Below are 52,179 nucleotides of genomic sequence, written 5' to 3' on the forward strand. Positions count from 1 at the left end.
AGTGGTCGAGTATCCCATAAACACACACTTGGTTGCCCTGGCATCTAGTTTGTCACGGTTCAAGGTTTGGATGTGAACAAAACATACACAACCAAACACCTTGAGATGTGTCAAATCTATTTTCCTCCCCTTAAGAACTTCATATGGAGATTTAAACCCTAGCACACGACTTGGAAGTCGATTGATGAGATAAGTGGCAGTAAGGATGGCAAACGACCAAAATTTCTTTGGAACGTGCATGTGAATCATGAGAGCACGAGTTTTTTCCAAGAGATCTCTATTTTTCCTCTCGGCTACTCCATTTTGTTGGGGAGTCCCCACACAGCTGGTTTGATGTATGATACCCTGAGAACTTATGTATTGAAGCATGTTGTTGGATAGAAATTCAGTGCCATTATCTGACCTTAAAACCTTAATGTTTGATTGAAATTGCGTTTTAACATGCATGTGAAAGTCTTTGAAAATGGTAGGGACTTCACTTTTTGATTTCATAAGATATAGAAAACTTGTTCGAGAGAAATCATCAACAAATAGAACAAAATATTTAAAACCTTCCATTGATTCAGTTGCAGGTCCCCATACATCGGTGTGTACCATTTCAAAAGGTTTACTTGTCCTAGACATTGAATTACCAAAAGGTAGCCTAGTAAACTTAGAAAATTGACAAGTATCACAAGTAGGATAAGGGTTACAAAAAATTGGAAACAGTTTCGACAAGACAAGTTCAGAGGGGTGAGCTAATCTCCTATGCCAAAGTTGATTTTCATCTATGGACTTTGATTGAGCTTGAAGAGCCTGAGTGAAACATGCATTCTTGCACAGGTAGTAAAGTCCATTTATGAAGACCCCTTCACCAATCATCTTCATGGTGAGAACATCCTGAAACATCACTTTATTTGGTGAGAAAATAGCACGGCAGTTTAGGGTGTTGGTGATCTTTCCAATTGACAAAAGTTGGAAGGGAAAGGTTGGTACATAGAGGGCAGTGGAAGGTGTTTTTTGAGAGAGTAAGTTTATTTCTCCTTTTCCCAAAACTAAAACATTTTTTCCATTTGCAACAGACACATGTGAGGGGCTTGAAAATTTTTTAAAATGATGTAAATTTGTAACTTTGTTTGTCATATGATCTGTGGCGCCTGAATCAATTATCCAACAATCAGTTTCAGTACTAGTTAATAGGGCAGTAGTAAAGGCTTTGAGTATACCTGATGCTTCTCCCTTTGGAACTTTCTCATTTCCAGCAAGAAATCCGGCAAATTGTCCCAACATAGCTGTGTGACTACCCTCTTCATTGCCTTGACCATGTGTGCCTCCTCCGTGTCCCTTACTTTGTAGGTAAGCTGCAAATTCATTGATCAATGACAATGGATTGGCAGTGAACTCCATGGATCCTTGTGAGATAGTAGGAGCGTGAGCATTAGCAAGTTTTGCCTTGAAATGAGGTTGAAATTGTTGTGAGGACCTTGGTATCATCCTTCCATCTTTGCTAAACTTAGGCTTGAGTTCAGGATGAAGTTCCCAACACTTGTCTTCCTCATGACCAACACCATTGCAATATTTGCATTTTAGATGTGTGTTTCTTCCCTTGTATACCTTGGCTTCTGAGTTCTTGTAATTTGATGCATATGCCCGAGTCTCCGTTAATCTAGGATTGGGATCAACATTCATAACCTTCTTCCTTGCTTCTTCTCGTTGGATAGTTGCACAAACATTGTTGAAGGTAGGCAGGTCTTGACTCATCAAGATGTGACTCCTTAGGTCCTCGTACTCAGAACTCATACTCCCTAACAGCTGATAAATTTTGTCTTCCTCAGCTCGTTTTAGGAGAATGGTAGGATCTGTGGTATGAGGGAGATATACATCCAACTCATTCCACATGGCTTTGAGACTCCCAAGGTGTTGAACAAATGCTTTCCCTTCTTGTTGAGCACTGGCAATGTCCTTCTTTAATTGGAAGACCCGTGCATAGTTGTTTTGATTTCCATACATATCCTGCAAAGCTTTCCAAAGATCATGGGCGGAATTGGAGTAGCTAAAAATTTCAGCAACATGTTTCTCCATGGTGTTGAGCAGCAAGGACATGACAAGTTGATCTTTGCAGAGCCATGCATTGTATGTAGAGGAAGAACGATCTGGAGCTTCCACGCTTCCATTTACAAACCCTAGCTTCCCTTTGCCTCCGAGAGCTAGGGAAACAGCTCGAGACCAAGGAAGATAATTGAACTCGTTCAAGAGAACTGAACATAAACGTTGATTGGTGTTAACCTCAACGTCTGAGGAGTTTGGAGAGAGATTGTGCCGGGTTTCCTTATCATGGTTGACAGAACTTTCTTCAGTCATGACTTAGACCTTGAAAGAAAGAAAAAATTCGCAGCAGCAAGAATGGCAGAGACAGGTTACAAATGAACCTGCTCTGATACCATATAGAAATTATAGCTTTAATTTGTGATGTATATTTCATATGTACAATGTACAATGGTTCGGGTATATATGAGGAAGGAGACTAAGAAAAAACAAAAAAACATTCCCCTTAAAACAAGGAATAAAACAAGGAGTAAAACAAGGAGTAAAACATGGAATAAAACAAGGAATAAAACATTCCTTAAATCAAGGAATAAAACATTCCTTAAATCAAGGAACTCATTATTTTCAACAGAATGGTTTCCTTGAGTTGGTCTGAAACCCTATATACTTGGGATTGCATTAATTTGGTCTAGAATGCTGATTGTTAAATGGTTTTGTTGAGTAGTGTGGAGTCTAATGAATCATGCTCGTCGAGTTCCATCGAATGTTTCTGAAACTCTATATTTTCCTGATAGTTAATGCCATGAGAAATTATGGAAGTCATTACGAATACAAGATTTTTTTTTTTTAATGCTTAACAAAATGGTGAACTTTGGTTTGATCTCTTCACATGGTACATAGTCATTCTAACCCTAAGATTAGGTGCGGTCATAAAATAAATCAAATGAAATGGTACTACGATGTTGAACTAATGGTTTGTTTTTAATCATGTCCTGGAATCGGGCGTGACAGAAAGTGTTGCCACCGCGGAGATTGGTGGCTGACGGGATTAGGTGTGTGAGGTAACTTAGTTTGGCTGGGGTTTTCCGTTTGCTTTTTAAGTTTTATTTTTATTTTTCATTTTTTTTTATAAAGTTAAGATAGTTAAATTGGTGGACATGAAATACGTGTCAACATCTCAATGTGGACAGAGGGTAAGAAGAGGAATTTTGGAAGAGCAAATTTGAACTCATATATCATGATATGATCGTCGTAGTTACTAAAAACTTGTAATTTGCATGTACAGGTTGGTTAATCTTGACAAAGATCATTATTTTGCCATTGCTTCACATCACAGTCGTTGTGTTAACTTTGTAGCTTTTACTTTCTCCAAATTAAATATGCATTCTATATTGGAACACTTATGCTAATGGGTTATCCTTTGTTATTATATGGTGTTTATTTTGGTAGCAACCTACATTAATTAACCATGATGTTATCACCAAACTTTCATATCAGATTCAATATTAAAGATGAATATTGTTTGGTTCATTTAATGCAGGAAATATTCCTTAGTTGTATGTTATCTTCTTTTGGAAGGCTAAGCTTACTACATCATATTAAGTTGTTGATTAAATAAAAGGAAAAAAAACTCTTAAGTATTTGATAAAATAAAAGTAAATATTCATCCTGTCAACTATGCTCATGTGTTTTTTCTTCTGAAAAATGATTCATCTCAATGTCATTTTAGATTTCAATTCTATGATTCGTAGCCATTTGACAGCTTTTTTTTTCTTAGCAAAGTTGTTTTCGACAACAATTATTTCATCTCTACTCTAACCTATCACCATGGTCTATTAGTATTTAATTTCTAATTTTTTGTTCATCATATCTAGTTCAATGAATCCCTCGAATAAAAGGAATATATATATATATATATGTGTTTTTTTTTACTTATTCGTTTCAGACTTGTGGTGTTGGACTAATCAAATTAGGAGGAGAAAGTATGGATTAGTTATTAACCAAAAAAAAAAAAGGGCAATGCTAGGGACATTAACTTTTTAGATCAAATTTTGTAAATCATATGATGTTGTTATTGATAATTGAATTATTAACGTGCTTATTTTTTGTTTGTGACATATCATATAATTTACAAATTTAAATAATAATAATAATAATAATAATAATAATAATTATTATTATTATTATTTTTTAACCTAAGGGGATGGAAACATGCAATGCAAGTGATACTCTTGGCGGGACATAATTTTTGGTACTACAATAGATTTTTTATTTTATTAATTTGTACTATATTTCTCTTTTTATTTGTTAAATTGATGAACCTCCTTACACGCTATTAATGTTCTTATAGGAAATTATTTCAGAGAAGATATTATTCTTAGTAGAAACAAAAAATCATTTTATTTTTTATTTTATAGAAAAACGATATTTCATTAGAATAACTTTAAGCAATATTGCCGTTTGGTTTGTGTAAAGATTGATGCAAATTTACTACTATGCCTTTGAGCTTTAAACTAAATATCAAAGTTCTTTATTTTTTAACAAATGATATTATCTACACGCGATATTATCTACACTAAGGGGCGGAGGAGTAGGTTAAACCTTACAATGAACTAGCATAATGTGGTTCAAATTCGTTTTTTGGCGAGAATTGAACCTAAGACCTCTCAATTACAAGTGAAGAAGAATTCTACTAAACCGCAATACTAAGTGGCAAAAATATCCTTATTAAATAAAGGAAAACTTGAGGTTTTATCATCTTTAGTTCCGTTAATATATACTAAAGATATAAAATTTAGACTAAATTGCAACAAATTAAAAGAGTACAAAATTTAAAACATAGAATTTTAGACTGTCACATCCCGGCCCGGGGCGGATCACTTCCCGGGCCCGACTCCACTACCGTAGCACGATATTGTCCGCTTTGGGCTTGCCATTCCCTCACGGTTTTGTTTTTGGGAACTCACGAGCAACTTCTCAGTGGGTCACCCATCATGAGATTGCTTTAACCCCCTTCTCGCTTAACTTCGGAGTTCCTACGGAGCCAGTGAGCTCCCAAAAGGCCTCTGCTAGGTAGGGATGAGAATATACATTTAAAGATCACTCCCCTGGGCGATGTGGGATGTCACAATCCACCCCCCTTAGGGCCCAACATCCTCGTCGGCACACCCGCGACCAGGGTTAGGCTCTGATACCAAATTGTCACATCCCGGCCCGGGGCGGATCACTTCCCGGGCCTGCTCCACCACCGTAGCACGATATTGTCCGCTTTGGGCTTACCATTCCCTCACGGTTTTGTTTTTGGGAACTCACGAGCAACTTCCCAGTGGGTCACCCATCATGGGATTGCTCTAGCCCCCTTCTCGCTTAACTTCGGAGTTCCTACGGAACCCGAAGCCAGTGAGCTCCCAAAAAGCCTCGTGCTAGGTAGGGATGAGAATATACATTTAAGGATCACTCCCCTGGGCGATGTGGGATGTCACATAGACCATCTTCAAAGAATTCAAAGAAGATGTCAAATTTAAAACATAAAATTTATCTTTAAGGGAAATGCAAAATTTTAAACATAAAGTTTAAATTTGAAGGCTTGACACTTTGATCTTTTTTTAAATTTTGTTCTCCACCTAATATGTCAAATTTAGATTATTATTTATTCCATTATTTATTATTTATAATTGTAATAAGTATTTGTTTTTTTTTTTGAACAAACGATATTATCTACAGTAAAGGGGAAATTGTGGCTTAGCCTCTCAATGGGCTAGCAATAATGTGGTTATTCAAATTCACCTTTGATGAGAATTGAACCTAAGACCTCTCACTTACATGAGAAGAAGAATATCACTAGACTATAGTATTTTTAGAGCAAAAAATAACAATAAAAATGGTAAAAATCACTAAAAATAGATTTGAAGTTGCTGTCAAAACTAAATTTGACAGCAACCACCTTTGAGGACAATCCACGTTATGCCACATAGGAATTGGCATTTTGGTTAGAATCTCTGATGCTGTCTTTTTTTACTGTTATGGCAGATATTTTGACTCCTCATTTGGATATGCTTTTAATTTACTCTCAGTGAAAACCAAGATTTCCCTACTAATCGACCCTTTGGTATGACTTAGGGTTAGTAGCAACCCTTCTCTCCTTTCTCCTAATTCCTCTTTTCCCTTCCCTTGCTTCACTCACTCTTCTTCCTTTCTACCCCTTCGCTTCTCCCCACATCTTACCTCCCCCCTCTCCCCTCTCCGCTTTCCTCATTTTTTTTTTCTTGTTGTCACCTTTCTCTGCTGCAACCTTGCTATCTTCTTCACGACATCGATGAAGTCTCCTTCCTAAAGCCAAGCTATGCCTTATTCTGAAGGTTTTGTACCTTGATTTTGGATAGATTTTTAGGGTCGGATTTGTGGTTGTTGGTGGGTCAGATCCATCGCATACAACTTAGTTTCCATGGTTGAGCTTACTTACATGGCGACTCCGCCTTGCTTATCTCGCAGTCACTTTAGATCTTTCTAGAAGTGGTGAAGTTGTTGGTGGTCTTGCCAATGTGTCCTAATCTTGACTATGGAGATGAGGGAACTGGTGAATTTTCTTCTTGGACTAGTTTAAGTTATTTGTTAAATTATATGTTGTTGTCCCACTTTGCAAATGATATGGCCTCACTTTTTAACAATTTGGCTTGTCTATGAGGTATGTTGTGGTTACATTCTTTTAGGTTATTTCTCCATACCAAAATGCCTCATACTTCACAACTTTCTTTCTATTGCGCATGTTAAGGATGGGCCTTCAAACACATGGGTAAACCTCTTAATGATAATTTTGATATAGTAAATTTTGTTTCATTACTTCATCAATCCAATCTAAGTATAATAACTCAATGGATTTTGTCAATATAGGTCGATCACCCACGTGTACATTGTAAGGAGTAACCAATCTAAAGGTTACTCCCTTGACAAGTGTCATAAGATTAGACAATTAGTTAAGAATTTGTTAAACAGTTGCTTATCCTGTAAACTACCTTGGTTACATAGAAATACTACAATGTTAATGTACTCAGTTAGTTAGTGAAAATATCAATACAAACAAGATAACTTATTCTCTAAGATTTCTCTCTCTCTCTAGTTTTATATTCTCTGTTGTGTTCATCTTCTCTGCTGCATAAGATCAATCTTGGTTAACATGGTATCAATCGCCATTTAAGCTTCATCAGCTTCCTCACTGGTACACGCATAAAGGCTTGACAGCTCGTCGATCTTGGTTTCTTTGCTTCCGCTACTACAATATTCTCGAGTTGAATTCTTGTTCTTCGATCACAGGTTCTTTCTTTTTGATTTAGGGTTCTTCATCTCTAATTATGGGACTTTTTTTTTCTTCGATTCTGGTTGTGCACACCAAGTGTTTGTATTTTGGTCTCTGTACATCATTTTCTTGAAGTTCAACAATGGTGACCGCCACTCAGTTATAGATATTGCAATTACTTCCCTAATTTCATTGGTTTCGACCTTTGTAACCATGAAATTGGATGACACCAATTACTTGACTTGGCATTCCAAATGCAGCTTTTATTGGAAGGCCATGGAATTATAAGGTTTGTAGATGGATCTACACCATGTCCATCTAGGTTCTTGCTCCCAATTTTTGGGATTAAGAGATTTCTTCTATGTAACCATCTGATCAGTCTCTTGCTCGCAAGGAATCAAATGAATACTTGGTTTGAATTATGCATGATAGAGCATTGATGCAGCTTATCACAACTACTTTATATCCATCAACAATTTCTTATGCAATTGGAAGTACAAGTGCTCATGACCTGTGGATTCGACTCAAAGAATAGTTTTCTACTGTTACTCGGACAAGTATATTTCAAATGAAATATGAGTTGCAAACTATCAAGAAAGGTACTGATTCTATTAATGTGTATTTTCAAAGAATTAAAGAAGCTAGGGATTATTTGTCTGCTGCTAGTGTTTACTTTGAGGATGATGATATTGTGATCCTTACACTTAATGAACTGCCATCTGAGTATAATACAATCAGGTATGTGATAAGGGGGCGTGAATCTGTTATTTCTCTGAAAGATCTTCAGTCACAATTACTTGTTGAAGAAGTAATGATTGAGACTCTCAATAATGCTCCAATACGTACTGCATTAATGGCCTAATCTCCTGGTTTTCCTATAAAAAAACCCTTAAATTTTCAACCTCAAGCTCAATCTAGTAGGGCATACAATTCATATAACTCCAACTTTGGCTACAAATCTTTCAACAATAAGAATAAGGGCAGATTCAATTCAAATAACATGTTCAATAACTCAAAACCATTCTTCAACATTGTAGTATTTATATGTAACTAAGGTAGCTTACATGATAAGCAACAGTTTAACAAATTCTTAACTAATTGTCTAATCTTATGACACCTGTCAAGAGAGTAACCCTTATATTTTACTTTCTTGACAGGTGTCATAAGATTAGACAAATGGTTACAATTTCTGCAAGTTTCCATTTCTAGTACACCTACCCTATATTGTGATAATCTCTCCGCCATTGCTCTTACATGTAATCATGTCTAGCATCAGCTCACAAAACATATTAAAATCGATGTTCATTTTGTAAGGGAACGGGTGGCTAAACAAGTGTTGTTGGTTCAATTTGTTTCTTCACTCGAGCAATTTGCTGACATATTAACTAAAGGGTTGTCTGCACCTTTGTTCATGACTCATTGTGACAGTCTCAAACTCAGTTTTACTGTTCCTGAGCTTGAGGAAGGATGTAAGGAGTAACCAATCTAAGGGTTACTCTCTTAACAGGTGTCACAAGATTAGACAATTAGTTAAGAATTTGTTAAACAGTTGCTTATCCTGCAAGCTACCTTGGATACATATAAATACTACAATCTTGATGTACTTAGTTAGTCAAAATATCAATACAAACAAGATAACTTCTTCTCAAGATTTCTCTCTCTCTCTGTCTCTCTCTCTCTCTCTCTATTTCTTTCTCTCTCTAAGCTTTCTCTCTCTGATTCTGTATTCTCTGCTGTGTTCATCTTCTTTGTTGCATAAGATCAATCTTGGTTAACAGACATGCGTGACTGGAATTTACGTTATTGTCAATTGCCTTGCATATCCGAACTTCCAAACGCCCATGACTAATGCTAACAATCTAGCTCATATCTAATCAGTACTTTTTCACATCAAACGTGCTCATACCTCTTTAAGTACATGAAAAATCATTTAGTGGCTTGCTATAGTCTTAATCATCGAGGTGTATCTTTTTGGGACGATGTCGGTCCTCCATGGTTAATGTGTTATCTCCGATGATTGTTTTGTTTCTAGCATGGATAGCTCTTTTTCCATGTGGTTTACCAGGACGAGGATATTTCAGAGCCTTTTCACATTCTTTTCCAAGCTCTCTTTGTATTAGCCCGTTTGGTCTATTATGAATGAAATCCTTTAATACCTTAAAAAAAGTACATGAGAAATCAAGAACTATAGAATTATTCCCAGCATGGAAAAACCATTACACCAATAACCAAGATCACCAACCACTTGCAATTCGTTAACCTAGTTAAAAATTGTATTCTCTTGTTCATCAGGGATTTTGATTTTATTCATAGGAAAAGTAAGCATGGTTGGAGAAGATTCGAATATAAATTTATACAAGATTTAACGGGAGGTAAAAATTCAAATGCTAGGCACTAGCAAATAGATTCGGGAGAAAAAATAAAAAAAGAGTTTGGTAGCCGTCATCTATTGCACCATACACTTCCTAGCGGAAAATTAAACACCCAAAGAACTGCTCTCTCTATATATCTTTATCTCTCTCATAGCAATTACACCTTTCTCTCCCACCATTAAATGCAATTGCATCCTCTCAATACGCTCTGCAATTACTCCTCGCTGCCATACTTTTCTCCCTCTGCCCCCTTTTCTCCTTGCTTGCCTTTCTCTCTTTCCTAAAACCACTTCCCTTTCTTCTTCCTCATCTTCTTCTCCTTTTTCTTCACCTTCTCTAACTTCCAAAACTATTTACTACTCCAAAGTCCATACCATATATATATATATAAACTCTTATACACCAAAATCCGTACGCCGGAAAACCACTCTTGGGTCACCAAACTGTGGCTTCCCGGCACCAGGTTAAAGCCCAAAGCTAGATCTACAACGCTTCGCTCTCTAGGGCTTTTGATCAGGTGCACACATACAACATCATACGTCCTGGTAACATATTATTCCACCCTAGATTTTTGCATGCTCTAAACTTTTCATTTTTTGTCCGACAAGCTTCTGTATTCTCAGTACTAGTAACGCTTCTGACAATTTTTGTTTTTTGAGTTTTTTTTTTTAAACATTTTTTTTGGCATTTTGCGTTGGTGCATCTAGGGTAAGACCAGAAAACATAAGGAGAAACTTGGGTGTTACAGTGGGTTTATGTATTTGGTTTAGACCCATTTTTTCTGTCAAAACTCAAAAGCCGTACTAAAATTGTCAACCCCTTAATATTATAATCTCTTCATATACTCACACTCTCCATTTCATCAAGTACAAAACGAAAGTATGTTTGTCAGCTCTATGTCCCTTTGTTTCCCCCGCTTCAAATAACCTCATCCTCTACATTTATGTGGGAAATTAATCCATACAAATTGCAAGTTCAGGTTAATTTGGGGGGTTTCAAGTCTTGAAATATCCCCGCCGGGCTTATGATTCCGGCAAGAAACATGCCTTCGATGATCGGAAGCAATGGGAACATTAACGGGTTTGCATCATCTTCAGGACTCACACTTGGTCAGGTCAGTGTGCTTAATTCAAGTTTCGTTGTCTAATTGGTATACTAATTTACACATCTACGCCTTCGCTTTGCAAGGCTAATTAGATCAAATTCTTTTTCCCTGGAGCTAAGTTATCTAAAGCTTTCTGAACCAAGAAAAAAATTATGAGAACTTTAACGAAAAGCTTCGGTACTGTTTATTTTACCGAAAAATTATATTTTTATACTAAAAAGTCAATTCTGGTACCATTCACTTTACATTTTATTTTGTTTTTATCGTTAAAACTCAAAGTTTTAAATCATTTTCATTAATTTTCTAAAATTTATATATAGATTTTGTCAATCGGTACGTCTGGATCCATTTTTCTATTATATTTTCTTTTATCTAATTTTCTTTTCTTCTCCCACTTCATCTCGGTATTTTAATATTTTAATTAATTAATTTTTTACCGTAAGACGGGTTTGACTACTCAGGTAGTCCAAAATTTCAATTTTGTGGCAAAATCCTTCTCGGTTTTAGAAAAAAGTTGGAATGGTTTTCACCACAAAGACAAGCACAGAGATTTAAGTTCAATGCATTTTCTTGTTCATTTTTTTTTCAAATAGTATTTTAGTATTTTGACCCGATATTTATGTGCTAGCTCCATATATTTTCTTATAATATACATATGTAGACGTTTGTCAAAAGCTAAATATAACGCAGTAAGAGTGTGCAGGTGTAATGTAATTTTTTCTTTCCTTTTGAGTGGGTACATTTTTCCATTCTGTTGTTTTGATTGAAAAACCATAAAGCCTTCTAAGCCCTTGGGACTAAAATCAAAATCTTAAAGATCTCTGGATATGTTCCAGCCAAACATGATGGAAGCCGGTCATCTGCACCCGTTAGACATGGCTACAAACACCTCTGAAAGCGACATTGCTCGGTTCCGAGATGATGACTTCGACAGTGCTACCAAATCCGGCAGCGACAACCCTGAAGGCGGTTCCGGTGACGACCAAGAAAACCCTCGACCCAAAAAGAAGCGTTATCACCGCCACACACAGCATCAGATCCAAGAAATGGAAGCGTAAGTAATATTTATTAATTAGTCTCAAACCTCCTGAACAAGCTCTTGTTAATGAGTTGTTCAAAAGTTTATAGTTCACCTTTGAATTAAATTTTTTTGGATGTTTTATTTAGTTTTTTCAAGGAATGTCCCCACCCAGATGACAAGCAAAGGAAGGAACTGAGCCGGGAATTAGGTTTGGAACCATTACAAGTCAAATTTTGGTTTCAAAACAAGCGCACCCAAATGAAGGTATATATTTGTTCATTACATGTCTTCAATAAGGGTTTTAGAATACTCAAACTTTTGTCATTTTTTTTAAAGTTTTGCTTTTGTTAAAGCTACTAATTGGCTGCTCTTGATTTGTTGTTAATGATCTATTACAGACTCAGCATGAGCGGCATGAGAACACACAACTTCGGAACGAAAACGAAAAGCTCCGTGCTGATAACATGAGGTACAGAGAAGCGCTAGGTAATGCCTCATGCCCTAATTGTGGCGGCCCAACAGCTCTAGGAGAGATGTCATTCGACGAACACCATCTGAGACTTGAGAATGCTCGATTACGAGAAGAGGTAGAGAAAACTAAAGATCAAGATAATATCAAACACATTTATTATTTGGTGGATATTTTACCTGTTTTGGTACAACAAATTAGGATGAATGTTACATATATGTTCCAGATTCATAGTACGTGATATGTCCCCCAGATTGATGACTTATTTCCTTTATTGTTCAGATCGATCGTATATCTGCGATAGCTGCGAAGTACGTTGGCAAACCGTTAGGAAACTACCCTCTCATGTCTTCTCCTGTTCCTTCCCGTGGTCCACTTGATCTTGGGGTTGGGAGCTTTGGTGGTCAGCCAGGCATGGGCGGTGAGATGTATGGTGCTGGAGACCTTCTCAGGTCAATCAGTGCACCAAGTGAGGCAGACAAGCCAATGATAATTGAGCTTGCTGTTGCAGCTATGGAGGAACTCGTCAGAATGGCCCAAGTGGGTGAACCCTTGTGGATGACCAGCCTTGATGGCAGCGCGACCGTACTTAATGAAGATGAGTACATAAGAACATTCCCTCGTGGAGTCGGGCCAAAACAAAATGGCTTCAAAACTGAAGCTTCGCGTGAGAGTGCAGTTGTTATCATGAACCACATTAACCTTGTTGAGATTCTCATGGATGTGGTAAGCTTAATTAACAACTTTATTACACATTTACATATGTCTTTATAAGTGTATATCATTGTACATATTAAAAAACAATAATATTAATAACGCCTTTGAATTAAGGAATCTCATGAACCCTAATTATTATTTGTTCGGATTTTGTACCGTGTAGAATCAGTGGTCGACTGTATTTTCTGGCATTGTGTCAAGAGCTTTGACCCTTGAAGTCCTATCAACTGGCGTGGCTGGAAATTACAATGGAGCCTTGCAAGTGGTATGTATATTTTCGCCTCAAAGTTCAACTTCAGCTCTCCTTATTAGTCATCCATTTGTCTAGATATTGTGATACACATATTCTTGTATTAAAATCTTGTTTGTGATTTGGTAGATGACGGCAGAATTCCAGGTTCCTTCACCACTTGTTCCAACTCGTGAGAGTTATTATGTGAGGTACTGCAAACAGCATGCTGATGGCACCTGGGCTGTAGTTGATGTTTCCTTGGACAACTTGCGCCCTAATCCTGCACCCAGATCTTGTCAAAGAATGCCCTCAGGATGCCTAATTCAAGAAATGCCAAATGGGTATTCAAAGGTATATAATTTTTTTTTCTTTTGAACAAAAAAGGTATATAATTAAACACGCTAGCTATATATACATATACGTACATATCATGTATGTTTCACTTTCATATGATATTTTGGGGCCCAATTTTTACGGTACATACATTTCATCTAATGATAAGTTTTGCTGCCTTAGGTTACATGGGTTGAGCATGCTGAAGTGGATGAAAGAGGTGTTCACAACCTCTACAAGCAGCTGGTTAGCTCCGGCCACGCATTTGGCGCTAAACGATGGGTTGCCACCTTGGACAGGCAATGCGAACGTCTGGCTAGTGCAATGGCATCAAACATCCCTACTGGTGATGTTGGAGGTAATAAATATCTAGTTTGCTATTTTATTATTCTTTTTGTAATATTTGTATGGAATTATATTTGGCGCGAATTCTTCATATGGGGCTACCGTGCTACATTGTAGTATTCACTATAACATGATAGTACGTTAAATATGTTAAAAGATTGCGTGTGTCTAAAGTGACATATCCCGTTAATATGCATGACATTAAGCCTAATTCTTTTTTAAATAAATTTATTAACCATAATTGTTTATATTTGTTAAATTCATGGTTAATTAGTGATTACAAATCAAGAAGGGAGAAGAAGCATGCTAAAATTGGCTGAAAGAATGGTGATTAGCTTCTGTGCTGGAGTGAGTGCATCAACCACTCACACATGGACCACACTGTCTGGAACCGGGGCTGATGATGTCCGGGTGATGACCCGAAAGAGTGTGGATGATCCCGGAAGGCCTCCAGGTATTGTGCTCAGTGCCGCCACATCTTTCTGGCTGCCAGTTTCTCCCAAAAGAGTCTTTGAGTTTCTCCGCGATGAGAACTCTCGCAGCGAGGTACATACACTTTAACTAGTCTTCAAATTTAATTATTTGTCCCCCGACTCTCAGAATACATTTACCAAATCTAATACTGGAACCAAATTAATGCACATACATTTTGCAAAAGCCTGAGAAACAAGTACATGAACTATTACTAAAACATACCATAAACGGACAAGCATACATAGAGACCATTTGCACATGAAGGAATTTCTATGGAAAACGAAAAGTATATATTTTCTAATCCCAACTAATATTGAAACAATTTGTGTCAACCTCAGGAGAAAAAAGGAAAAGGAAAAGAAAACACAGATGGCAGTTTGGTTTTTACAAAGAATTAGCTAAACTGAAAGCATATATTTATTCGCCTTAAATTGTTCTAATTGATTAATTGTGATGATCACTTATGCTTGCAGTGGGATATTCTTTCCAATGGGGGAATTGTTCAAGAGATGGCACACATCGCTAATGGTCGTGACACTGGAAATTGCGTGTCTCTACTACGAGTAAATGTAGCTTTATCTTTTATATATAACAATAATTATTATTATAAAAAAATAATAGTTGTTGACAAAGAACTTAAATTAAGTTGTAAAACTGGTTTTTTCACATAACAATTGACAATGTAACTTAAATTAATTTGTAGAGTGCTAATTCAAGCCAGAGCAACATGCTGATACTGCAAGAGAGCTCCTCTGACCCAACAGCTTCCTTTGTGATTTATGCACCAGTTGACATTGTTTCCATGAATGTGGTGCTGAATGGGAGTGACCCTGACTATGTTGCCCTTCTTCCTTCTGGGTTTGCTATACTCCCGGATGGAGCCGGCATTGGAGACTCTGGCTCTGGTGGTGGTTCCCTTCTCACTGTTGCTTTTCAGATCTTGGTTGATTCAGTCCCCACTGCTAAGCTGTCTCTCGGATCAGTTGCAACAGTTAACAATCTTATTGCTTGCACTGTTGAGAGGATCAAAGCTGCATTGTCATGCGACAATGCGTGAACTTCATGACTCAGTTAATTTCCAGGTAAACTAATTATACATGTCACGTATTACAAATTAATTACATGTCACATATTTGATGTGTAATATTCGTCAAATAATCGTTTGCCTTTAGTTTGTTGCAGTATTAGGACGAGGAAGAAAGATGAACGGACAGAGACACCGATGGTGGCAAGGAATTTCGGCAGCTTATACCCAGGAGGGGAGAAGTCAAGATCGCACCCTACATGATCTTTTTGTATAATCTATAAAGAGATTAGGGGTTCGGGTATTGACTTCCTCGAACAATGTGAAAGGCAAATTAAGCGCTTCAGAAATTATTAATTTTTAAGTTTTGTGTTTATTGAACTTTCTCCTTTTCCACCTTCTTTAACCTTGTACACAGGATTAGGGTTTTGGAATGGATATTGTTTTTCTTTATGGTCAATCGTTCAGGGTTTCTTTTTTTTTTAAGTATGGTTTTATTTTAGATTTTTTTTTAAGTAATTTGTGTTGATTGATTGTGGATTGTTTGCCTGTGTTGGTATTACGCGGCTTTTGATTTAAGCTGTTTATTACGACGAAATTACACAATGCTTTTGATTTAAGCTGTTTATTAGGACGAAATTACACAATGTATCAATGTATGAGATACAATGCTGCATTGGACAACTTCAATTTGGCTGCTCAAACACTAGTGCATTCGCTAATGTAGAAAAACCAGTATTACAAATCCAAAGGTATTCGACCAAATGCATTGTATGATACCTGAAATACAAGCTGTTAATTAAAATCCAGCCCTTGATTAGTTCATGTGGAGGACGGTACGGGAGTTGGAATTAGGATAGGTCAAGATGACTTAGATGAGCAAAGAAGCTTAATCTTAGTTGGGAGGAAAATATCTCAAATTGGACAAATTTTTTTTTTGAACAAAAAAAAAAAAGAAAAAAAAAGGGGGTTAAACTGTAATATTATATGAATAAATTAGGTTATCGAATGATTCCATGTACCACCGATTCTTCAAGTTGCGAAGATGTATACTCTATATGTAACTTTTGATTTATTAGGGATGAGATTCTCTCCCCTTCCTTTTTCCCTTCTCTCCCTTTCCTCCTTTTACAGTTTTTTTTATTTATTTTTTGTTCCCTCTCTATATTTTATTTTTTTTACAAAGAAGAAATCTTTAGCGTTCAAATATGAGAGGAGGGAAGGAGAGGAAAAAAAAAAAAAAAGAGGAGAGAATCCTTGTCCATTTATTATCAAACAATCAATTAAGAATTATTAATCAAATGAGCACAGATCATGTTTAAATGTATGATTCTAGTTGACTGATAAATGTCTAACAACATTTGGATCACTTAACCAGAATTCTTTGTGCTTTTTCCAGTCGATTTTAATGTAGGCATTGCATCAACAGATTAGATTATTCCATTATTTAGTTACACATTTTGAGCATGTGCAACGTAATCTTTAAAGAGCATTGCTATCTTATTCTATTGTCTTATTTCTCCACTCACTTTGATATAAAAATTTATTGACAAATTTAACCTCAAACAAGATGACGTTTAAGACCTAAACAAAACAAAGTTTTAAAAATAGAAAAGTGATAAAAGAGAATTCTTAATGTCACTAGCTAGCCACCACCCACCAACCATTTTTGTTGGCAAAGAGGCCAAAGAACTCTCAATGGCACCAGGAACACTCAGTGACACCAAGAAATATCCAATCGTCCAAGTAAAATTGCAATCGTGCACCAGATTCCTCTTGCCCATTATTTCAAACTTGGACATTTTGTGCCAATCTCCTTGATTTCAACGATACAGTCATCAGAGAGCAGCCGGAGGAAGGAGACCTCGTGAGGACAACGAGGCTTTGTCTCTGTGCAATTGTTCTTGATAAGAACCGGTATGGATGCAAAAGAGAAGAGGAAAACAAATAGAGAGGGAGCAAAGAAATAATTTGAGCCCATCCTTGCCGGACGTTCATGGTCTGGTGCGAAACTTAGGAGAGAAAGGGGTGTTTGTCGTCCCACGTCGAGTAGGTGGACATGGATGCTAGGTTCTTTGAGTTTCTCTTCAGTTTTTTGTTTTATTTTACTTGTTTCATATTAAAGAAATAGTACATCAAAGTTATTTTAGGAATCAAGGTGGGTGAGAAAAGAGCATTTTCATTTTACAATTTTTATTGGTGGTTGTGGTGAGGAAATAAGACTGGTGGGTGACATTAACAGCACTCTGTTTAAATTGTGGACATACTTTTTGTGCAGCAAGAAAACTCACATCTAATTGATGTCGTAGAATAAGATCACACAACAGTCACTTGACTAAATAATATCCAATTTATATACGAGAGTTTCCATCCCTCATATCACTGAGATCTATTGTGATAAAATTAAATACATACTAATAGGTGGTTAGATTGATACAATATCAATGATGTTGGTGATAGACTTGTTCATCTACATGGGCCTATAAAGTTTATTATGATATCAGAGCAGTCTATTCTTTTGACACCTCCTGGGTCCTATTTATTGAGTTTGCCTCTTTAAGTTAAGTTTTTGGAAAAGTTGTGCTAACTTCAATTTAAGAATATTGAATGACTAGGCCCTCAAAATTTGTGTTGTCTCCGATATAATAACTTGACCAGTTCTCGATGAGGAATCGGTTTCCCTTGTGACTCCATGTGGAGTCAGTCGTGAGGAGGCGTAAGATCCCACATCGGTTATAAACAAAATAATATACAATTAATATATGGGAGTTTCCACTTTGATATCATCAAGACTTTTTGTAATAAAACTCAACACCTAATAATAGATGATTAAGTTAAGACAATATCAATGATGTTGATTATAAACCTGCATGTACAAGCCTATAAAGTTTATCAATTGACACTTAGCAACTGGATATATGAACCTCTCTTAAATTCTCAATGACTCTTAGTCCTCCTTGGTGCAAGAGAAATTGCAGTTGAAGTAGTACTAAATTACTAATTGGAATAAATGCATTAGGTGCTTTATAATTAGACAGGAAGGCTCGTTGCTGGATTCTTGTTCAACATGCATTGTGTAATATTCTCAGCAGTACGCTTGGCTTTTCTTCACTTCAGGGTGTGAATTCTTGGAAGTAATGTTACAATTAATGTACCTACAAACTCTGTCTCATCTCATCAAATGAAGACCCCTCCGCACTACATCTACCAAGTAAATGTAAAACCAATAAGTCAAGTTGAAAAGTTTTCACATATGTTTGCCATGAACCATTTGAGTCAGCGCGCGTCCCCGTGCACACACACATACAAGGATAAATTATACAAAGCCATCTCAATTATGGATTGAACCATAATCTCATACCTTATATTTTGAAAATTACAATATTATACTTTATCTTATGAATTTGTTGCAATGTCAGACATCTGTCAATTTTTCTATCAATTACTTTATTAAATGCTGACTTGACTTGAAGCAGAACCTACTCCCTAACACAACTGGATTAAAAATTTAATTAAATATTAAATAATAAAAATTAAATATTTTATTAAAAAAAGAATAGGAGTCATTTAAGGAATGATGACCAATCCACCCTTCTTCCCCAGTACGCTTGCGTCCCGCTGCCACCCTCCTCCTCAAACCCCCACAACAGCAGCAACCACCACCACTACTACCCAAGGACCTACCCAAGGACATCGTCATACTCCTCCTTCGCTTCCTTCAAGGGCTGCTGCTGCCGCCTCTTTTTACTCTTCTCCTTCCTAGCACTCCTCGTCCTTGTCGTCAAGCCAAAGAAGCTACCGTTCAATGTCCAGCAAGTCGGTGACCCAATCCCACCCCAACCACCGACCCCAACCAAAACCCCACCTCTGCCTCCCTCTCCCTCAGCATTCACATGCTCTTACAGTGAGTCCAAGTTCACTGTCATGTACCACGGGATTTCATTGGGCATGGTGAGCAACGAAGGCAGGGGGAATTGAAGGAGTGAGGGCAAATAACATTTTAAGGATACAACAAACTATGAAATATTCGACTAGCAAAACCGAATTGTATTTTCTTAGAAATAACTAGAAAGAAATTGTATGAATGTGATGGAGAGAGAAGAGAGAGCAAAGAAATTGTGTAGACAACAAATTTCTGAATGAATTTCTTCTACTAATATTACCAATATATATAGAGAGAATTGCACCTTTTAGACATTTCTTTTGGTTTTGGATGTGTCCTCTCACCACGAGATAGAACTGAACATTGCAGCAATGTTTCATAGATATGTCTGATACAAGAGAAAAATGCATCTGTTTGGGATGCATCATGTCTTTTCGCAAAAACAGAAAAGGTGCACTGTATGTGATTGTTGGGTCAATGACCCAATTCCATCATCTGTCAAACAGCCGTATATACATATACATATATATATATATATATATATATATATATATATATATATATTACATTATATTATATTCTTAAAATATTCAACATGGCGGAGGAGGTTGAGGTGGAGGCAGGTGGTGAGGTTGGGGTGCCCGAAGATGGGTATCGTCGGGTGGACTGGAAAAGAAGGATGAGTTTGTAGGGTTAGGTGACTTGGGTCCCACAATTTTTAACTAATATTTAAATGATTTAATTTTTAAACTTTGATATTTAATTATTTTTTAATCTAGTTGGGCTGGGGAGTAGATCCCATCTCAAGCTACATCAGCATTTAATAGAGTAATTGACAGAAAAACTAACAGATGCCTGACATTGCAATAAATTCATAAGATGAAGTATGACATTGTAATTTTAAAAAAAAAAAAATACGAGATTATGGTTCGACTCATAGTTGAAATAATTTTGTGTAATTTACCCTAAGTACAAACAAATATCTATACATACAACTTGTGATACACTTTTCAATAGAAAAAAGTGGATGTCTCTATTAGACTAGGTCTTGATGAACGTAGGAATTGCAGAAAGAAAACACAACGGAAAAATCATAAAACGAATGGAGGAAACCCTAATAGGTTGAGTGTGACTAACGTTGATGTTGGATTGAATTATGTGTGTTAAGTGCTTCAAATTTTGATATGTTACTACGAATCTAAATGCTAATTAAAAGCAACCTAAATGTCCACCTTAAAAATATTTCAGAGACAATTTCCTTCGTACTTTTTGATGAATCCAAATGGCAACACCTTTCAATCATTCATAACAAGAGTTTGATTAATAAATAGAGGACATAAACCCTTAAACGAAAATTTTAAAATTTAATAGGATAAACTGCTAATTTAGTTTCTGAATTATCATTTAAGTGAAAATTAGGTCCCTAAATTATATTTTCAAAAAAATAAGTCTTTGAATTATAAAAATCTCCCAATTACATCCCTAATATTAGATTCGAAGCTACTATATTCAATTTTCCTTCAATTTAAGTCACATTATTTGCATATGATACACATTAGAAAGTAGATTGGTAATTTTTCATAAAGAAATAGTAAATGGAGTTAACTTTAGAGGGTAAATTAGACATTAAATTCGAAACCTATATGAAATGTTAAGGGCATATAGGCGAGAAAATGACGGTCTTACATTCTAAAGTGTGTTAAGTGACTTGAGTTGACGAAAAATTGGATAAAATAACTTTAAATATAATAGTAGGGATGAAATTTGCAATTTTTAATGAATTTAGATACTTATTTTAATGAAAAAAATAATTTAAGAACTTCATTTTTACTAGGTTGATAGTTCATGGACTAAATCGGCACTTCACTCTTATCAAAATAATATAAATTGTAAAATTTGCGTCTGATAGTTCAGTTGTATGTTAAGCCTTATTTTTCCGGAGAAGGATTCTCTACCCTCATATTCTCATCCTCTTCCACCCCTCTCCTCTCACACATTGCTTTTTGTCTTATTATCTCTATAAAAAAATCAATATAAGATGTTGACGTGGCGTAACTGTGACTGTTCAAATAGGAGGGCATGGAAGGGTAGAGAGATTAGGAGGGTAGATAATCCTCCTATTTTTCCTGCTAAATGTAGGTTTGTTGCCAATCCTTGAAGTTGTTGTATTGGATGGCGGCAGCAGCCCCGCACTAGGAGATGGATTGTCTGCCCTCTCCATCCCATACCCTTCCCATCTCCTCCTATTTATGTGATCACGGTTAAGCCACGTCAACATTTTATATTCCCATTGCTTTTTGTCTTATTATTTCTATAAAAAAAATTAATATAAAATGTTGACGTGGCTTAACCGTGACTACAAAAATATGAGAGGATGGAAAGGGTATGAGATGGGGGAGTGCAGACAATCCATCTCCCCGCACTATGGCCAAAACCTAAGCCTAGAAAAGGGAAGTACATATATAGCAGCTTATCTCGGAAGCCTTGCCAGGCATGTATGTCGGCGTGTCTACTAACGGCGCTGCCACCGCGATCACGACGAAGAAGACGAAGAGTGTGGCGTCCACAAGCTTCACCAAAGCTCCCATTTTTTTATTTATCACAATTACACACGCTCAGTGGTCTAAATTATATTGTATTGTGGGGGAATATCTGACCAAGGGGATGTAGCTCAGATGGTAGAGCGCTCGCTTAGCATGCGAGAGGCATGGGGATCGATACCCCACTTCTCCAAATTTTCAGTACTTTTTTTACTCAAAATAAACTAACCTACATGTAATGATTCATAGCACTTCTTAATTGTAAACTCTATTCTTTTCTTTTTTACACAAGTGGTAATGGTAACAAGAGATACGTATTCAAGCACATGAATAAATACTCTAATCACTTGAGTTATATAAATTCTTTCCTTTTTATTTTATTTAGTATATACATGTCAAATATGGTAATTTTTTTTAAAGGTACCATGAGAAAGATGTTAATGGCTCGTATTTTGGATTTATCTAATTCGTCATATTTGGTATGTGTTTTCTTTATTGGAACTTAGGTACACTCTTCGTATACATATATTTTTGAACTTACGTATTTTTATTGGAGAATATTGGATCATAAATTGAGAATTTTCAAAATCTCTAGATACATTCCAATTTGGAGAATTAACTACAATACCTTTTTATTTTTAGTCGAGCGATAGCCTTAGTAAGTTAAATGTTGGATTAGTCACCGTCGGAGTTTAAACCCACGCCGTCATGCAAGGACACGACACATTTTCACCACTGTGGTAAAGAGTCACTTGCAACTACAATACTTACACGTATGTAATGCAATCATCATCTAACAATGAGATATAATTATGTGAAAATATGTATTTAATACAATCATCATCTAACCATCGAGATGATGATTGTTTTAAATACATGTAAGTATCCAAATCTGAATTTTTTTACATCCAAATTTTTTAGAATGTTCGGAATCGGAATTTCTAATCCAAGTGGATCGACAGTGTTTTTGATTTCTTGGCTGACAATATGATATCCTAAGAAGCCTTCAGGCATCAATTTCGTGACTTCGTTTGTATCATCTCCCCTTAGGGGTATGAATTTTTCTTTTGGCCACCAAAAAATTCCCAAATGAACACCAACACCATGATTTGTGTTGCCGTTGGTTCATAACAATTCTTTCTCATCGATACATAAGAATTCAAGGTACCTAGAGGTCTCCATGATGGTAACGGACTCACTCAGGTAAAAGAATTGAAAAACTAAAATGATATAAATTTTGATACAATGATTTGAGTTGTAAGTTATTTTCCTATACTTTGGTGGGTCGCGTGCCTTTGCTTGTTCTTTAGCCGCTGGTTGTAGTAGTGGCGGTAGACGGAGGGAGCAGCCCGCGCAGTATGGCCAAACAGCAAAGCACACAGCAGGGTAGTACAACATCAACATTGTATCAGATGCCCTGCCGGACCATAACAGCTCTGGCAATATAGCACCCCTGCAATTTTCACCAAGCTAGAAAATATGTAACAAGTTGAATAAATGAAGGATCTTTTATGATCATACCGTACATGTGAAAATGAATTAATTGTCAGAATTGCCTTAATCTAATCTAGAAGAAGTTCCAAAAACACTATCTTTATGATCATCAATACCTAACATTTGGGTGTGACAGTTACACCGAAAAATCACTTTGTACTTAACATCTCAATCAAAACTTATGTAACTAAATCTGAACTAACTAGAAATTGAACGGTGAAGAAACAGGCAATCAAAACAGATTAACCATGGTGATAAATCCATATAAATTGTTCAGGCTGCAGGGGTATGTATGAGTTTGTGACAAAACCATTAAGTAGCAAAATAAGCAACCAATTGAAGAATCAATCTATTCATATAAATATAAAAGTACGAAAAATGTAGAAAATCAGATTGTCATTTTTAATAAGATTATATGAATCTGTATACATAATATATAACATACTAAAGTAGCTAACTAAATTATCAAAGTTAAAATCTAATTTAACATTGGAGCTTGGTAAAAATGATTGAGTAGCTAGGATTTCACCATGGTGGTGAAGGAGGAGGCGTCATAGAGCAAGCAGGTGTTTTGTACCAAGGCTTAGCTGCCAAAATCCCATACAATTTGGTAACGAGAAGAGGCCACTGAAGTATGAGTTCAACCCAAATGAGGCCAACGAAGAAATGAGGCTTCTCTTCATCCAGATAATCGACAAACTCACGGACGTACCAGTTCTTGAGCTCCACCAGCGAGCTTGGGAAGAGGCTCTGAGGCAGACACAGCTACACGTCTATCAGCACCGCATTCACCGCCGTTAAGGCGAAAATTACGAAGAGTATGGCGTCGATTATCTTCACAAAAGCACCTACTTATTAGGCTTTGTTATGCTCTCCTTTCGCTTGTGAAGTTGCAAAATTATATCTCAGAGATACTTCATATAGGCACACTATGTTGCACGGCGAGCATGGGTTATGAAAGTCTACTCTCATTAAACTATATAAATTCTAAACGTTGGCATTTGTTTAATAAATCCATCACTAAAATGCATGTTTAATAAACTTTTGTTAAACAGTTTGATTACTTGATACATGAGTCAAATTTGCTGAGCAGGAAGGTTGATTGATAAGGCAATTAATTTTTAAAGGTGCAATCTTTATTTATTTATTTATTTATATTAATATTATTAGAGAGAGGGGTTGGGTTCGAAACTACTACAATAATTTATGTGAAGATGAGTTTCGAACCTGTGACGTATGGTGGAAACCAAACAACCTATCCACTAGAATATTGAATCACATGCAAGGACAATCTTGATTAATATATAATCAGATAATGGGTAGATTTTTAATCAAAACGGGTCCTACCTTATTTTGGTATTATATTGGTCCATAAATTTATTATATAGATGAATGATGTTGTTGTTATGTAATGCATGATTTAGAGTATTTTGTTGGCGCTTGACGACGTGTTATAATATAAATAGATTAGTAGTTATACATGGTGTAACAACTATGGTAAAAAATTAATAAATAGTCTTCCTTATTTTCATCAATCCATTTTCACCTTTAGCAATACGAGCCAAGAGGGAAAAATCATCAATAGAATTTGAGAACAAAAAAAAAAAAGAGTTCCACATTAAATAACTCATACCTCCATCTATTGAATCTCATAGCTTGTCCTGGCAATCACAATGATTAACTCTTACAAAGTTTTTTTGGGTCTTCGTTGAAAGACAGAACTAAAGCTCAACAAAGCGTATAATTTTTTTTTTCCAAACAAAGCGTATAATTAACCAGAAAACAAAAATGATAAAAATATTTGAGGTCTACATCATTTTCTTTCGTGGGGCGGTCCGTTTGGTTGTTCCCTTGCCGCTGGTTGGAGTAGCGGCGGCGGACGGTGGGAGCAGACCGCGCAGTATGGACAGAATAGCCAACCCCATAGCAGCGTAGTGCACATTCAACATTTTCTTAGATGCCTTGCCGGACCTTAACATCTCTGTTAATACAGCGCCCTGAAATTTTCAAGCCACAAAATATGTTACAAGTTTAAGAAATAAAGGACCCAATATTTCTAAAGCACCCAATATTTTATAATCGTCAGTCATACATGTCAGTAGAATTAGTATCAGTTCTTATTCTAGGAAAAGTTCAAGGAAACGCCAGATATATGTCCCAATTCCTCAGATATGTCCCATTTCCTCGATCTATCTACTGTTAAATAAAACTATAATGCTATTTATTCCATATTACAAATTTACAAGTCACTTTGTTGAATCCTCTTTAATAGGAAATAAGATCCACTTCTAATCTATAGCCATTAAAATGAGAGATCTAGACTGTTCAAGAGAGAGAGATTTGTCACTCAGTATTACGGTCTGATAATATTCATCTTCGTTTAGAAGTGAAAGGTCTTAGGTTCGAATCTCATGGATGGTGAACTTCCCCTCCCCCTCCCCCTCCCCCTAGTGTAAAAATATTGATGTACTCAAAAAGAGAGAGAGAGAGAGAGAGAGAGAAAGAGAGAGAGATCTCAGTAGTTCAAATTTTTGAGTTTTTGTGAAGTGAGCCAGTTGGATTTGCTAATAGGATTGTAAGATTAAAATTGAGTATTAATACAGATCTCTCGGTCTATAGCATGGATGGAGCCAATGAAGGCCAAATGCCCCCCACTCAAGTAATTTGTTTGTTTAGTTGCAGACTACAATTATATAATATACACGGGTTATCTTTGAAGAAAGTATATCTATCTAATATCCAACATATATTCATTCTACTTATACTTCATATCAATTATTATATGAACAATAGTGCTCTTCCTCTGTCATTCAAACCAAAAAAATCATCTCCCGCCTATCATGTAGTTATATTTTTCTCATCACTTTGCCACTTTCCACTACTATATTGAAATTTTGGTAACATCGGAATTATGATACTTTGAAACCATCCTTAATATTATATTGCGTATAACCATACTGTAATAAGGTTTTCTTAGTTGTTTTCGGTTGCCTCCACTAGAAGAAATTTCTAGCTCTGTCCCTCGTCTATAGACTCCGAATACAAAAATCTAGAGTGGACCTCATTCCTCCTAATATAGGCGGGTCATATCCATGTATTTGAGACTCAAGTACTACTATTTACACCACATTTACTCACTAGAAGTACCAATGATGCAATAAATGTGGTACAAAAGGATAGAAGAAGTTTACCATGGTAGTGAAGAAAGAGACGCCATAGACCAAGCAGGTGGTGTTGAACCAAGGCTTAGCAGTCAAAATTGCATACAAGTTGGCAACGAGAAGAGGCCACTGCAATGTAAGCTCAACCCAAATGAGGCCAACCAAGAAATGAGGCTTCTGTTCAACGAGATAATCATCGAACTCGCGAGCATACCAGTTCTTGATCTCCACCACCGAGCTTGGGAAGAGGCTTGGAGGCAGACACAACTGTGTATCTATCAACACCGCGCACACCGCCGCCATGGCAAAATTCACAAAGAGAAACCCGTCGATTATCTTCACAAAAACACCCATATTTTGATGCTGTGTTTTTCTCTCTCACAGTTTGTGATGCAAAAGTGGATCTTGGAGATATTTGTATGGGCCTATTGGCACACCATCTTTGAAAAGCTAGTTAGGTAAACAAAGTCTGCTCTTATTAATATTATATAATTCCAGAGATCCATCACTAACATGCATGTTAAATTGTTAATTAGTTCAGCAATTTCTTATTGTTAGACAATTTTATACATATCCTAGAGTGTGATCCAGAAAATTGATTATATTCAAGGCAAAAAAATATTTAAAGGTAATATCTTGATTAATAAATGTCTTTAATGTGGTCATAGAACTACAGATAGCATTATTTAAAATAAAAATACCCTTTTCATTATATAATGTTTTGTCTGGCACTTGTTTCATACTTTTTCTCTCATACTTAAAACAAAAATGTCAACACCTAGTTAATCCCTCATACTCGCACTCTTAATGATCAAAACCAATCAAATTAATCTCACTCAACAAAGAAAGTAGACATGCGCATAACTAAGTTGACGAGAATAATATATTTTTACTTTGAACCCGGTTTGAACTAGATCTTAAAACAAAAATTGTCAACACCTAGTTAACCCTTCATAACTTACGTTGCAAACTAGATGTTAAAAATAAAATAAAAAAACTTGTATGGGCACACCATCTTCATGTGGTCTTTGTTTATTCACTAACTAACATCCATGTTTCAGAAATGCATTTTTATTAGATAATTTGATACGGAAAGGTACAGTCATGATTTATATGGAGAGTCACACAATAATTACCAAAATGTTTGATAAAGGAACACTACTCGATAGAGTCGTAAAAAGAATACTTGGGGAAAATACCATTCCACAAAAAAACATTACATTTTGCTTTTAAGATATATTAATTTCCTCCGTACAATATAAAGTCTTAACTAGGCACGACTCAAATGGCAATCACAGTGATGAATTAATACAAACTACTCTCGCAATGAGATCGATTCACGATTACAAAATTCGGGTTGAAGTTGGAGCGAGAGTCGGGTTTCTTTTTCTTGATTAAACTCTCTTCTTCCTGCCCGAAGCAGGTCTCTTGCCAATGGTTGCAGTATGCGTGGTTGATGAGTTGGGTAGCAGCCCACGAAGTATGGCTAAAACACCCAAACTCAAGAAACAATAGTACACCGTCAGTAGCTTATCAGGTGCCCTTCCTGACCATGTCAATTCAGCAAATATTGGCACCTGCATGAAAAATTAAGGGAGTAATTAAGTTGTATCATCTCAGCTGATTATTTTATGTGGATTTCTCCAACACAAATGGGTGACATGGGTCTCGTGATTTCCACTAAAAAAATTATATATTAGGAAAAACTGTCAATTGAGATGATATAAATAATTTTATTTGAAAAGATTACGAAATATGATACAAATGAATAATTACCATGGAAGTGAAAAGAAATATTCCATAGCTGAAGCACGTAATGTTGAACCAAGGCTTGCCAGCCAAGATACCATAAAGGTTAACTAACACGAGAGGCCACTGGAAAACAAGCTCAACCCACATGATCCCGACGTAGAAATCAGGCATTTCGGTCATGAGATAGTCGCCGGACTCGCGAGTGTACCAATTCCTGAGGTCCACGAGAATGTCCGGGTAGAGATTGCGAGGGAGGCATGCTTGCGCTTCAATCAATGGCGTTGTGAAAGCGATCGCCAGGAGCAAGAGGAAGAGTAACGCATCAATGAGCTTGACAAGAACACCCATTTTTTACCTTTTGTTTCTTAGTTTTGGAGGTTTAGCCTAGCTATGTTTGCGAGGAATGGAAAATAGCTAGCCAGGGAGAAATGAGAATGGTAGCAAAAAGAGGATCTTGGAACGTGAAAATTCAACATGGGGTGCATTTTATATGGGGTGTGTTGACTCGCTCACACAGGCCCCTCAGATGTTTGGGACATTCAAAATTACTTGTTATCAAATGCACTTGGCAAATGAACATTCTCATTTTCCATCTTATATAAAATTAAAAATAAAACAACATTCTCATTTTTCAAAAGCAACAAAATGAAATGGTGAAAAGATGAAGGCTTGAGGGGGTAAATTGAATGCCACCTTTTAGTGAAAATGTGTTCAGGTTTTTGGCTTGAAATGGACCTAAATCTTTATAAAGGTCTTTGAAATTGGAAATCGATTATTGTCGTTTTTGAAATTGATTGCTACAAATCAATTGGTACTTCTGTTATAATTTTGTCAATTGAAGCCCAAATTACCATCAAGCCTTTGTAGATTTTGCTACAACAGATTCTTGTGCTTATATGAGGAAAAAAAAATAGCGATATAGGCAAGTTTGGATTCATATGACTAACATTTCCCTTTTCTACACAACTTGTTTTGAGTGTTTTTATTTATTTATAAGGAGATATCTACTTTAAACTAATATAAAATTAAGAGAAAAAAATTAAACTCAACTGCATAGAAGTGTACATCTACTCTAGTTAATATCACTACAACATCTGCAAAACTTTGTTGCAAGTCGAATTGTCGATATTTTCTAATTACAAATAATGAAAAGTGATCAAAAGTCACATTGTTCCGTGAAACTCAAAAGTCACCGCTTTACTCTATTTTGAGAGAGATATTTCAATGTGATCAGTACACAGAATGGTACACCACGTGTCATTATACAAATGGTGGGATATGTGTACTAAAAAGTTAATAACTTTAAAAATAAAATTTCCCACCACTTTTATTAAAACACGTCGTGTACCACTTGTGTTCCCGTCACAATTAAAAATTTCTCCCATTTTGATCTCACTTTGCCCTCTATAACTCAAAAGTCACCAATTTACTCTCTGAACTCAAATTCGTTCCACTTTGAATTGTGGACTCTCTCCTCTCCCTGAAACTTATAGGTCGCCTCCTAAAACATATGTGAGACTCAATACTCAATAAAACTATGCCACATATACAATAAAGTTGATTACAAATTTTCATTAACATCCAACAATCAAAGAATATTAAGTTTAAAAGAAATTAAAGAGAAAAAAATTGATCAGCCACGCACCCAATTAAACTCACATAAAATTTAACAGATTTAAGGCGATGTGAAGCGAATTTTGATTTTTATGTAAACGACTTTCAAATTTCAAGGGCAAAATAGGATCAAAATCGTTTGCAGAGGGCAAAGTAAAGCAAACTTTGAGTTTCAAAGAATAAAGTGACGATTTTTAAATTATAAAAAGTAAAATAAGATCAAAATCAAGTTATAGAATCGTAGATAAAAAATAAGCCATAATAAAATGAAATCACATAATGAAAAGCACTCACCAGTGAAGAGAACGACGCCGTACGGCCAGTTGTCTTACTATAGAATCTGGACCGAAAGCGCAGACGACTGAAGATTGGCTTGCAGACATTTTACCTTTTAACGATGAGCGAGACTCGACCGGTGCCAAGGAGAGAGAGCCCATGGGGGAGGCCGGAGGGAGATCATCGCGAACCGAAGGCCCACCGCTGCAATGACCGGGCGGAGGACGTGATCCAGGTAACCGAAAACCCTCTGTTAATTTTTCTCAAAATTCGAAATTAAAATCTCTTATGCTTATGCAAGAATTGAGATATTCAGCTACATTTATGCACAAATTTCAGTTAACTTAATTAAATTATTGAACTTTCTTATGATAGGAATTAGATTCAACATTGGGTTGGGATTAAATTGTTGTTCTTATTGCTCTGTGTTTGTGGGTGAGCTTGGTTGAAATGTTTTGATGGGTTTTCGGGAATGAAGAATTGAAGGCAAATGATTTCCAGCTGAAGAATACTTCTGCCTGATCGCGAGTGATTGATTTAATTTTATGGTTTTGAGTTTAATTGTGTGTTTGTGCTTTGTATAAGTTGAATTTTCAATTGAAATAATGGGAATTTCGCTTTTGAAAGAATTTGGTCATCCATCAAGGTTGAATTTAGACCTTATAGTTTAAGTTCCTGCTAGTTATGGTAACCAGTGAAACAGACCAAAAGGTTTTGCCTTTTTCCCCCAATGGGTCACAATGTTTGTACTTCAGGATTTAGTGAAAGTGGAGCAGGAACAAATAATAATTACATGACTTAAAAATGAAAAAACAACACTAGCATGGTACATCGGTGGTGAGGGAAGAGGGGGTTGCAGATGGTTTGTGGAAGCGAGGAAAGAAGAAACTCACAATTAAGAAGATTATTGTAATGCTGAACGTGTCTTCATCAAGTCTTTTTATTTAAGCTTGATTTTGGTGATATTCAGTGATAATCGTGTTGACACAGGACTTGGAGAGTATGTAATGATCTCTTTCTAGTAGTAACTTTGAAAGTTTTCAACTTCCCTTGCTTTGTGTAGTTGCTGCCAGAAAAATAATTTTAAAACGGCCTGAATACTTTCTAACTTTTGTTCTCTGCTACCGAGGATCCTAAGCAGTTTGAAAATTTTCTAGATTATCAACGTTAGTAGTGTTTCGTTCCTATTTGTTAGTTCACTTTGCCTGTTTCTTGTGTAGGCTTGTTTTGAGGGAAACCCATTTAAGACTGTTCCGGGGCCATTTAAGCTCTTCTGGCAGTGCATGCGATCAAAACCCGGGTATGATTGACCTTTAAAATGCTGCCCCAGTGTCTACAACAATGACACCTTGATTTGAGGGATCTTTTGTTTATTCATAATAATGTCATGTAACGCTGCATGTGTTACTAAATTCAATACATGCTCGTTTGGTAGAAAGGATTTGATTGGAAGGGATAGCCGTCAAAATTCAAAGCATTACTAAGGTAGATGAGTGATTTTCATCTTGAGGGGATTAGAAGAGGATTAGACATGAAGAAAACTTCTCCCTTCTAATCCTCCCATATTGGGGAGGATTGGAATGAATAACATTTCTTCTCGAGTAATCCTTCTCCTACCTCTAACTTGGTCACAGTTTTTCATTTCTTCATTCAATATACCTTGAGAATAGTGTATTATCCATTACAATCCAATCATGTATTCCAAACGAGGCCTACATGTTATTCTCCCTTCTGTGATTCCCGGAGCATTTGTGTTGTTCTGCAGGGAGGAACCAACAGAGCCATTTACATATTTGCAGCTGGATCCCCCAACAAGAGAGGTGAAACTTGAGTGAAGCCGCCTTTGTTATCGGAATCAATCTCATTGTCTCCAAAATTCCAATTTTTGTCATCTTTTCTCTTTATAACATAATATCGGAGCGCAACTAAGATTACGGCTTCCAATGCAGTTGAGTTCAGCAGCTTGTTTGAGTTTTATTTGAACCATCAACCATCAACTTAATGTCATCGTTTCTTATAATATAAGCATTTGGTGGTTCTTTTCTGCACTGGAAGTGTAACTGTCGTTCAAACGATTCAATAGTGTTGTCTGCCGCACTTTATAAAGTGCCGGCTATTCTTTATCTTAAAGGCTATAGAAATCTAGATGCACTAATGCTCTTCTTGTTATGAGATATGCAGATTTTTACTGTGATTTGGATGATTAAATATATAGACTGCAATTGTATAAAAAATTCGTGATTTTATTTTCTTATTCGAACTCTGTCTATAACTGTTGAACAAAACTTTATTCATATGTGGAGATGTGGGCTGTCCGCCTCTCCCTTTCTCCAAGTCATGAAATGTAAGGCAAAAAAAAAAAAAGGGTCATGAAATGGGGAAAAAACCCGAATCGTATCGGACTGACGATTACAGCAACTCCAGCCTCCGGGGACCGACCAGTTGACTCCTTATATCTCTGGGGAGCAGAGAAATCAGAGAGATCCAGCTATCTCTACAAGAATACAACACTAGAAATCGATGATGGGCTCTCCGATGGTCAGATTGCGCTCCACTGTCCATGGTAAGTCGAAGAGCTTGGCCGTTATGAATTTGAAGATCTTGTTCACGTTTATGTTGTATGTTGCACTCGAAAAGAATAGCGTCGCGTTGAAGGCCTTTGCATATGCTCTTGCCTGCATTCACATTTTGACATGAAAATCAAACTACAACTTCCAAAATATTCATTTTGCTCTTCAAATGAACATCTTAAAACAGGAGCACAAATTTCTTTCAAGGGTGCTATGCATTACTTATGTTTGTGGTAGCCAAAAGCATTTCTGGTTACGATAACATTCTAGGTGTATACAATTAGGAATTGCTTTAAAAAAAAAAATTGAGGAATTTGAGAGAATTGGAGAAATTTTGTAGTACATTTTATGACTCGTTTGGAAGTGCTTTTAAAATGACTGAAAGCGTTTTTAGTGAAAATGTTTTGCACTTTCAAAAACACTTGAAGTGCTTTCCCCAAGAAGCACCAATTACGTGCTTCTTACAAATGTACTTCAAGTACTTTTTTAAAATTTACTTGCATTTTTATTAAGGATTGGTATTAAAAATATTGTCACCAAAAACACTTTCAACCATTTTTAAAAGCACTTCCAAACGAGTCTTTAAACATTCATAAATCTCACATCTCCTCAATTAGAATTTGAGGAAATTCACTCAAAACTTGACATGAAATCTCTAAAAATTAATTAAACTCCAAATTCATGAATTTATAAGTTCATTCAAATCTCTCATAACCCCGATCCATGACAGAAGTGCTTCTACTTTTGAAAGCACACCAAACAAACCGTATTGGAACCAAATGAACACTTTAAAAGGCCATGACAGGTGGTTGAACACATTAGTATTTCATGTTGGTGGTTGGTTTTTGTCCCCAAATTGAATTTGCGTGCAAGTCTTTAGGCTTTAGCTTGCTTTTCCTGTTGAGCTTTTTGACCTGGATGTCTCCAACTTTTCCTTATCTTTATCCGTGTTTTTTTTTCTTTCTAGAAAGGTTGCTTCACCAGCCAAAAATAAATAAATAAAATTAAGTTCTAGAAGGATTACATCTAGCTCATCCTAGATGATTAGGCCCCCTAATCATTGATGTTCTTTGACTAAACACATTTTTTTAAATAATTTAGGGTGTTAAGTGTACCTTGTGTTAACCATGAATTAAATTCTTTGCAAAGAATTGACACTGATGTCTCAAACTTGGAAGGATTGTTTATTTAGCAATTAGTATGCGGATTAGTAGGTTAGTCGGTTAGGACACTGACTTCTTATTTCAGATCTCTTTCCCATTAGTTTAGAATACCGCCTTACGAAAATTAAAACAATATATGCTAATTGTTTATTAAGAAACTTCCTTACCTGACTTGCAATTGTCCATTGCAAATCTATAGGGAGTTGGATGAAATCATCGAACTTTGTTCCAATTAATATTGGGATTGCCGTCTGCAAATCGTGAAAAAAATAAAATTACAATTGAGAAAAAAATTTCATTAATTTTGGAAATTAAGATAATGGAATGGATTTGCAGTTACCTGATTCCATTTCCTTGCTTGGTGATACCATGTTATGACACTGCAGACAATTAAATTCCATGGTTAAGAATGCTAAATAAAAATTAAAACAGGATTAAGATATCAAAAGCTGGAGATTGTGCTCAGAAATTCACCTATTTAACGTACACCGACTTGTTAAATCAAACATGAACAAAATAGCTACGGAGTCCTTGCATGCAACGGGAATATTATCCTGGGATTTTACATCACCTGCACCAAAATTAAAATATAATTATTACAAACTGAATGAAATATTAGATTTTAAAACGAAGATTAATTCATTAATTAGATTATAATTATTGGTACATACCTCCAACTTCCCAAATACTATAGGAAATCCTTGCACCACGGACCAACAATGTCTTATCCATGGAATTTAATCCTGCGGTGTCTGTCTCTCCTCCCTCTTCCTTCTCATCATCTCCTACGTACTTTACCTAAGCAACCAAATAAATTCAGTAAAAAAATATGATAAAAATGAAAATAAAATGAAGAATAAGAATGTGACATGATATGATCGAAACACAATTCATGGTACCAATCATATGACATACGAACACATACAAAATCTGTATGTGTTTGCATGTCATACGAATCTGTATCATAAATGATTATTTTTTTTCGGTTGAAAAAGATGTTAAAACCAAAAATCACCAGAGGTTGATGCACAAGATTGTATGAAATCTCTATCTATACGAAGGGAGAGATTACCACAAAGCTAGTTTTTCCGATTTGGCTGTCTCCCAAGAGGCTGATCTTTAAGGGCACCAAATCCGAGTTGCTATCACGGTGGCTACTCTTGTTACGATGAAGTTGATGACACGTGAGGTCCCTTGATTTCGAGGACGGCGACGAAGGCGCAAAAGTGGAAGAAGGGGTGTCGTTCGATGAGGACATGGCGGCCGAAATGGGCAGCATCCTGTACCGGACTGGCTTTCCTAAACAACACATGAGCAGCCGGTCCATGACGCGGCGGATGCAGCGGCGGAGGACGAAGACGCGGCGTCTAACTCTTCTCCTGAGGCTGAAGTGGTGTACCATTTCTTCAACAAAAAGCAACTATAGTCAATCAATCTTCAAACTTGGAAGAAAAAACGGGCGGTTGTGATTGTGGCGATCAAAGGTGGTGATGGTGGTTGTGCGGATGGCCTCAACAGCAAGTGAGCGGCTCTTGTTCTGTTTAGGCCATGGAAAATGAAAAGCTAGCTTCTATTGCTCTCATACTTTCATGACTCGTGGTATTTTTAGAATATTTGCTTTGTATTGAGGTAACATTTTCTAATTTCATTTTTTTATTTTTTTATTTTGTCCAATTTTCCATTGCTTTTTTGCTATTTTTCAGTTACAACCACCTTTTGCTATCAATGTGACAACTTTAACGGGACAGTTGACCAGTAATAGCATGGACATAATCCCAGATAAAAATACTAGATAAATCATGTTTTTAGACAAGAGTAATGCTTGGGAGACTTAATTTAGAGGTTAAATTTTAGAAACTAAGGAATATAGAAGTTGATTATTGATTTATTAGTTAAGCGTTGATGGACGTGCTCATTTTTATTGATGACACATCATTTAGTTTGTAATTTTAGTCTCTAAATTTAGTCTCTCTAGCATTACTTTTTAGACTATATTTTGTAGAATATATATGATATGACAGTTGATAGTTGAATTCATTTTTAATGAATTTTTAAAGAATAAATTCAACCATCAACTGTCACATCATGTGGTTTACAAAATATGGTTTAAGTCAATAATCTCTCTAGCATAATTCAAGTAAATGTGGTATACAAAATAAGTCCTAATTGCCTTCTTCCAATGATACACGTAAGTTCGTTATGTCTACGTGTGTGACGATGACACAACTATACATATCAATTAATGTATTATTAGGAGAGTTTTTTAAAGTATCAGGTATTCAAGGCTACTTCACATGTCATAATACAAGCGGAAGAAATATATAATATTTTTTGTATCCCTCCACTTATTTTATGACATGTGGTGTACCCATTTCAATGCTAAACACTTTATAAAATTTCTTGTATCATATTATTATTACCGTTACATCGAAAAATTTCTTGTAAATTTGCGAAGTGACGGTTACAAACTCTTGTATTGTACTATTATTACCGTTACACTGAAAAGTTTCTTGTAAGTTTGCATAGCGACGGTTACAAACTCACAATTTTTTGTAATGGGTTTTATGAGATTATGAGTTGTATGTATTCCAAGTTTATCTTAAGACTTTATTATATCCGACTTAGTAATGAGTTGTAGAAAAAAGAATTAGGTTACTTTAAAAACATAAAAGTCTAAGTTTTTGCTTTTTTGAAGTAGCTCGAGTGACAAAAAAATGGTAAGATAGGCTTATAGTAGATCTGGTGTTCGATTTCTTCAAATCCAATCGAAAAGAAGAGTTAGAATAGGAGGTATGCATAACTAAAACCATCAATTTCTTCATTCTTCATGTTTCTGTTTGGTTTCTGTCGAGTGATGTTTGATTGACACCAAACATGTCACATCCCAGCTGGGGGGGGACCACTTCCTGGGCTCGCTCCACCACTGTAGCACGATATTGTCCGCTTTGGGCCCCAACCACACCCTCAAGGTTTTGTTTTTGGGAACTCACATGAGAACTTCCCGATGGGTCACCCATCCTGGGAATGCTCTCGCGCGCTACTCGCTTAACTTCAGAGTTCCAACGGAACCCGAAGCCGGTGAGCTCCCAAAAAGCCTCGTGCTAGGTAGGGATATGAATATACATATAAGGATCACTCCCCTGGGTGATGTGGGATGTTACAATCCACCCCCCTTAGGGGCCCGACGTCCTCGTCGGCACACATGCGGCCAGGGTTAGGCTCTGATACCAAACTGTCACATCCCGGCCCGGGGGGTAGACCACTTCCCGGGCCCGCTCCACCACCGTAGCACGATATTGTCCGCTTTGGGCCCCAACCACGCCCTCACGGTTTTGTTTTTTGGGTACTCACATGAGAACTTCCTGATGGGTCACCCATCATGGGAATGCTCTCACGCGCTACTCGCCTAACTTCAGAGTTCTAACGGAACCCGAAGCCAGTGAGCTCCCAAAAGGCCTCGTGCTAGGTAGGGATGAGAATATACATATAAGGATCACTCCCCTGAGCGATGTGAGATGTTACAAAACAGTTGCTACCAAAGGATTTGTGTTACTTCAATGTATAGTCATTGATTTATGTTTGGTTTCTTGTAAATTAAAGAGCACAAGAAAATGGATGTACACCTAATCGACTTTTGATAACTATGTACTCAAGCAGTAACAAGTAACCAATATTTTTCAGATCTAGGGCAATACAACCACCTTTTTTTTAATGGTGAAATGTTGTGGCGAAGCTGTCAACTGGTTCTTTTCTTTTTTTTCTTTTTTTTTTTTAAAAAAAAAAAAACAACAACAATCCTTGTTCGAAACAGAATCCCAAAAGACCAACGACATTTTTGTGATGAACGCGAGAGAGCAACTCAATTTCAGTCTTGAACTCGAGGCCTCCCTGCATTGATCCTTGCTGAGCTCTTTTGATTGCTATCACTTGTCCATCAGAAAGCATGCCCCTTTAAGCATAAGTATAATCATATAGAATGGCCAATTTGAATTCAAGTTAAAGTAAGGTCTTTTATTTCGTAACTTACCAACTACCAAGAGTGCATTGTTCAAAAAACGTACCGAATCATAGTTGATAAATTATACCAGCAACGGTTAGGATATAATGATCAATAATTAAGTGGTTGGTTACAATTTTCAACCAGTGGCTACTTACTCAGATGGGAAATCATGAACTGTAGTCAATTTATTATCGGCTTTTTAAGTAGGGAAAATTGGAATCTCTTGCAGTTTTTCTATATCATTTAGATTAAAGTGCTTTGACCAATAGTTACCTCTATTTTTTAAAATTAAAATACTTTTTAAATTTATCCTCTTATCTACATGATGCATTTTTCCCTTATTTGGTGTAGATATTAGTAATTAAACTATATTTTCTCTTCTTCCAAATATGTTTTTTCGATCACAACTTTTTTATTGGTTAATTATGCAAACATTTAATATTATTTCTTTTTCCAAATGTTTTTTTTTCTTTTTCAAATAGTTGGTGATCAACATAAAAGCTCCGTGTAATTTTTTCAATTTTTTTGTGAAATTATATATTTTTTTTGTTGTTTTTTTAAGTATAGTTGTTGACAAATTATTATTAGGTACAATAATACATTACGTATATATTATCTGCAGGTACATTTGAATTTACAAAAACCATTAATTGATACGTTTATTTGTAATTTTGGTACGTTTGATTTGATACTTATTGTTAATATTGGTACATTATTTTTAAGGAAAATTAATGAAAATAGCTTGAAAACTTTGAGTTTTAAAGACAATGACAAAATAAAGAGTAAAGTGAATAGTACTAGGATTGACTTTTTAGTGTAAAAATGTGGTTTTTCATTAAAGTGAACTGTACCGAGAGCTTTTCGTTAAAGTTCTCTTATTTTTATTTTTTACACATTGTGTATTGGTACGTTTATATTATTCTTAATTCCATTTTCTCTTAATGTACAAAAAGAAAAGCTTATTTCTGTACGTTTGATTTTGGGGGATTTAAAAATATTTTAAACTATTTTGGAAAGAAAATATCTTAAATCATAGATAATTATTGCTAAATTGTAGCATTATTGTGAAAATAAATTGAATCTAACCAACTTTTTTTTTTCTTTTTTTTTTTACAATTATCTCTAACGGAGGAGAGTGTAATCAAAATGCTAGAGTATAGGAAATTTGTTACAATATAATGTGCACATAGCACCAAATTTATGACAAAAAAAAAGTTTAATCAAATCACTGAAAGACATGAATGATTGATTTAGAAAATTCAAAACTAAGAAACCTATATCAAATATCACTTTTAAGTATTTGGTTCCGAAATATAATGTATGAGATCTCAATCTACTCACACATATACCACGTGTTAATCTACAAGTTCGTATAATTAAAACACGCAATTATACTAACCTGAATTCTGATATTCATCGATATCTTCTTGATTCTTCTTAGGTTCTACACGCACGCACAATAGTAAAACTCTTTTAATATTTTATTCATTTGTACTCAATGAGTATTACGTGGCGCAAAACACTTAATGAGACAGCTCATCATAATCATTATTAACCTATACCTTTCTTAATGAAGCTTAAATATATCGAGCAATCCCTAACTTCGATCTCCTGTTTTCACTAACCTTACAAGTGCCGGAGATGTTTAGTTAAAATTCTTACTAATTCAATTTCGAAGCATTCTCAAAGTCACCACGAGATCAAAAGCTCGTTTTAAAGTGTTTTTAAAATGACTTAAAACGTACTTTAAATATTTTTTCAAAATTCAATTGTTTTTTTTTTATTAAGAATTGATTCCAAAAACTCTTTTAATCATTAAAAAAAAGGGAGTTTTAACGAAAAGTCCGTGGTAATGTTCATTTTAACGAAAAACCACATTTTTATATTAAAAAGTCAATTCTGATACTATTCATTCTACCATTTATTTTGTCCTTATCATTAAAACTCAAAAATTTTAAACCTTTTTCATTAATTTTTCTTAAAAAAAAACATTCTTCCAGACGAATCTAAAGCGGCAGGCAACTGCACTTGTATTCAAATCCAAATTTAATTAGCATGGTCCATGCGCACGTGGCTAATTAAGTAATAAAACGGGTTCCCAATTTCTAGTCACTCTCCTCCCAAGTGTTGACGTGGGGGCGACGACACGTACACGTTGACCTTCTTATACAGATATGCAGATTGCAGAATCTCACGTCCGTCCATCGAGCTGTATATATATTTCAGGGGACGTTGATGTATGCCTTGATTATTCTTCATCACGTTGATGTCTTCCAGCGGCTGACATTTGGATTACACAATATTTGGCATGCCTAACGTATCTAATATTAAAATAATTTTGTTAAAGAACCTAACTCATTTAATTAAGTACTTTAAACTTAACCTAACAATCATAATGTCGGTTTGTATTGTGACTTAATATGATTTAACTTTTTTTTTTATTTTTAATATCTTTATATAATGATTAAGAAAATTAATCGTTCTCGTTATGATATGTGTGAGTAGTGAAATTTTTTTTTCTTAAAGGAAATCAGCTAGTGGCTTCATCACGGTTATCCATTATTTCGGGGTTCTGGAAGATCCACAAAAGCATTCTAGCCTCCTCTGGCCACCATCGTGCAATTCATCAGTGGAAAAAATTGAATTCAGGATATACCGTGTAGAATACGGGTCTGGAATTCGCCCCCAACCATTGGGGCACTCTGTGATGATTTGAATAGTGAAAATTTGTTAATTGCAACTAAGAAAGCATCGAGCTGTACTATTTTGAGTGAACGCAAGTATTTTGGATATAATTAAAGCTTTTCAACCGAAATAGTTCCTGTAATTAGCAAAACTCCTTATTTTGATCATTGAGATTTGAAATTGATAGAAGTGGTCCATGTGTTTGCCCACGATCAATCATCTTGGTCCTCCTATGAAAAATCTTTATTAAATAAAGATAAAATGACAAAAATCTAATTGGAGCCATTGTTTATTAATTGAGGATATTTTTGTCACATTGATCCTTATTTAACAAAATTTTTCATGGAATAAACAAAATGATTGATGGTAGACAAACTTAGGGACCACTTTTATCGATTTCAAATCTCAAGGATCAAGTGAAAAGTTATGTCAATCTCAAAAATCATTTTAACAAAAAAAATTTAAAATAATTAAAATAAAAAAAAGAGCCTATAACTAAACACCGCCTAACGATTAGTAAGGGAATTGATTGATGGTACCAAAAGAAAATTTGAAGAAAAAAAAATATGTTAATGGTTGGTTTTCCTTTAAATTTTGAAATATCACAACAGTATTTCAGATTTGTAGGTTGAAAAATACTTTTCACTATAGTATTTGGAATTATGCACATCAAATAATCATGGAGAAATGATAAACACACACTTTGTCTTACACTCATGTTTAATCATATTCTTGTTTTCGTCATATTTATACAACTTTATGGCCAAAAATAAAGAAGAATATCCGAGAGGCTAAAAAAGGTTTGTGAAAATCATCTTCCTAATTACTAACATAATTACTTATCTGTAAAGAAGGAAATCATAAATCGGGACTAATTAATCTGGTTTCTGGGTTTTCAGATTTTGAAATACAGGTAGGCCACCAGCAGTCTAGCATTTCAGAGATTATTATTATTATTGTATACATCTTAAATTAGTACACTCCAAAATAAAATAACCTTGTAGCACCATCAACCTCAGATGATTGAGGCAGACTTCCAACTCGTTTTCTTGATGGAATTAATAGTATGATAAACTGCATGTTAGGATGTTCCAATTTCAATTCATGTGTCGTTGTCATGACTAACGTGAGAAAATAGAATAAAAATACAACTTACGAAAATAAAAGTAAACTTGGATGGTATGGAACTAATTGCTGCCAAGATTGATGAAAATAATACACTTGTTCCTTCATTAGTTCGAGGGGAAAGCGAAACGTGGGTTAGGCCAATTAGCTAATGCAGCGTGCCATTTGGCATTCAAGTTTGAATCTTCCTCCCCGAACACTAGAATTTACAGTAAACCGGAGAAAGGTTTCGAGCCAAACATTCTATTCACATATTCAAGGGAAATTTCATTTCACTAGGAAAAATGGAAAAAGATTAATCCACAATTCCAGGAACTCTCTCCTTCGGTTGAAATAAGGAGTAAGAGCATTATTGTTTAAGATACAAAATGGTCTAAAACTAGCAAATTTTTCTTCTCATTCAATGCAATGTTATTCTAAATACCTAGCTTATGGCACAAGGAGTGAATATAATTAGTATAAAGATTAAATTTGATTAACAGTGTTGGTTTTACCGCCTGAATGCCGAGGGAGCACTGCAGAATCAACCAGCCGAAAGCAAATCTTCCTCACGAAGGGAATGCAGCTGCCCATCAGCGCTCGGGCTAGCTTCGTGCTTACTGTCACTAGTCTTTCGCTTAAGCATGTGCTTGATCTCCGCTTCTTTCTTATCTACAAAGACCATAAGACCCTTGAAACTGGTTGACCCAAGTGAGCGTCTAGATCTCGGGTTGGTAGGTCCAATCTCCTCAGTGTCTGCTTCCACGGGCTCTGGGGTAAATCTGCGGTATTGACAAAGGATTCTACAGAAGAACACCGCAAGAGCAAGGAAGCATGCAATACCGCAGATAAGAAACAGGCCCCAAAAGCTTGTTAGAGATAGCTGGTCTGCATCAATTTCAGTGAGTTGAGTAGAGCACTCGCTGTGCGTAAGCCACTTATTATGGATCTTTTGTAGATCACCGTTCTCTGAGAGTTGAAGAATCGCAGTCGACAAGTCAACAGCAAGAGGAGAATCCCTTTGGAATGCCTGAGACAAGGAAACTAAATATGAGAATAAAACAATATTGTGGCTGTTGTGAATTCCTAACTGACAAATGCATCATTCAATAAATTTAAAACCGAAAGACAGAATTTTTAACGATAAAATGTTAAAGATCAGCATTTCTTGGTCAGAGTATTCATTTTCTCAAATCTAAATGTATAAATACTTACGAATCCCCATCCGCTTTTGGTAAACTCCTGCCCTACGGTCCTGAATGCGCATTTGGTGTTGGACATGAACAACTCAATGTAAGGAAGCTCATCAACGATGGCAGCTACCCCACCACGTCTTGGTCCATCTGTGAGGGCTTTAAAATAGGCTTCCATGTCTTTCAACTTAACGAGTCTAGATTCTGCTATGTTCATCTCATCAACCAAATACTTCCAAGCGAATGACCCGTCTTGAACTCCGATTCGATCATTACTTGATATCAAGCTGTCAATCCCTTCAATCCGTGATGTCAGCTGTTGCACCGTGAGAATTGAAGTCAAACTAGCCGTGTAGCTGGAATTGATAATTAACACTACAAATAACCATATAATCAGCACCAGCCGTCCCAGGGTGCTCACAGTGTTCTCTCCTGCACCAAGTCCAAGTCGCAAAGGATATTAGTAGTTAATATTACGAGTTGCATTCACGAGATAGAGGAGGATTAAGCATGAAGTACATACTGTGTGAGAAAAACATTGTGGAGAAACTAAACCTGCAAATCAAAAGCAGTATCAGTAAAAGTACTCCTATAGGCACTTATCAACGGCCATAATGATGTAAAACATACTAACCAAAAAATGGTCATGAGCTGTTGGCTCGGTGGACCACGGAACTCATGATTCATCCGGTGCTCAAGAATCCAAACAACAGCTCCCACTAAAAGGAAGAAGGCACCTGTGACCAACCACATCTGATAAGTAAATGGCTTGAGGAAAGCCCAAGGGTTTGATTTTGCCTCTTTGACAGGAACAACTACAACAAGTCCCGATTCCATGTAAGGCTGCGTAAAATCAACTATTCTTGTCCTATTAGTAGTAATTGTAACATCTCCAACAGCTGCATCAAAGTTCTGAAAAAGAAAAAGGAAATGAGCAAATCAAAGTTCTGGTTAGACAAAACTGTATATAAAGGTGATTCTGTTCACCTCTAATCCAAAATGCTAAAATTTAACCTAGATACTCACATTTTGCGCAACCTGGGCTACAAGACTGCTGTACTCAGGATTCCTCTTACCATCTCCATACAAAATATATGTCCGTGGCACAGCATACGGCAACAAGTTTACAGCAGCTTCAAAGACATCAATACAGTATCCTCTGACCCCTGGAGGGCTCTTGTCTTTAGCCACAAATTCTTTGTAACTTACTCGATAAGGCACTCCAATTCGCAGTGGCCTGCCATTGTTGGGAAATACCCATCCCCGGGGTATAGCAGTGACTTCACCAGGCCATATAACGCTATAAAGTTGAGCAGTGGTATTCCTATTGGATGGCTTCTTATATAATCTCTCTGGAGCAATGACTGAGAGACCAGTAGAATTTGACCAATAGCCAACTCTACGGGAACCAGTTCCTCCAATATTCAGAATGTCATAAGCTGGACGAACTAGATATTTATCTTGATCAAACTCAATCTGACCACTTATACCTGTGAAGTTCATCTTAAGAATCGTCTGTAGGTATTTTTGGCCTCCATCAAAAATACGGAGTGATGTTAAATGCAGTGTGCTTCGATTTGTGTCTTTCAACCTTGGGTCATTAGAGAAAGATACATTCCCACCTTCGTTGAAGAAAACATCAAGAGCACGGGCTGCTAGCCAAATAGAGTCGTATGCATAGAGCGCATAAGAATTGAAGCTTGGAGTCCCTTCATGTTTCAATTTGCTCCATCTAGACATAAAGCGCTTTTTGAGATCAGTATCTGGGGTATGATGACGAAGGGCAACAACCCCTTGTAAGAGATTCATTGTGTCGGGGCCAGGGGGATTTAGTGAATCTAAATGAGAAGGAAGCCAATCCGTTGCAATCCAGACATAGCCACTCGTCATCATTCCAAGTGCCTTGGCAATGGAAAAAATTGTTAAACCAGAGTCAGGATTAACATGTACAATATAAACCCGAGATTCCATAAGGTTCACTCCCACCAACAATTCATTGATATCGCTTTTGGGGGCTCCAGGAGAGAAGGCAGCCTTGTATGAGATCTTAGAACGCTTCGTCGCCAAGGCATCGCCTAGTATAGAAATCCCATTTCTCCCATAATCATCATCTACAAAGATTGCTATTACTTCTCTCCATCCAAAATACTCAACTAAATCAGCAACTGCATGCATTTGAAATAAGTCACTCTGTGTGGTTCGGACAAAATATGGGTATTGCAGAGCAGCAAGGGAGGGGTCTGTTGCTCCAAATGATAGAAGTGGTACATGGAGCTCATTAACAACATGGGATATGACATGAGCTATTCCGGAGGATTGTGGGCCGATTGCAGCAACCACATCGTTTTCAACCAGCTCCAGAGCTGCAACGAGAAAGACATCACTTTAATTTTTAGTTTTAAGACAGGGAGTCAGGCATGGATAACAATAATATCAATAAATTTATCCGTTCTGACACAAGGACATGGTAATGCCAACAAAATTCGAACTACAGTGCTCAAGCAGGAAGAATCATACAAAATAATCCATTTACAGATCATAATGCAAATACATAGAACCAAGGACTAGTATTTCGAGACTCTGATCATCTAGCATTCTTAACAATAATGGTACGGGCTTAGAGCTTTTAGCAGGAAAAAAAATCAAAACACCAGTACGAAACAAAATATGCAAACAAGAACTACGAGACTCAAGATATCCTATCAACATTACAAGCTACAGCAGCTAGGATTGAAATTTTTTGGGTAGGCCTTTTGTTTTTTAAAACACGCAATGCCAGAAATCTTAACTTTTCCGGCAACAAAACAGAAAAAATCATCATTATGATGGCAACTAATTTGATGAATGAAATCAGTAGCAGCTTGCTCTAAAATCTGGTTTTTTATTTAGTAGGAGCTTGTTTTTCCACTCCCCAAAACTGAAGGAAGCTGCAACTTAGTAGACTATAAAAGAAGCAGGTTGTAGTTCCATACATGCTTTAGAATCAAGTTGCACGAAATACCTTCAACAGTTCCAAGAAATCCACTGCAATTCGTGTCATGGAGAATAATCTTCAATTTTGTCCCGCGAAGAACGCTTTGATCAGAATTGACATCATCAATTGCAGCTAAAATTGCTGGTTTGGCTGCCCTCCCAATAACCGAATTGAAAGTAAACAGAGCTCCAATATTCAGAGAACTCGGCCTTGCAGACGAATGCGTAGCATTTTCTGTCCCAGCCATCACTTGCATGGACACCCACATGCACAAGATCAATGTAAGCAGTGTTCTTGTCTTGCATACATGGCCAGTAGGCCTGTTCATCAGCAAGACCTCCATGCCTACAGAAATCTCTGCAACTGCTGGTCGAAAACTTGTCAAGTCTTCAGCTTGGACTAGGCAGTGAATCAAACATAACAAAGAACTGTAAAGAATGGCAGATTGAAGATTAACATCATGGCTTCCAAAACTCTCGGAAGATAATCCAAATATATAATTTACCTTGAACACCAAGATTTTGCAGAAAAAACCCAATTAAAATTCCACTTTAATATTGTCTTAGAACACCTTGGATTCTTGAAATTGATACCCAAATGGGAACCAGAAGAATAAGCTTGAACATGGGTTTTACTCAAAACCTCCTATTAAAAAATAATAATAAAACCCATTAAAATCCTCTTGAATAATGGCTTAGACCACCTGGATTCTAAAAATTAATACTCAAATGGGAAATGGGAACCAGAAGAACAATTTTAACATGGGCTTTACTCAAAAACTCCAATTTTGTACGGCTAATCAGTGTACTAAACTACCATCATTACCAAAACAAGCCAGGAATCTCAATTCCCAAACAGTATAACATACCAAATATTTATGTGAACAAGTTGGTGAAGCAAACCACATGTAGCACATAAAAGTACACAAAATTAAAATAAAACAAAATCAGCCTTAAACAAAAAGATTTTCCAGAAGAAGTTGAGTGGAAGAAGATAGCATTTTTAGATACCTGAAGAGCCAAAGTTGGGTAAACGTAAGGCTTTAGCTTTCAACAGTTTAAAGACCGAAAATATGCAGCTGCATATGCTGTTTCTCCCAAAGTCTCAGACCTCTGTCGTCCCACAACAGTCTTCCAAGCACAAGTAAAGAATCTACTTATGGCTTTTCATTTTTGGGATATTTATTATTTATTTTATGTATGCAGTATGCATCATATTATTGGCTGCCGCAAGTTGACATTATAGTGGCTCTGATCAATACACGTCAAACCAAAATGGTAAGATGGTTTTTCAGACATAACTCTTCTCTTTGGTTTTTAAGATTGAAAATTAATAAAAGTAGTCATGACTTTGTCTACAGTCAATTATTCTAGTCATTTCGTGAAAAATTTCTATTAAATTAAGAATATTTTTGTTTAATCAATCCTTCCACTTCATTTCTATTTAACAGGGATTTTTCATAGAATGACTAAAATAATTGACAGTGGACAAACTCAGGGATCACTATATCGATTTTCAATGTCAGAGACTAAAGTAAGAAGTTATATTAATATCAAAAACCATTTTAGCTGAAAAATCTTTTATTTAACTATAATTTTGTCATTCATCAAAATAGTACACAACGTAACTTGTCTTTTTAATATTCATAATTCTTTGAATTCGGGACACAATCAATCGAAAAGAATGTACTAACTACTAGGGCAATCCACAACTTAAAAATTAAAAAAAACCGTGTTAAATTGTATAAAATTTGCCATATGTGACGCATGTGTGCATTATGGTTATGTAAACATGAGAATTAAGCATAAAGAAACATTTGACCAAGACCCACTATAATTTTTCCAACAAGAAATCAAAACCCACTATATTATAGTTTATTTCAGTTTCAAATTTGGGAGAGAATCCTAGAGGAGATTAGACCCTACCTTGGAGTATGACATTTCATAAGGCAAATTATTTTGCCACAAATTGTTCCTTATTAATGAGATTTGGCATTGAATTCGAATTCAACTTATATGAACACAAACTAGGATTATAAGGAAAGAAGAATAGATGCTATCCCAAATTGAAAGACATTTCAAGACCATTTCTGCTCTTTTTCTGTGTACCAAAGTTATTGTGATCAAGTTCTTGATGTTAACTACAAGAATTTTCTTTTTCTCGAGTTTTTTTTCAAATGACAAGAAGAGAAAAGTGAGAGTCGAACTTTAGTTACCAAGTGACTGTCTTATAAACCTACAAACTTGTATGTTTTACGAACCATTTTATCTAAAGTAAGTAATGTGTCAAAAATCCAAGATGTTGTAAATTTTTATTTTAACTTTCTTAGTTATGATTAATTGTCACATCCCGGCCCAGGGCGGATCACTTCCCGGGCCCGCTCCACCACCGTAGCACGATATTGTCCACTTTGGGCTTACCATTCCCTCACGGTTTTGTTTTTGGGAACTCACGAGCAACTTCCCAATAGGTCACCCATCATGGGATTGCTCTAGCCCCCTTCTCGCTTAACTTTGGAGTTCTTACGGAACCCGAAGTCAGTGAGCTCCCAAAAGGCCTCGTGCTAGGTAAGGATGAAAATATACACTTAAGGATCACTCCCCTGGGCGATATGGGATGTCACAATCCACCCCCCTTAGGGGCCCGACGTCCTCGTCGGCACACACGCGACCAGGGTTAGGCTCTGATACCAAATTGTCACATCCTGGCCCAGGGCGGATCACTTCCCGGGCCCGCTCCACCACCGTAGCACGATATTATTCGCTTTGGGCTTACCATTCCCTCACGGTTTTGTTTTTGGGAACTCACGAGCAACTTCCCAGTGGGTCACCCATCATGGGATTGCTCTAGCCCCCTTCTCGCTTAACTTCGGAGTTCTTACGGAACCCGAAGCCAGTGAGCTCCCAAAAGGCCTCGTGCTAGATAGGAATGAGAATATACATTTAAGGATCACTCCCCTATGCGATATGAGATGTCACATTAATACCATAAATATCTATGTCAAGGGTGGGGGGACATTAATAATTTAATACTGCCAATTTAATGTGTTGTGTAGCAAGCTTAGCGACCCAGCAAAATAACAGATTCTGTGATGGAAAATGATTTGAGAGAGGAAATGTGGTCCAAAATGAAGCTGTCAAAATCTGTTACCACCATTCACTTAATCTTCATGATTATTAAGTACCTATATCAAACTTGGCACGGATTTGTGAGCTTTTTCTTTGCTACGTACATGCGTTTAGTGTTGACACATTTAATTGTTAGATTTAATTCAATTACTTAAATTGAGTAATTAAATATCGTTAAATCACACTTAACGATCAAATATGTATCATCACTTAGCGTCTAGAGATACTCAAAAAAAATTAAACCATGTACTCTATATAGTCCACGTGATCACAACCACAGGCATGTCAAAAATATAGGTTGCATTTTTCACTTGTTTGTTTCTCCAATGAATTCAAGCCCCCCAAAACTTGGACAATTGTATTCATCCACAATTTCTAACATGTGGTTAGCTTAGCTCTTCCTTGATGAATACTCAAATTGTTGGTTATTGGGAAAGAGGAAAATAGAAATGGCAATTTAAGGCATGATATTTTGTGCATTCAATTCTTGGGGAGCCACTGTCCTTACCAATTTTGGGGTATTGGCTTTTTCTTATCGTCTTATGCAGGTTTAAAGACTAAGACTACTATTGTAGTTCGATGACCAAACCTTATGTGTAGTTTGACTCGTTTAATCTAATTATTCTTTTATTAAAATAAAATAAAAAGAATCTTCTCCTTCATTGACGTGGGAAGTAGGACCTTTAATTTGGTACCAAGGTGGAACAGAAGAAAATGACCACAAGATAGAGGGTATTAAATTTGTGAACAACCATGCAAAGGGTGGGCACATTAGACGGTGTAAGTGACGAATACACTACTTTATTTAATTAACGTGAGTAAGGGGATTTTGACCTTGGTGCAATAGGACGGACATGCCATTATATCTTAATGACCTAATCACAAGTATAACTAATAGGGAGATTCAAACTTATTCCAAGAAAACAAATATATTGCTCTAACAAACTAACAAAACCCAATTTTGTGCGAGACAATATAATTTTGTACTTTGATTTTAGTTATGGCAAATATAAGAAGAGTTCTTGCATCTACCAAAGTTTTGGAAAACGACTACAAAGACTTGGCTCACTAAGTAGTTGATTAGATTAGACTATATGATGACAACAAATAAAATATTGAATGGGAATAAAAAAAAAATCTTAGTTTTAAAAAGCCAAAATAGGGTAGTGCTTTTGACACATTCATTTTTACTTTTCACATATCATTCTCATTTTTCAATCGTCGGTTTAAATAAATTAAAAATGATCAATGAAAAAAAAATTAACAAGAGTATATATGAGATAAAAATGAATGCGTAAATAACATTATCCTCAAAATATTTATCATGCACACACTCTTTTCCAAAGTTTAAAACATAACGAAAACCAATCCTTGATAAGCTTATTTGAAGAATCTCCCAACAGAACGAAAGGGAGTGACAAAAACCTGGTCAAAAATGAATTTATGGCAAACCTTTAAGCGCCTGGTCAAAAATGAATTTATGGCAAACCTTCAAGCAAAAGCATGATTAATTAAGGTGAATAATCAGTATTTTCCAGACAATCTTCCATAAAAAAGAAGCCAACGTGTAGCATGTGTTCCTTTCACAGTACTTGTGTTCTTTTTTTGAGTTTTTGCTATTGAACATGAATACTCTGCGGATTTATTGGTCATAATTCATCAAGTCACATCATTTGAGTCATTGAAATTTAATTCAATGGTTAAAATTATTATAACTTTTAAAGTAAATCCTTATTTCTAACAGTTGGATTAAATTTTAATGATCTAAATAATGTGACTTGGTGGATTAGAACTAATGAATCCGGAGAGGATCCATGTCCTTTGCCATCATGTTGTTCACACGACACTAGGTCATACTTTCTACGAATTTGAAAGGTCGTTGGCTGAATAGTTGTCACCCAAGGAGCAACAATTCCCCTTCTTTTCTCCACAACGGACATAAAAAGTTCTTTTTTTTTCTCCACAAGAAACAAAAACATCAAAATAACGTGACCTGAAATCACCCACCTCTTTCAACATTGGTTTAATGAGTCACATGCGTGACTACTTTCTGTTACTGTCACAAGAGAAACTTAGGTGATGTTTGGCGCTTCCACTGCAGATAAGTTTTTTATTTTTAAGAGATCGAGTTACCAACAAGTCTACGAGGTCATTTTGACATTCCAAACTAATAATATGATGTCATGTATTTAAAGTGTTTCATATGACTGATTTGAGGCATTGCTATTTTAAAATCCTTATTTGGCTTGTTAAGAGAATAACTTACATAAAAAAGTCAGATAAAATTTTAAAATAAAAATGTCTCAAACTAATCATGTGAAACCACGAACTTAAAACACATGATATGATATCATGTTATTAGTTCGGATTAGTATAATAACTTTCCAGATGTGTAGGTAAGTTGTTCTCTGTTAAGACCATCTCCAATCCTTAGGGATGAAGCTTAAAAATTTAAGCCAAAAAATTTTAAACCATAACCCAGAAACAGTTTTTCTTCTCCAACCCTTATAGCTTAAAATTTTAGTCCGAGATTATTAAATAATGATTTTAGCCTATTTTTTTCGGGTAACTTTTTTGAAAATAAAATTTATATAGATTATCTTAATTTACTTTTATGAACATTTTAATCTAAAAAATATTTAAATTCCTATAAGTAATTAAAAATCATACAAATACATAAGTATTTATAAAGTTTGATTTACATAATTTTCTTTAATTATTCTAGACAACAGATTTAATTTTGGGCTGTCAAATCTTTTTTTACCATTAGATTTGATCTCATTTGATCATATCCGTTAGATTATAAGTAAAAAACAAAAAAAAATGTTTGAAATATGACAATTTTGTGAGTCCAAAATAATTTAAGTTAGACTTAAATCATGAGGAAAATCTAACCCATAAATATATTTTTTCCCGAAGCTTATTTTAGGCTAGTAGTTAGAGAAAATTTAAGGGGTTTTAAAACTTATATTTTGAGTTTTGTTCCATGGGTTGAAACGGTCTAAGAGATATTTTCCAGATCTGTGGACGACAAGAATCAAAATATGTAGTTGAAGGTGATTGGTAACTTTCAGCTGTGTGTATGCAAAAGCATGTAGCCAGACATTAAGCCTTAGAGTGTATTTTGTAATCAACTCAAATGTTCAGAAAACTATTTCTCAATGAAAGATTAGGGGAAAAGTGATATATACATGCTATTTTAATATGTTTGTAATATAGTAAATGATCAGAA

At 35.9% G+C, this 52,179-nt stretch overlaps 6 protein-coding genes, 1 non-coding gene and 1 pseudogene across 10 annotated transcripts; 3 read left to right on the forward strand and 5 right to left on the reverse strand.

Moving 5' to 3' along the window:
- Positions 1-9,877: 9,877 nt before the first annotated feature.
- LOC137740330 (homeobox-leucine zipper protein HDG2-like) lies at positions 9,878-15,874 on the forward strand. Of its 3 annotated transcripts, none has more exons than XM_068480190.1 (13): positions 9,878-10,235; positions 10,670-10,804; positions 11,632-11,849; positions 11,963-12,080; positions 12,215-12,403; positions 12,568-13,011; positions 13,166-13,267; positions 13,382-13,585; positions 13,751-13,925; positions 14,187-14,458; positions 14,860-14,955; positions 15,090-15,468; positions 15,559-15,874. In XM_068480190.1, exons 2-12 carry the CDS (start codon positions 10,715-10,717, stop codon positions 15,441-15,443), a joined length of 2,262 nt encoding a protein of 753 aa, XP_068336291.1. In that variant the 5' UTR covers positions 9,878-10,235; positions 10,670-10,714; the 3' UTR covers positions 15,444-15,468; positions 15,559-15,874. The 3 variants fall into 3 exon arrangements, with proteins under 3 accessions (XP_068336291.1, XP_068336292.1, XP_068336293.1); XM_068480191.1 differs by having other exon boundaries at positions 15,569-15,874; XM_068480192.1 differs by having other exon boundaries at positions 14,860-14,949.
- A 6,079-nt stretch (positions 15,875-21,953) lies between these two features.
- TRNAA-AGC (transfer RNA alanine (anticodon AGC)) lies at positions 21,954-22,026 on the forward strand. The gene has a single exon. It is a non-coding gene; the product is annotated as a tRNA-Ala (tRNA).
- Positions 22,027-23,022: 996 nt separating this feature from the next.
- Positions 23,023-24,276, reverse strand: LOC137740414 (uncharacterized; annotated as a pseudogene).
- Positions 24,277-24,965: 689 nt separating this feature from the next.
- On the reverse strand, positions 24,966-26,933 carry LOC137738777 (uncharacterized). The gene is made up of 2 exons (XM_068478250.1): positions 26,519-26,933; positions 24,966-25,324 (listed from the first exon to the last, which is right to left on the reverse strand). The coding sequence occupies exons 1-2, from the start codon at positions 26,840-26,842 to the stop codon at positions 25,136-25,138; spliced, it is 513 nt and encodes a 170-aa protein (XP_068334351.1). The 5' UTR covers positions 26,843-26,933; the 3' UTR covers positions 24,966-25,135.
- A 949-nt stretch (positions 26,934-27,882) lies between these two features.
- On the reverse strand, positions 27,883-28,588 carry LOC137738963 (uncharacterized). The gene is made up of 2 exons (XM_068478431.1): positions 28,265-28,588; positions 27,883-28,065 (listed from the first exon to the last, which is right to left on the reverse strand). The coding sequence occupies exons 1-2, from the start codon at positions 28,586-28,588 to the stop codon at positions 27,883-27,885; spliced, it is 507 nt and encodes a 168-aa protein (XP_068334532.1).
- Positions 28,589-30,151: 1,563 nt separating this feature from the next.
- Positions 30,152-32,363, forward strand: LOC137739825 (uncharacterized). The gene is made up of 3 exons (XM_068479543.1): positions 30,152-30,365; positions 31,351-31,430; positions 31,896-32,363. Exons 1-3 carry the CDS (start codon positions 30,252-30,254, stop codon positions 31,963-31,965), a joined length of 264 nt encoding a protein of 87 aa, XP_068335644.1. The 5' UTR covers positions 30,152-30,251; the 3' UTR covers positions 31,966-32,363.
- An 8-nt stretch (positions 32,364-32,371) lies between these two features.
- On the reverse strand, positions 32,372-35,436 carry LOC137739824 (septum-promoting GTP-binding protein 1-like). Its single transcript, XM_068479542.1, has 6 exons — positions 34,936-35,436; positions 34,535-34,661; positions 34,338-34,434; positions 34,204-34,243; positions 34,031-34,114; positions 32,372-32,805 (listed from the first exon to the last, which is right to left on the reverse strand). Exons 1-6 carry the CDS (start codon positions 35,263-35,265, stop codon positions 32,641-32,643), a joined length of 843 nt encoding a protein of 280 aa, XP_068335643.1. The 5' UTR covers positions 35,266-35,436; the 3' UTR covers positions 32,372-32,640.
- Positions 35,437-41,925: 6,489 nt separating this feature from the next.
- Positions 41,926-46,969, reverse strand: LOC137739484 (glutamate receptor 3.4-like). 2 transcript variants are annotated; one of them, XM_068479068.1, is made up of 8 exons: positions 46,830-46,969; positions 46,325-46,464; positions 45,847-46,247; positions 43,872-45,208; positions 43,480-43,757; positions 43,369-43,400; positions 42,868-43,277; positions 41,926-42,682 (listed from the first exon to the last, which is right to left on the reverse strand). In XM_068479068.1, exons 3-8 carry the CDS (start codon positions 46,160-46,162, stop codon positions 42,197-42,199), a joined length of 2,859 nt encoding a protein of 952 aa, XP_068335169.1. In that variant the 5' UTR covers positions 46,163-46,247; positions 46,325-46,464; positions 46,830-46,969; the 3' UTR covers positions 41,926-42,196. The 2 variants fall into 2 exon arrangements, with proteins under 2 accessions (XP_068335169.1, XP_068335168.1); XM_068479067.1 differs by lacking the exon at positions 46,325-46,464.
- Positions 46,970-52,179: the final 5,210 nt, after the last annotated feature.

The sequence above is a fragment of the Pyrus communis genome, chromosome 7, assembly GCF_963583255.1.
Source record: "Pyrus communis chromosome 7, drPyrComm1.1, whole genome shotgun sequence".
NCBI classification, from domain to species: domain Eukaryota; kingdom Viridiplantae; phylum Streptophyta; class Magnoliopsida; order Rosales; family Rosaceae; genus Pyrus; species Pyrus communis.

Excerpts from the sequence above, each read along its gene's own strand:
- LOC137740330 (XM_068480190.1), top strand. The coding sequence starts at position 10,715 with ATGATTCCGGCAAGAAACATGCCTTCGATGATCGGAAGCAATGGGAAC. Across the intron at positions 13,012-13,165 it reads TTGAGATTCTCATGGATGTG|AATCAGTGGTCGACTGTATT; the intron begins GTAAGCTTAATT and ends TGTACCGTGTAG. Across the intron at positions 13,926-14,186 it reads CCCTACTGGTGATGTTGGAG|TGATTACAAATCAAGAAGGG; the intron begins GTAATAAATATC and ends ATGGTTAATTAG.
- LOC137738777 (XM_068478250.1), bottom strand. The coding sequence starts at position 26,842 with ATGGGTGTTTTTGTGAAGATAATCGACGGGTTTCTCTTTGTGAATTTT. Across the intron at positions 25,325-26,518 it reads TCTCTTTCTTCACTACCATG|GGCGCTGTATTAACAGAGAT; the intron begins GTAAACTTCTTC and ends TGAAAATTTCAG.
- LOC137738963 (XM_068478431.1), bottom strand. The coding sequence starts at position 28,588 with ATGGGTGTTCTTGTCAAGCTCATTGATGCGTTACTCTTCCTCTTGCTC. Across the intron at positions 28,066-28,264 it reads TATTTCTTTTCACTTCCATG|GTGCCAATATTTGCTGAATT; the intron begins GTAATTATTCAT and ends TTTTTCATGCAG.
- LOC137739825 (XM_068479543.1), top strand. The coding sequence starts at position 30,252 with ATGAGCGAGACTCGACCGGTGCCAAGGAGAGAGAGCCCATGGGGGAGG. Across the intron at positions 30,366-31,350 it reads GGGCGGAGGACGTGATCCAG|GCTTGTTTTGAGGGAAACCC; the intron begins GTAACCGAAAAC and ends TTTCTTGTGTAG. Across the intron at positions 31,431-31,895 it reads TGCATGCGATCAAAACCCGG|GGAGGAACCAACAGAGCCAT; the intron begins GTATGATTGACC and ends GTTGTTCTGCAG.
- LOC137739824 (XM_068479542.1), bottom strand. The coding sequence starts at position 35,265 with ATGGTACACCACTTCAGCCTCAGGAGAAGAGTTAGACGCCGCGTCTTC. Across the intron at positions 34,662-34,935 it reads TCGGAAAAACTAGCTTTGTG|GTAAAGTACGTAGGAGATGA; the intron begins GTAATCTCTCCC and ends TTGGTTGCTTAG. Across the intron at positions 34,435-34,534 it reads TAGTATTTGGGAAGTTGGAG|GTGATGTAAAATCCCAGGAT; the intron begins GTATGTACCAAT and ends ATTTTGGTGCAG.
- LOC137739484 (XM_068479067.1), bottom strand. The coding sequence starts at position 46,162 with ATGGAGGTCTTGCTGATGAACAGGCCTACTGGCCATGTATGCAAGACA. Across the intron at positions 45,209-45,846 it reads ATTTCTTGGAACTGTTGAAG|CTCTGGAGCTGGTTGAAAAC; the intron begins GTATTTCGTGCA and ends TTCTCGTTGCAG. Across the intron at positions 43,401-43,479 it reads CAGCTCATGACCATTTTTTG|GTTTAGTTTCTCCACAATGT; the intron begins GTTAGTATGTTT and ends TTTGATTTGCAG.